Source organism: Sceloporus occidentalis, unplaced genomic scaffold, assembly GCF_023333645.1.
Source record: "Sceloporus occidentalis isolate IW3139 unplaced genomic scaffold, rSceOcc1.0.p SCAF_2, whole genome shotgun sequence".
Taxonomy (NCBI): Eukaryota; Metazoa; Chordata; class Lepidosauria; order Squamata; family Phrynosomatidae; genus Sceloporus; species Sceloporus occidentalis.
Window position 1 is genome coordinate 268,388,518 of NW_028316982.1, and position 72,089 is coordinate 268,460,606.

The 72,089-nt window shown below is 43.1% G+C and overlaps 1 protein-coding gene across 2 annotated transcripts; it reads left to right on the plus strand.

The window, feature by feature from the left end:
* Nucleotides 1–15,488: 15,488 nt before the first annotated feature.
* LOC149320136 (retinal guanylyl cyclase 2-like) lies at nucleotides 15,489–59,838 on the plus strand. 2 transcript variants are annotated; one of them, XM_089513001.1, is made up of 18 exons: nucleotides 15,489–15,628; nucleotides 16,547–16,848; nucleotides 17,693–18,050; nucleotides 25,314–25,398; nucleotides 30,047–30,143; nucleotides 32,750–32,881; nucleotides 33,575–33,655; nucleotides 35,492–35,668; nucleotides 37,829–37,988; nucleotides 38,594–38,743; nucleotides 42,455–42,603; nucleotides 43,007–43,170; nucleotides 45,553–45,745; nucleotides 45,957–46,131; nucleotides 48,870–48,968; nucleotides 54,312–54,406; nucleotides 56,288–56,373; nucleotides 59,674–59,838. In XM_089513001.1, exons 2-18 carry the CDS (start codon nucleotides 16,561–16,563, stop codon nucleotides 59,765–59,767), a joined length of 2,583 nt encoding a protein of 860 aa, XP_089369127.1. In that variant the 5' UTR covers nucleotides 15,489–15,628; nucleotides 16,547–16,560; the 3' UTR covers nucleotides 59,768–59,838. The 2 variants fall into 2 exon arrangements, with proteins under 2 accessions (XP_089369127.1, XP_089369128.1); XM_089513002.1 differs by lacking the exon at nucleotides 32,750–32,881.
* The last annotated feature ends 12,251 nt before the right edge of the window (nucleotides 59,839–72,089 follow it).

Consider the following 72,089-nt stretch of genomic DNA (forward strand, 5'->3'; position numbering starts at 1 on the left):
TATTATTATTATTTGCCTAACTGTTTAAAAGTGTAAACTTTGGTTTTTAATCTCTCTGTCTGTGCTGCTATGATTTTAAAAAGTACTGTATCATCATCATCATCATCATTAGTGTGTGTGTGTTCATGCATTAACTCTGTGCATATATATATATATATATATATATAATCTTTTCATTAATTTTCTGATTTAAGTGGTGCTTTTAAAGTTTAACGTATTTCATTTAAATATTTTAAAGTTAAATCAAGCAAATGAACATTGATTTTATTCTGAGTGATACATGCTTCTCCCCCCGCTGTTGAAATAACACTATTACAAGCATTCATTGTACAAAAGTCACATCAAATACACATTATTTTTTTACAAAATGACACTGCGCATAGGGTTGCCAGCATGATCCTTGGATGTGTACTAGCATGTCTCAACATGTTTCCCTGAAGCTAAGAGTGTGCCATTTTCCCGGACACGGCCAGCATATCCTTGTACACTCAATGCAGCACTTCCCATTTGCCTTTGCACTGCTGTTGGTAAAAATGGTGTATATGCTTTTCAGATTTATCTCAAGCCTTCTGAGACATCTATTGTGAAACAAACGCCATGGCATCATCTAAACAGACAGGTAAAGAGGTTTTAAAGTTTTCTTTTAGGGTTACCCTGGAAAATTACAGAGGCTCCAAGATTTGCCCAACTCTTTCAGCTCTTTCAGAGGTTATGGACACCATGGGGTCAAGTTTTCAGAACAATGTCTTGAAGGCTGGTGATAATAAAAGGAAATATTCAGATGTGTGCATTTAAGAATATAACATGTATCGTGTTTGAAATGTCTAGTTAACATGAATATTATTTATTTATTTATTTATTTATTTATTTATTTATTTTCCTTGCTCTTTCAGCAAGGCCCTCAAAGATTCTGGACAAGAACTCAATTGAAACTCTGAAACCAACTGAAAATAAAAGGAAATATTCAGGTGTGTGCATTTAAGAATATAACATATATAGTGTTTGAAATGTCTAGTTATCATGAACTGCATTATCATTTAACTTAAAATGCCCAAAATATTCTGCTACAGTAAAAAGATATCTAATGAGGGGAAAACACAATTTAAATGTTTGCTCTTTCAATGTTTGAATACAGTGTGTGATACCTTTCTTCTTCTTCTTTAGACAATAAAGTTCAAAAGGGAGAAGACCCTGAGAGCAGACCTCCCAAGAGCCAAAAACATGGTGATGATCTTGTTGAAGAATTTGAGAATTCTGCTTTGAAGTACAAGAGAATATCTCAGTGTTTTAGTCATTTGCAAAGAACAGCACAGCAAGTTCGGATACATTGCGAAACGTTGAAGAGACTTGCAGCTAGTTCACAATGTACAACAGCAGATCTGGACGCTATTGAGAAGGCTATTAAATATCCCTGTAACTATGTGGTCTGTGGTGACACGCCCTTTGAAAATGTGCAAGTAGGAGGGCGAAGTTCTAATTGTCAATCTCAAAAGGTCAGGAAAAGAAAAGGGAATTATTTGAGGAAAAGAGCGATTAAAATATTAAACAGGGCAAGAAAGACACTTGTTACATCTAGGAATGGGGGTAAGAAAAGAACATAAATATATAGCTTCTCAGGCTGCTGATTATCTGCTCTCCAGATAATCATGTCTTTGCAGAAAGGGTTCGTGGTTGGGAATGATTTAACAGGAGGTATCAGGCTATAAATATTGCAGAAGAATTCCAGTTTGTCAATTAAGAACATATTAGGTCATATTCAGAGGCTGTAGCTGCTGTGCATCGGGCGATTCAAGAGGTTCTGGATCGTGCACCTTTGAGAGCTGGTCCTGAGGATTTTATCCAACTAAGATTACAAGATGCTAGTTTAGCAAACCCTCTGTTTTCAGTGGAAAGAGTCAGGGATCTTTTAAATGCTGAGGATTTTTTGGCCTGTTACAGACTGCCAAAATAAAGCTGTTTTGGGTCTCTTTGGAGGTATGCTGTTTAAATGATGCATGCATCCTAAGAATCCGGAAGCTGCACCAAAGCTGTACTCTGGTGCTTAGGAATGGAGTGTGGCTTTGGCGCGACCTCCGGACTCATAGGACTCATAGGACCCATGCATCATTTAAACACCATACCTCCAAAGAGACCCGAAGCAGCTTTATTTGGGCAGTCTGTAACAGGCCTTGATCTCACACAAGTAACCTCCTGCAGAGTAATATGGACATCTGTGTACAGGGAACACTCTCATTGGTTATTACTATTGTGCGAGCTCCTCAAGGAGGGGGCCATTCCAGATCTATAGATTCTATACCTTACAGCTCAATTATTGAATGTCGCTAATTGTGAAAAAATTAATTTTGACAGTCTGAAGGACCTGGTGTTTGACTACGTCTCAGACAGAGAGGAAGGAGGTGCTCATGAAATAGTGGTGCAGCAACAAGGGATTGTTAGAAATAAACGTCAGTGGTCTATCCACACAAAAGAGCTAAAGAAAACTCAGAGTGGTTTATGACAAGAGAGTCATTACTGAAGGGTTTAAGATTCTCCCTTACGGTTATTGACTATGGCTACACAGTGGCAACAGCCCTTCTCAGCTATTCTAGCAGGACTGAGCAACTGTGGAAAAACAGTATTTGTAAAAAATATGTTGGATAACGCTCACAGTCTGTTTTCAGTGCAACCTGAGAAACCTTTGTGGTGTTATAGCTGCTGGCAAACTTTGTACCAAGAACTGCTATGTAAATATCCTTTTATTCAATTTGTAGAGGGCTTGCCTGATAACTCTGATGATGAAGATTTGTTACCCCTGAAAAAAATTACATTCTTAGTGATAGACGATCTAATGCAATCTTGTGATAATTCAAATATTGAAAGACTGTTTACAGCCCACGTTCATCACAGGAATCTGAGTGTTTTTTTCATCACACAAAATATTTTCTGCAAGGGAAAAAGCTTCCTTTCTAGGTCAAATATTCAATGGTACGGGAGGGTCACTAAAGCCTACAGGCCCGTGGCAATTTAGCCAGGATGTGATTCTTGTGGGTTTGATTCTCCTGGTTGTAGAAGGTGCTGCAAACCGCAGAGGGGTGCTCGGTGCCTCCATGTTGCCGGCGCAGAACGTGTCTGGGCATGCATAAAATGGCAGCTTCTCGATACGGGCTAGAGCTCTCTTCAGCCAGCCTTCGGGTTGGCTGGCGCGGACTACGTGGTTCTCGTGGGATCAAACCATTGGTCAGGGGGCACATGACCTTGAGGGTGGGGGTGAATGGGACCCCCTGGGTCAGGGGGAGGGGTCAAATCACACCCCACTAGGGATCGGGGTCGGTCAATGGCCCAGATGGCCCGCCTTAGCATTTCCGGGAGAGGGACATGCCAATCATTTTGGGGGGAGGGGTCAAAGGCGGGGCCAAAGAGTCATAAATAATTCCAGGGTGTGTGGCAAGGGGTGGGACTAAAGGGTCATAAATCATTCAAGGGGTGGGGCCAAAGGGTCATAAATCATTTTCTGACAGGAGCTATCATTACATACTACTGATGTCCAATGTGGATGTTGGGTCTTGGCATTGGCAGAAGGATAGAGAACAACTGGCTAACCAGAATTTCAATACCATCCATTTTAAAAAAAAGGAAAAGAATAAAATGGGCATAAATCTGGCATGGAGACTGCATTTGCACTGCAGAAATAATCCAGTTCAACACTGCTTTAACTGTCATTACTAAGTGCTATGGAATCTGGACAATGCAGTTTTGTGAGACTTATAGCCTTCTCTGTCAGAGAGCTCTGGCAGTACAACAAACTGCAGTTCCCATGATTCCCATAGCCTTGAGCCATGCATGGCAGTTAAAGTGTCAAGCTGGATTATTTCTGCAGTGCGGAGGCAACCCAGATACTCAAATTCTCTCAAATCTTGCTGCTTACAGACCTTCACTTGGCAATACTATGCTCATCCGCCAATCCAGGAGAACATTTCAGGCTTTTGCCCAAAAAACTTAATACTTATAAAGTGTCACTAATTTTTTTTTTTAAAGCTAACTAGATAAAGGGAGAAAGCAAGTGAGAGAAAGAGTGGAAAGAAAAGAGTAAAAAAGTCAAAGACAAGAAAGAAAAGAGAAAGTAAATTGAAGTGTGGAACCTCAGAGCCAAACAATATGCTCAAAATCATGATAACAAATAGCGACTAATCTAAAATCTAATCTAAAATAAAATTAAATGAAGGCAAGAACTGGTTTAAATCCAAACTTTTTTACTAGGGTTGTTTATTTTTGAGAGGAACGTGGGTAAAGAAATCAATAGACTTTTCTGGCATATGGTCATGGCTGCCAGAATTTTGCTGGCAAAATATGTAAAAACCCTACAGAGGAAGAATGGGTTTAAATAACAGCAGGAATTGCAGAGCAATGATTTCAGGATTACCTGCAAGAAAGATTTGGTAAAGTAATAAGTGATGGATTCAAAGTTTGATTGAGCATTAATAAATAATCATACGGTGGAAGAAGTTAACTTAAAAAGTGTGGAAAAACAGGAATGGTTAATATGTGAATGTATATACATATACATATTGGGTATATATGTGTGTGTATAATCTTTTTATGATTTATTTTTGAAAGAAAAGCATAAGAATTTAAGCTGATGCCTTGAAGTAATTGTTTCATTGTTTGTCTTGGCTTATTAGCGTTTTATAATAAGGTGGATGGGGGAGGGAGAATTGGGGGGGGGTTGTTTCATTTACAATATAATGTGCTATATACTGTGTAGTTGGTAATGTGTAGTTGGTAGCAGCTGGAAACAGATCCTGACTGGAAATGAAGAAGTTGAACCACACCTGCACAAACTAGCATACACCTGGAGGAGGAGTAGAGGTAAATCATAAAATCACAGTATTGGAAGAGACCTCAAGGGCCATCAAGATGAACCATTCTGCCATGCAGGAATACACAGTCAAAACACCCCCCACAGAGGGCTATCCATCCTCTGTTTAAAAACCTCCAAAGAAGGAGACTCTACCACTCCCCCAAGGCAGCATATTCCACTGTCGAACAGTCCTTGCTGTCAGGAAGTTCCTCCTAATGTTGAGCTGGAATCTCTTTTCTTGGAGCTTGCATCCATTGCTCTAGGTCCTGTTCTCTGGAGCAGCAGAAAACAAGCTTGCTGCCTCCTCAGTATGACATCCCTTCAAACCTTTCTGTCTGTCTACTCCAGTCTATGATTCCATCCAACCTCTCTGTCCATCCATCCTGGGTTTGTCCTGATGCAGTCACTGTTTTTGTCATTCTAAAGTTAAAGCCATCAACCAGTCTGGAAATGCCATTGTCAATTTCTGGAAAGAACATCAAGTTTTTGTTACCTTGCTAGATAAGCATATCCTTGGAGGCTAGTTTTCATTGGTCACAAAAACCTAGCTTCTGTGGACCCAGTATGCATACGATTGTCCCAGGCTGCGTTCTATGTATGTTCTGTGTTGCCTTCAGACCTCAGTCTGAGTGACTCCTGCTTTCCATCGTGTACTCTTTGCATAGATTAATACCACCCTTTTAAACCCCTCAAACTCCACTATCCCATTTCCATATTTTCATTTTGGGTAGCTCTGTATGCTGCGCCTGTGTGAATTGTTAGTCTGTGTGTGACTGTACTCTGCATTTTTCTAAATAAAACCCTCTTCATTCACCCAAAGCTGGAGTTCTCCCCAGTTATTTCTGGTATACACAGATAGCAACGATTCTAAAGGTTACCCATCCTCTTGTAAAGCTAATTTCCTCAATATTTAAGGTAACCTCACCTTTCTTGGGCTAACAACTGTCATGGCTCCATCCTATGGAATCCTGGGATTTGTAGTTTGTTGTGGCACCAGAGCTCTCTGTCAGAGAAGGCTAAATGTATCATAAAACTACAAACCAAGAATACCATAGCATGCAGCCATGGCAGTCAGAGCAGTGCCAAACTGCATAATTCTGCAGTGCAGATGCAGCCATGGTGAAATTTAGGGGGCTTCTGTGAGCATTTTATTTCCATTTTTAACAGCGATGGGGGCCCTGGATGAGGCTGTCAATTGCATGCCCCACATCCGTGATGTAGATCCATGCATCTTATTTTGCCTGTGGCCATGCTGCCACATAAGAAGTGCTGCACATGATAATGCAATGCAATACAGTATGTGCTTGGTTGTGCACTGCAGAGAAACAGAAGGGGAGGCATGTGGATAAGAAGTGGTCATGCATTTCAAGCAACATCTACACACTCCACTGTATTCCCTCCGACACTTTCATAATGAAGGATGTGTGACTTACCTAGATATCCTGCTTAAAAGATTACAAAATGGAACTTCCAAGAAATACAGGAGCACTTTAAGCATTTTGGAGTGAGGGTCATTGCATTGTGTGACACATTCTTGGATACATTCTGAGTTTAAACACCCACAAAGCAATGTATTTTAAAAGCATTTGTTGCTTTATTTGCTCTTTAAACCAGAGAAAAAGATGTGTGTGTGTGTGTGTGTGTGTGTGTGTGTGTGTGTGTATCTCCTATCAGCAATGTGACACTCCTGTCCCTATGTCATTGTTTATGGACAGAGGCGCCCTCACAAACCCTCCTTCTCATTCTAAGAACAATATCTAGTCCTAATCTTCTTTGCCTTGCTCAGCTAGAATCTCATTTCAACATGGCTTATGTGTTTAAGATCCTTTCTCAAAAGGAGTTGGTGTGTGTGTGGGGTGGGGTCTACTATATTCTCTGCCCTTCTCTGGGTTTAATCATTCGGTTCCATATTCAGATTTAAATATTCATCCTACCTCTTCCAGCTAGGGATGTGGCTTGTTTAGGGCATGAACCTGATATGCTGATACAGAACATGAGCAACAAGATTTACACACCACACAATCCTTCCATGTGAAAGCTCCCAAGAATACCAGAGCATGCTCAGTTCTATGTGACTGCTTCCTAGAATTAAAATTGGCTTTTGTCTCCAATCACTTATCAGAGGTAAGAGGAGAAGAAGCTTGGGGTGGCATGTGAAGGTCCCTCATGAGCTGAATGTCCTTTTTTCCTCTTATAGGTATTTTACTGTGAAGCAACTGAGATGAAGTTCAATGGGGCTTTCTCCCAGGTAAACAGGTGTACTATTGCTGCATTGAGCCATTTCTTTCTCTTTCTCTTTGTGCTTCTCCTACTCCATCCAAAGCTGTTGGGGAAGTTTTCACCTTCCAGATGTTCCAGACAAACTCACAGGAGCCACATCTTGAATGGCTTTTGGTAAATAGGTATGTGAGTTATAATCAGAAACATATATGATCCTGTACATGTCTTCGGATCTTCTTCAGAGGCCCTTCTCTCTGTCCCACAAACTGCAGTGGTGGCAAGACATGAGAGGGCCTTCTTGGTGGCTGCTCCAAGGTCTCCGACTTATAGTAGCCCTAAGGCATACCTATCATGGGGTTTTCCTAGCAAAGGGGGTTAGCCTTTGCCTTCCTCTGAGGCCAAGGGAGTGTGACTTGCCCAGGGTCACCCCATAGGTTTCCATGACAGATCAGGGATTTCAACCCAGATCTACAGGATTTCTAGTCAAACACTTAAACCACTACAACATACTGTGTAGTGGTCATTAGAATGGCCATGATCTTTGTGTCTTTCTTGGCAGCTTCACATAGGGTTGCCATAAGTCAGGACCTCCAAACCGGGGCAAATGTAGGACAACCTTTTCAAATGTAGGGCACATTTTATAAAAATGGAGGACATGCGGAAAAAATTGATGCTTTTTAAAAATGTTAATATAAATGCATGTTTCTTAGGCATGATAAAAATGGAGGACATTTGGGCATTATTCCTAGTCAGATGGCAGAAATGGACTTCCTTTTCTGCCCAAACCACCCCCCTCCATTCCAAAACACACACAACAGCACATTTGGGCACTTCCCGTGGCTTTACTTAACATGGCCTCTTGCATAGTTCAGAGGCTTATTCCATAATCAAACCCCTTGAGTTTAACACTTAGCATGGTTTAACATGGCTATGCATATTGAACATGTCAAGGTGGTTTCACAAGAAGTGGATTTGCCGTTTCAGGTTTCTTGCACCAACTCTACTTCTCAGAAGTGTGTACTTAGTCAAGGGACTTTGATTTTTTTTCACTGCACATGAGTTTGTAAAAATCAGAGCAGCTAACATTGGCCATGCCTGAGAGGCTTGCTGATATCAATATCACCATCACCATCATCACCATCATTGTCACAACAAGGGAGACTTGTTAGCATTAAAAGCACAAAAAATACACCAAAACCACACTTTGGAAGGTGACACTCTCTCAACTTCAGAAGCTGACTCAAATCACATCATCACCACACTATCCTTGTCGAAGCAAGGGACAATTGTTAGCATTAAAAGCATCAAAAATACACAGAAAAGGCACTTTAAAATGCACTTTAAAAATACAGTTTAAAAAATACAGCTTAAAAATGCACTTTAAAATACAGTTTAAAAAACACATACAGTACTTCCTCCTTCTCCTTCTCTTCCTCCTCCTCCTCCTCCTCCCTGGCACCAAAAAAGGGCAAAGGAAATGGCCCTTTCCTTTCCCCTCTGGCTGCAGCCCAGCCCAACAGAGGAGGAACTCCTCCTCCTGAGTCTGGCTGGCCAATGGGGGCAGACTGGGGCTGGAACAGCCCCGCCCCCTGCCAGCCCTCACAGGCTCAGGCCTGGAGGACCCAGCCTGAGGAGGAGGAAGTCCTCCTCATTAGCCCTGCGTGCAGCTCTGCAAGGGCCAGCAAAGGCAACCTCATCCACCCGGGACAAGGAGGAAACCGTGCAGGGACGCCCCCTAGTGGTCAAAACCCGGGATTGTCCCGCCCCCAGCCGGCTTATGGCAACCCTAGCTTCACAGTACCATGTGCCTGGTCACTGCCAATGGTAGACTGGATGTTTTCCCAGCCTGATCGATCAAGAGTCTTCTTATGTTCTGAAAGGAGCTATGGAAGTGCTACCCAACTGTAACAAAATAAAATAATAACAAATTAAAACAGCCTACCCAATGTTGCTGATATCTGGGCCTAGACCTTTCCATCACCTCACAGCATCTCAACAAAAGCTGCATTGTACAAATAAAATCCTCTTAATCCAAGTGCAGAGCTTAAACATGAGCTCTCTGCAGTTTCAGTCATGTCAGGCATCTCTGAGACATGCCTTTCTATAATAGAGGGAAGAACTACTCCAAAAGCATCGCCATACCATCGATGAAGGGAGTTTTGAAACTGAAATTGCAGAAGCCATGGGGCTGCATTGTGGCATCCAATTGGGTGAAAGTCCTTTCAAAGAGAAAGATTCGAGATTAGGAGAGAGGAGGAAAAGAATGAGCCCATGACAATTCAATAATAAGCTGCCAAGTGGGTAGCTTTCTGTCAAAGTCTTTTTAATTAGGAGTTATCCCAAGAGGGAATTCTCTCCGGTGCTGAACATACGTGACTGTCATTTCCAACCAAGTTCACGAAAACTGCCAGCGCCACATCAGTTTATGAAGAGATGCTTGCGTGCATCATTATTCTGTCCCCAAGTTATTATTTTTGAGGGATAGAAAAAAAGCAGAGGGCACCCGGGAAATGGCTGTTACAAAGTTTTGTCCTGAAACATTGTGTTGGTTGCGTTGCAGTGATTAGAGTTGCTGGAAGGTGATACTGCTGTCAGATTTTCTATTCAGGACACGGTAAGTGGATTTCACATACTTTTATATGTAGAGAAATGAAAGAGAGGTTAAGGAAATGGAACGGCTGGAACTAACCCCATGCAGATTTCATTCTCCATACTTCTGGTCTTCAAAGCTGATTTTGAGAAGACGCAATCAAATATTCCATTAGAGATTTTTTTTTATCAGACGGCCAACGTTTCATAATCTGACTGGAAAGAATAGCTCACTTTTATCCTGTCATCCTTGTCTCTTGCTTGAAAAGTGTGCTCATTGTCTTGAGAAATTGCTAGATACGTAGTTGGAAATAATAATGCCATTGAGGTATCTCCCCCTTTCATTTGAGCAATCTTCCCATCCAAATACGGTGAACTAAGGATCATTTGCAAAATAGCGTATTGTCTCTAAAGATGATTTCTCTTCCCTAAGTGGCTCATTTTAACTCTCAATTTCTAGGCCAATTTCATAATTTTTTTATTTTATCCAGCGTGCCTATTCACATGGAGCACGTTCACACTCGAGGGACAAAGAATCGAGGGCTTTTTGTTTTTTTTAAAAAAATCCAGACATGTGAATAAATTTACAACACAACATGGAACGAGACATGGTTGTTGTTGTTTTTTTAAATGGAAAGCTAACTTCTGAAAATGAAATTATTTCATTTCAATGATCCAGGATGTGGTTTGGGATCCAACATCAAGGAAATGGAACATAACTTTTACATTTGGGGAGCTTTGTGACAAGTGTGCATTAAAGAATGGCAATGCTGCACACACAAGTGAATGTGCAAACAAATGTGAAATGCAAGACTGAAATTTATGGGGCCCATATGTATCATTACACCTATTTGTTTCTTCCAGGCCATGCAACCTAGTGGGCCCCACTGCTCTATCCATACTATCTCTAATTTCTTTTCGTTTCCTTTTGACAGATTATGGAGTCTTTCATTGGGACTTTCACATGGAACTAACCAGAGGCAGGATCATGGCTTTTCTAGTATGTTTTAGCAGCTTACCTCTGGATACCTCTCAGTATATGACATTGCGCTGGTTTACGGTTCCCATGCTTTGTAGAGTGTTAACTGGACTATGGTGGATAGCTCTTGGGATGGTCACTCCACCTTTCCCAATATGCTGCATGGTCTTTAACATTGGTCTGGTGGGACCGTGGTCTTGTGACCCTTTCCTTGCCAAGGCCTTCCCCCAAGTGGCAGCTAAATTAGCTATGGAAAGAATAAGGAAGGACCCTTCCATTAACTATGGCCATCAACTGGACTGCACATTATGGGATGAAGACTGCCAAACTAGCAAAGCCCTAGCTGGATTCACCATGTATGACAAGCGCATCTCAGCATTTATTGGGCCACTGAACCCTGGCTACTGTGGCACAGCCTCTTTGCTTGGGAGGGGCTGGAATAAAGCTATTTTCTCCTGGGCATGTATAAGGGACGAACTGGACAACCCAAGTCAGCATCCTACCTTTGTAAGGACATTGCCATCTTCGACTGGCATCCTTCTAGCTGTGTTGAAACATTTCAGATGGGCTCACATTGGCATTGTCTTTTCCAAAGAGGACCTCTGGGTTGACACAGCCAGCAAACTAGCCATTGCTCTGAGAAACCGGGGGCTGCCGGTAAGTGTTGTTACATCAACAGGGAAAGGTGATGACAGCATCGAAGGAACTTGGGAAAAGATCCAGGCTGCTGGAAACATCAAAGGTGAGAAGCATGGAAAGAGCAAAAGACATGGAGTCTATCTACACTACACAGTTATGCCACTCTGATACAACTTTAACTGTCATGGCTCCACGTACTTGCCAACTGTCCTAATTTGGAAAGGATGCTCCCAATTAATCCTCTGTCCTCTCACTTTTCAGCTGGTTTAAAAATGTCCCATTTTTTCTTCTTCTCCCAATTTCTCCTTTCTTCCTCAACTTACTTCATTTGCTGCAGTCTTAAGGGCTATACAGATGGGCAGCAAGCAGCCGCCCCTTTTCGCCCTGAATCAGTGCCATGCCAACTGCACAGAACGGCACCAATCTGGTCCCTGAAGGGAGCAAAAAGAAGCTGTGTAAAGCGGCCGCCATCTAGAAGGGCATGCACCAAAATGGCACCTGGACATTGTTGTTAGGACTTGGAGCGTGCAGATACTCAGCCCTCACCCAGTCCACAGGATGGCACAAAGTGCTGGTCTGCATAGTCTCTTACCTCAAAATACAAAAGTAGTTTGTACTCAGTTAATTCATCAGGGGGCAGAAGAGCAGAAGGGGTATAATCTTATCTTTCCCAGTAGGCTCAGGCCAAAATAAACTGGATTGTTGGAAGAATTTTTTTCATTCTTTTTCCCCCTCCTTAGATAGATAAGGAATTCCTGCACACAAGCTCCTCTCTCTCTTTCTCTCTCCCTCTCTCATATTCAAACTAATCACGTAACCATTTGGGATTACCCAACATTCTCTCAAGATTTGCAACTGAGCTACTGTGTTTCCATCTTCCTGCTCCCTCAACTTTCTTTGGAAAGATGGTGAAATAAATATTTCTTTTACCACCACATTCGCTGGGGTTAGGGGCACAGGACCCCCATGAATGTGGAAAAAATGCAAATAACAAAAACACTATGTTTTTATCTGAGATAACACCTCTCTATGAATCTCTGTGGTCAACATCTGCCAGGCATTGACCATAGAATTGTGCTGGAGGAGCTACAAAGGCCTAGTAGAGTGTTCTCTCTAGGAACCTCTAGGTTCTTCAGTGCGACTTTTGGTTAAGTTGACCATAGAGTTGAACTGGAAGACCTAGATATTCCTAGAGAAAACATATTAGTAGAATCTGTAAATAATCAGTTCCACAAAATTCAAAGCCACAAATATGGAGGGACGAGTATATTCACTAGTTGGATTAGGATATAGCTTCTATGTAAATATAGATTAAAGCCATTAGTAAACTTTTGTTTTAAACTACAAGCTACGCGTTTGTTGTTTTTGAGTCAGTCTCAGTTTTTAGGGAAGCAGAGTTAGACAAAGAACCATCCTCTGCTACTTTGCTGATTTTAAAGCTAGACCCTAACAGCCTTGGCTTTGGTGTTTTTGACATTTAAATATTTTTATTTTCTTAGCAAAAGTTGAAGCCTTAGGAAACGTAAGTTATCCCACATGGAGCAGTCTCTCTTATGCTGTAGCTCCAGCCTATGGAACCCTGGGATCTGTAGCTTTACACGGTCTTTAGCCTTCTCTGACAAAGGGTTATGATGCCTCACCAAACTTAAAATCCCAAGGTTCTGGAGGATGGAGCCATGACAGTTTAACTGGTGTCAAACTGCATTATTTATATAGTGTAGATACAGCCTTAGCATGTGTGTTCTTTCTCCTTTATACCTTTTGCCATCTTGACCACACTATGATTTTGCTTGGCCTCATGGGTTCTGCTTTTCACCTGTGAAATGCTGGAGGGCATGGTCCCATCCTAAGCAATCCTGGGATCTTCAGTCTGCTAAGGTATACTCTGAATTATAGCAGTAGACCTCTACAAAGGATGCTCAATAAATACCAGGATTCTGCAGGATGGAACCATAGCAGCAAAAGTGATATCATGCTGCTCTAAATGTGTAGGGTAGGGACAAGATTCAAGAAGCTGTCTGTCACGATCCATTCCCATTTACAGCCCTGTTCCCAAGCCTTGGTATCATTTATACAGGTTCCTTCTTCCTTCTATATCCTCCACAAATGGTCACAGCATCCCTTGAAAACCTCAGATGTTGGAGGGTAATTTTATTATGTTTTCAGCAGCCCCCCCCCCTCCCAAAAAAAGGACTGTTTGGTTATCTGAAGCCTAGTTGACGCATTTTCAAAACTTCCACCCACTTCTTGTTTTGAGAGAGGAAAAGGTCTTTCCTGGACCAAAAACAGCTTGGTGGAGATTACACAGCAAACTCTTCTCCTCCTATGCCATCCCCTAAAAGAGCATGGAGATTATCACATGGGGATGGGAAAAGGATGGTATCGCTCCCCTGTCCTTATCCCATCTTTGACTGTGATCTTGCAAAATGCTTTCAGATCTCAGCGCTATTGAAAGACAGGCCCAGTTCCATCAGGTCGAGCTGTAAATTCAGTGACGTACGTCACTGTCTTTTATCTTATCTTATTGTATTTTATTTTATTGTATTCCCTGTATTTTTATTGCTGTAACCGGCCCGGATTCCTTGTGACTGGGTGGGCTATAAATAAATAAATTATTATTATTATTATTATTATTATTATTATTATTGCCCCATCACTGAAGTGGCATCGCATTAATGTGAACTCCCATTAATGCAAAATGCCAGGCAATGCTACTTCAACGACGGGACAATGACAGGATCTGTGCAGTGTCATTTGAAAGTCTTTCACTCAGTAACAGTCAATTTCGTTTTCTGGATGGGATAATGTCTGGATAAGCACATCATTTGAAAAACCTTTTGTGATCGTGCTATAAGAATGGGAAAAGGACGGGACAAGGATGTTTCATCCCCTGTCTGATAATCTCCCATGTTTTAAAAAAAGATAAGAAAGAAAGAAAGAAAGAAAGAAAGAAGGATGTCATGGCAGAATGGGACAACAGTCTCCAACGCCCCTGGGGAGTAAGTGTGCCCTCTGAATCTCGGGACATTACCCATCCCTGATATTGACAGTCATTGGCAATATAGACCAGAGGTCTGCATTTGTATTAATCACCTTCCTGTGTTCTTGTGATTTTGCCCAAACCAATCTATATTCACCTAGTACCCCCATGGGTGACTTTCTTCAAATCTGTTCAGGTGCATGGCTTTCGATTGTTTTAATTAGTTTTCAGTGTTCCAAAGATTTAACATGCTCTCCAACTGTGTAAACTATTCCTTACTGTTTTCCATTTCTACTTTGTTCCAAACTGTTTTTTCTTTAAATTGATTCAACCAAAAAAGCCGTGGGTCCTCTGAGTTTTCAACATCTGAGCAGAGCTATTAATAATAGGATCTTTCAGAGATCTTGAATTCAGAGGCCTGCCTTAAGTCAAAGGACTTTATCATACCAGCCTGTCACCACAATCGCGCTTGTTTAAGAATGTAAGTATATCAGTTTGGCATGATTTCTTATTGCATTTTCCCCCATGATAACACTATCCGTGTTCACATAATCTGCTTTCCAAACTGTCAAACGCTATCGTCTAGCTTCAGGACAGAGGCATCGCAAGGGTGTGCCAGGTGTGTGTGGATGATAAGGGTGTCACTCGGTGAGTGGTACACCTGGTGGGACTGGCATGATTACTGGGCTACCAAGAAAGAGTATTGTCTTCCTTTCCCATTTGCTCAGCAGCCGCACCACACCCTAAACAGGACTCTGGAGGCTGCAGTCAGTAGTGGTGGTACCTTCAGGGTCCGGTGTGAGCAGCCGCACCAGACCCTGAAGACCTTTCTCCCAGGGCTGCCTTCAGAGTCTGGTACTGCTGCTTAGAGAGCAGCTACACTAGATCCTGAATGAGAGCTCCAGTGTCTGCAGTGCCACCCTGCTCAGCATTAGTCTGAGTAGCCGGAGGGAAGGGCAAGACAGTTTGCACCCCCCACAGCTGGTGACACCAACCTCAGTGATGCCACTGATTCAGGAAGGTGTTGGCAGTCATGAGTACTGGTTTTCCCCTTCCTCCCAAAGCATTGGCTGTTTGTGCACATTCACAAAACAACTTTATGCTTGCTGGGGGCAGGTGTGTGTTTCAAATCATAACAGTAACCAACTGCCTCCTGAAGCCAGTTGCTGTGTGAATGTGCACACAGCAGCCGACTTCAGGAAGTTGTTGGTGGCCACAATTACTGCAAGACATAGAGGGGGATAGGAACAGGATCATGCCCACTCCAACCATGTGACTGCCTGAGAAGTGGAACTGCAATGGGTGAGACCTATCGCACAAAGGCAGTCATGAAAAAGCAGCAAGATTGGAAGCCTATTGATGGGTTTTGCCCATCAATGAAAAGGTGCAGTACAGAAACAAATGGAACGCAAAGAAGCAGTAGGGCAGACATCACGTCATGAGATAAATACTAGCCAAAGACAATTTTATCTTGTTAAAATTGCCTTTTTCTAACCTCAGGTGGTAAAGTCCATAGCTGACTTGATAGCATATAACAACATGTACTTTATTTGTATACCATCCTTAAATACTGTGATAAAAGGTGGGAACTTGACTTGTACACTATTTCCATACACTCCAACTGTCCCTATTTGGCTGGGACAGTTCTGATTAATAATCTGCCATCCCTCTTTTTCAGCTGCTTTTAAAGTGTCCCACTTTCTCTCCTTTCCTCCCACTTTACTTTGTCCTCATTTTACTTCAATTGCTGCAAATGGAGTATAAAATGTAAAGTAGTTTGTGCTCAACTCAGTAAAGGATGAAGAAGAGAGGGCAGGATCTTGCCTTTCCTAGAAGGCTCAGGCAAAAGCAAAACACTACAGCCTCTTCTAGAGTGTTCTTCTTCATTAATCCTTTTGCCATGCTGATCACACGCCAATATTGCTTAGCCACACGTTTCCTATTTTTGATCTGTGAAATGCTGGCAGGTATGGAAGCAGGTCCCACTGAGTTCAATGAACTCCATTAATTCCATAAATGATGAAGAAGAGAGGGCAGAATCTTGTCCTTCCCAGGAGGCTCAGGCAATAGCAAACAGCTGCAGCATCCCCTAGCTTGTGTCTTCTTCCTTATTAACAACTTTTGCCATTTTGACCACAAACTGTTTTTGCTTGGCCACACATGTCCTTATTCTGTCTGTCAAATGTTGGAGAATATGCATTTTTTTCTTGTTCCTCAATTTATCTATCATCAATTTGATGCTGTCATCAAAAAGGTGCATTGTTTTGCAGAAGAAATAGCTTTCTGTCTTCTCTTATTTCAGTTCTCATCCTCTGCATGCATTCTGCCCTTATTGGAGGTGAAGACCAAGCTACCTTCCTAACCAAAACTCAAGAAATGGGGCTAGCAGATGGCAGATATGTCTTTGTCCCATACGACACTCTCTTCTACAGCCTTCCATACGAAAACCATTCGTACTTTATTCTTGAAAATGACCGCACCTTCCGGGAAGCTTATGATGCTGTGCTGACCATTACTTTACAATCTGGAGACAGAACCTTTTACGAGGCATTCCAAGCTGCAAAACAACGGGGTGAAATAGCACTAGATCTAGAACCACAACAGGTGAGCATTACTGACAGTAGAAGTCCTTCACTACGTATTTAGAACTCTTGACATACTGATGATGAGATCGTAATCCATGGCTGAAAATTCAACATGTCTAGAAGTTGCTAGATTGTGACTTTTACTGTACTTCAGTCATTGGTAATGTTGCCTAGGGCTGATGGGTGTTGGAATCCCTGTCCTTACACATGTGGTTGTACTATTTTGGGTCATTGCACAATGGATATAGTCAAACTATACCTGCATACATGGAATTCCCCAAGTGTAACCTTTTCACATAAATCCTATTATAAGTACAAGGTGAGTATCCCTAGACTGGAATTCCAAGATCCAAAATATTCCAAAATCCAAAATTGCCCACCTGAGTTGCTGCGATAGTGGCACATTTGCTTTCTGATGTGTTGAGCATACCCAAACTTTGTTTCATACACAAATTTATTCAAAATATTATGTGTAAAATTACCTTCAGGCTATGTGTATAAGGTGTATATGAAACTTAAGTGCATTTCAGTGTTTAGACTTGTGTCTCATCTCCAAGATATTTCATTATGTATATGAATTCCATAGTATGGAGCCATGGCAGTTAAAGTGGTGTCAAGCTGCTTTATTTCTGCAGTGTGTCAGCAGGCCTACAAGTTCACGTCATACATCTAAAGATGGAGACCAAGTAAATGAAAGCTTATGCTACAATTTCTTTCACACAGTGCTTCTCAAAGGTGCTACAAGATCCCTTTGCATACTGGTATTCCAGCCCAAAACAGCCGCGTCTCTGTGTTCTAGAATTTGTAGTCCCCCAAAAGTAACTTTCCTGCCTCAATTCAAAACCCAATGGTCTTTTTTTCAGGTCTCTCCGCTCTTTGGCACAATCTATGATGCGATTTACCTGGTTGCAAAAGCATTTTCCAAGGCACGACAGTACGAAACCTCTGAATTCTCAGGGACAACATTGAGCCAGCATGTCAAAAACCTTGACTTTGCCAGTTTTAGCCGCAGGGTCCAAATGGACAGCAAAGGAAAGTCGCTGGCCAAATATGTTATCCTGGACACCGATGGCAAAGGGAATCGCCTTCTCCCCACATATTTGCTAGTAACCTCTTCCGGATTGCTCCAGCCCCTGGGAAGAGGGATCCACTTCCCCGGAGGAAACCCCCTCCCAGCGGATTCCAGCTGTTGGTTTGATCCAGCTGTTCTCTGTATAAGAGGTAACTTGTTGCTAGCACTGTACATTTCTGTTGTGCATAGCAGTTAAAGCAAGGATGAGCCACTAATATTGCATAAGAGCAAGGTCAATTCCCCCCCCCCCCCCCCACATACACACACACTGCTCCCCAGGCTTTTTGGGGACTACAAATTCTAGAATGCAGAAACATAGCTGTGTTGGACTGGAATACCAGTATGCAAAGGGATCTTGTAGCACCTTTGAGAAGTACTGTGTGAAAGAAGTTGTAACATAAGCTTTTGTTGATTTGGACTCCTTCTTTAGATGCATGACATGAACTTGTAGGCCTGCTGCCACACTACAGAAATAAAGCAGCTTGACGCCACTTTAACTACCATGGCTCCATACTATGGAATTCTAGGATTTGTAGTTTTGTGAGATACTTAACCTTCCCTGTCAGAGCGCTCTGGTGCCAGAACAAATTACAAATTTCCACTGCTATCTTCCCACCAAAGTGGTACCTATTTATCTACAGTTGGCCCTTCTTATACACAGATTTTTTATACACGGATTTAAGCATACACGGTTTGAAAATGTTCCAAAAAAGTATAAATTTACCTTGATTTTCCATTTTTTATAAGGGACACCATTTTGCTATGTCTTTATATTCAATGGGACGTGAGCATGCACGGATTTTGTTGTACACGGGAGATCTTGGAACCAAACCCCAGTGTATAACAAGGGTCCACTGTACTACTTATTATTGTTGTTGTTGTTGTTGTTGTTGTTGTTGTTAACCTTTATTTATAAAGCGCTGTAAATTTACACAGCGCTGTACATACAATCTTTTTAATTGGACGGTTCCCTGCCCTCAGGCTTACAATTTAAAAAGACACGACACAAAGAGCGTGGTGGTGGGGAAGGGGCCTCTCAAGTAGGATAATACATATAAAATACATAGCAATACAGGAAATGATTCAATAAAACAGACAACAAAAGAACAACAAAAAGCAAGTGACAATTATGCAATGCCTGGGAATTCACTTTTATATGCTTTTGAACTGCTAGGCTGGCAGAAGCTGGGACTAGTGATGGAAGTTCACTCCATCACATGGTGCTCAAACCGCTGACCTGTTTGCAGTTGCAAACTGGTTTATTATGTAGTGGGAATGGGAGCAGAGTGTTTCAAACCTCTACTGCCTACCTCACCGGGTGGTTTGCTGTGAGGATAAAATGTGGAGCAAGAGAGCAACCTGTGCCACCTTGAACTCCTCAAAGGAAACATGGGATTGAAATGTAGCAATCCCACCACCAATAAATAAATAAAAACATGTGCTGGAAACCTGTCGATTAATCTCAGTTAATGCTCAGTTAATGCTGAAACAACACTAACTAACACCTAAGTAACTCCAGTTAGTAACTAACAGCTAAGTAAATCCAGTTGGTAATATCCTTTACTAACAACTCATTAAATCCAGTTAGTAACTAATACTTGAGTAAATCTAGTTAGTAAAATCCTTTTCTAACATCTTAGTAAATCTATTTTGTAAAATGTTTTACTAACACCTATGTATATCTAGTTAGTAATCCAGTTAGCAACTAACACTTAAATAATTCCAGTTAGTAAAAGTCTTTAAGTAACTAAGGGGGGAGACAGATGGGCAGCTCCATGGTGCCCATTTTTGCCCCTCGTCGGTGCTGTGTCAACCCCACAATGCGACACCAACATGTGCCCTAAATAGAAGCCACCTAGAGAGGCTTCTTTTTAGGAGAGCCATAATGGCGCCTGTGCACATTGACGATGATGCTTCTGGTGAGCGCCGTTTGGGCGTGGGGATGCCTGTGCATCATCATCGCGCCCCCCCCCCCCCCGTATGGGCAGGGCACCAGCAAGATGGCGCACGGGCTCCGCTAGAAGGGCTGGGCGTGTATGGATGCCCAGCCCTCCGGAGCCCTAAAATTGGCCTCAGGACAGCGTTTTTGGCTGTCTGTATTGGGCCTAAGTAAATGCAGTTTGTAGAATCCTTTACTAGCACTTAATAAATCAAATTAGTAACTAAGACAAATAATTCCAGGTAGTAAAAGCCTTTACTACCACCAAAGTAACTGTTGTCATTGCTGTGTGCCTTCCAGTTGTTTCTGACATAAGGGTTTTTCTTGGCAAGTTTCTTGTCAAGTCTTGTCAAGTCTTGTCGCTTAAGCGACAAGACTCTCCTAGACCGATTGTTAGAGGACTACGGAGAGGCAATACGAGCAACAAAGAATTCGTTCTATGGTGCTCGTATTGCGTCCGCGGAGTCGCGTCCAGCAGAGTTGTTCAGGGTGGTCAGGGAGCTAACTCAGCTCCCTCCCGCCCTGAACCAGATCCTTGAACCCTCTAAGGCCTGCTGCGACTTGTTTAACGACTTTTTCGTGGATAAAACTTCTCGTATAAGCGAAGGTCTGAACGCCGACATTATGGCAGAACCTAGGGTAGAAGCGTCCAGAGCCTCCGTGGACTATATTATACTGGATCAGTTTGAGTCGGTTAGTACCGAGGATGTGGACAAGATCCTCGGAAGTGTTCGGAAAACAACCTGCTCTCTTGATCCCTGTCCCTCATGGTTAGCGGCCCAGGGGGGACCGGCGGTGACATTCTTGTTACGCCGGATAATTAATACATCTTTCAGGGATGGGCGTTTCCCATCGGATCTTAAATTGGCCATAGTGAGACCGATCCTAAAAAAGCCCTCCCTTGACCCCCTGGTTCATAATAATTATCGGCCGGTGTCGCTGCTTCCATTTTTGGGGAAGGTGATTGAGAGGGCGGTTGCGATCCAGCTTCAGGCGGTCTTGGATGAAACGGATTATCTGGACCCATTTCAAACTGGCTTCCGAGCGGGTCACGGGGTTGAGACGGCCATGGTCGCCTTGGTCGATGATCTCCGTCTGGGCATTGACAGGGGGAGCGTGTCCCTGTTGGTGCTCTTGGACATCTCAGCGGCTTTCGATACCATAGACCATGGTATCCTTCTGGGGCGCCTGGCTGAGGTGGGAGTCGGGGGCACTGCGCTCCAGTGGTTCCGCTCCTACCTCTCTGGGAGGTCCCAGATGGTGCAGCTGGGGGACGTGTGCTCCAGCGAGCGGGCCCTTAATACTGGGGTCCCTCAAGGAGCCATTTTGTCCCCCATGCTATTTAACATTTACATGAAACCGCTGGGAGAGATCATCCGGAGATATGGGGCGCGGGGTTATCAGTACGCTGATGACACCCAAATTATTTTCTCTATGTCTCCGACTGATGCAGTGACCAGGGATGGCGTCTCTCCTCTCGTGGCCTGTCTGGAGTCAGTAATGGGCTGGATGAGGGAAAACCGACTCAAGCTTAATCCAGAAAAAACGGAGGTACTAGTGATAGGTTCCCCTGGACCAGGAATGACGGTGGTTCCACCTGTCCTGAATGGGGTCACGCTCCCCGTGAAGGACTCCGTGCGCAGTCTGGGGGTGCTTCTTGACTCTTCCCTTCACCTGACTGCTCAGGTGAATGCGACGGTCAAGAGTACCTGTTATCAGCTTCGGCTGATTCGCCAGCTGCGCCCATACCTGGCTCAGAGGGACCTTGAAACTGTTGTACATGCTCTGGTAACTTCGAGACTGGATTTCTGTAACGTACTCTACATGGGGCAACCCTTATACCAAACTCGGAAGCTGCAACTGGTGCAGAACATGGCAGCACGACTGGTCACTGGTGCTTCCAGGACCAGCCATATAACACCCGTGCTTAAAGATCTCCATTGGCTGCCCATTCGCTTCCGAGCGCAATATAAGGCGTTGGTTATCACCTATAAAGCCCTAAATGGCTTGGGCCCAGGATTCCTGGAGGACCGCCTCTCCCCGTACATTCCGCCTCGCACCCTCAGAACATCTGGGCAGCAACTCCTAAAGGTGCCTGGGGCTAGGTTGGCTGCTACTGCCAGAAGATCCTTTTCCACAGCTGCCCCAGCCCTCTGGAATACGTTGCCCACGGAGCTCCGCTCATCTACCACCCTGGCCCAATTTAGGAAGGGCTTAAAAACCTTCCTATTTAATCAGGCATTCCCCGACTAAACATCCTGTGGGCCTCCCTCCTCTCTCGTGGCCGTGAGGTTGGGCTTAGGGGTTTTTTATTGTTTTTAAGGATTGTTGTTGTTGTTAATGTGTGTTTTTAATTTTGTATCTTGTTTGCACTTTGGTGCATTTTGTTAGCCGCCCTGATCATTTGGAAGGGCGGGGTATAAATAAAAATTTTATTTATTTATTATTATTATTATTCAGAGGGGGTTTGCCATTGCTACTCTCTGAGGCTGAGAGACTGTGACTTGCTCAAGGTCACCCAGTGGGTTTTCATGGTTGAACCAGGTTTTGAACCCTGGTCTCCCAGTGTCCTAATCTAACACTCAGACCACTACATGATACTGGCCCTTACCACCTAAGTAACTACAGTTAGTAAAATCCTTTACTAGCACCTAAGTAACTCAGGTTACTAACCAACACCTAAGTAAATCTGTATGTAGAGAGATCTTGTAGCACCTTTGAAGCTAATTGAAAAAAAGAAGTTGGCAGCATGAACTTTCATAAACTTCAGTCTACTTCCTCAGGTGCATTGAAATGTATCTGAGGAAGTAGACTGACGTCTACGAAAGCTCAGGCTGCCAATTTCTTTCATTTAGTCTCAAAGGTGCTACAAGATCTCTCTACGTACTGATTCTACAGACTAGCATGGCTATATCTTTGAATTCTACCACTAAGTAAATCTGGTTAGTAAAATCCTTTACAAACACCTAAGTAAATCCATTTGATTCACTTGGGCCTGTTACAGACTGCCAAAATAAAGCTGCTTCGGGTCTCTTTGGAGGTATGCTGTTTAAATGATGCATGCTCCCTAAGAATCTGGAAGCTGCACCAAAGCTGCACTCCAGTGCTTAGGAATGGAGTGTGGCTTTGGCGCGACCTCCGGATTCTTAGGACCCATGCATCATTTAAATAGCATACCTCCAAAGAGACCCGAAGCAGCTTTATTTTGGCAGTCTGTAGCAGGCCTTGGTCTACTATATTCCAGATGAACAGAATGATTTAGGCCTTCTTGTCTTCCTTGTGACAAGCCATGGGGAAAAAAAAGAAACGAAAAGGTTTTTAAAGTCTCTAAGGTATTTGTTTCTTCATGCTATCCTCAGTTGCAAATTGGTGTATCTCAGCACCACTGAAAAGGTTAACTCTGGCGGGCCCTAAGCTTTGTGTAGTGTCGGATTAATGCTGCTCTCTGCCAATTAGAACAACCCCTGGAGAAAACTCTGAGCTTATCTCAGCAAGAAAGAGAAGAACAAAGAATCACTTAATATGATTTGAGTTCCACCAAGCCACAGAGATGGCTGAGCCAAAGCCCCTCCAGTGGGTATTTCACGAACCCTCTGGGAGGAATTAATGACTCTGAGGCATCTTGTTTGGAATTGACTTTGTTGCTTCCGTTTCCATCTCATTGGCACACAAGGAGGAAGTGGTGCCTAGCGGTAAGGGCATATGCTTTGCATGAAGAAGAGCCCAGATTCAGTCAGTGGCATCACTAGGGTTGGCATCATCTGGTGCGGGAACTCAGGGTGGTACCCCCCTTCATTGACCCACTACCACACACCATGCCGAATCCTTCGTAATATTTTTTTTTTACACTGATGTTATTCATAAATCCTAATTCTCATATGTCACTGAATGTAATGGCAACTGTTGTGACATATGCAACTAGCAAAATTAAAACTATAGTTTTAAATTACAATATCAAATGTACAACCTAACTGTATTTATGTGTACATAGTTTCACGTGGTTCAAGTGAAAATTTGGCAAGATGTGATGTTTTAAAAGAAAATTTAAAAGGAATACAGTCACCCCTCCTAACTCACGGATTTGAGATCCATGGCCTTGAATATCTGCAGAGGGGTGACCTCCACTATTTTCAATGGCATGTGTGCATGAATATGCATGAGCCTCCATTTTCATGGGTGTTGGTGGTCTGGAACGGATCCCTCGTGAAAATGGAGGGCCAACTATAATTTTTTAAAAAAATTAAAAATGAATTTTAATTTTAATATTTTAATTGTTTTAATAAAACCGAGGCTTCTCCTATCTCCTTCCACCGAGACTCCTTTCACTCACACCATTCTTTAAAAGGGATGCTGGTGAATGCTGCATCCTATTTCTGGGAAAAGACAGATGTCTGGGAAGTAGTGGTGTCACCCTCCCCTTAGGGTGTCTCTTGGTGCAGTCCATACACCCTGCACCCTTTAGTGATGCCCCTGGATTTAGTCCTTGGCAATGCTAGAATCCCACAATGCAAGTGGGGAGGGGGGAAAAGAGTTCTGCTTAAGACCCAGGAGAGCTGCAACTGGTCAGAATAGCCAGCCTTGGACTAACTGGGCCAATAGTTTAATTCCAAAAATCAACAATGCAGCAGTAATGGCTGGAAACTCCCATGTTGATGGAATAGTAAATTCATTTAAGTTTTTTGGCAGGCTTTAATGGAGCTCTCCAAGGTGCTGCATCACTATAGGAGTAGGGTTCAGCACCTTGGAAAGCTCTGTCCAAGTCTGGTTTAAAACATGGAGTGGATTCACTTTCCCACTGACAAGGAAGCCGTTAGCCCAAGTATAGTGCACTGCAGTGCAGTGGTCAATTCTTAAGTTCAGGCATTCATCACAGTGTTTTCCATAACTGCATCTCCAAGGCCAGTCTAGAAATAGAAGGAAATGTAGCAACTCACTTCATCAAACCATCAGGAGCAGGTCTTTTATAAAGTTAATGATTCTTGATTGCCCTTTCAAGACCAAGCCACCTGAAATGCTCTTCATGACAATAGGGACAGTGCCCAACTGGGGAAATCCCTATTCTATCTCTGATAGAATTTACTATCTGTGCAGACTTTCAGCTAAACTCAGAAGGAACAGAGAAATCCAAAATCAACAATGTAGGTTGAGATCCCTCTAGACCAATGAGATCCTTCCAAACCAACTGAACTACAGCAGCAGAGCCAACATCCATACAAAATGTAGGCCTGTGACTCCAACACCGTCACACCTTTCTTCCTCTAGTACTGTTTTTTTAAAACATCGTTGGTCTGATGAAGAAGCTAGTGGAGCTTTGAAAGCATGCATGATGTGTTTTGTGTGTTTTAGCTTGCCAATAAAAGTATCACACTTTTGTGGATTTTGGACCTTGTTTTATTTCACTGATTCCAAGTTCTAGTGATGTTTGTGCCGAGCTTGGCCTCCCTTCATCCTTGTGTCCCTCTTTCTCCCCTAGGTTCGGACCCACCGATGGTGATCTTGGTGTTGCTCCCTCCTCTCTCTCTGCTGCTCTTTGGCGTGTGCCTCGCATACCTCATCAGGTCAGACCATTTGGATTCTCATATATATATATATATATATAATTTTATACATAAAAGATTATATAAAAAATCACAATGTACAATTTGCCTCTTTTCTATCAAACACACATATGCAGCATTCCTGTATTTACAAACAACCTAACAATCACACCATACTCATTACTTTCTTAAACTGCCCATTCTAGGGTATTATATCTTGTTTTATTACCAAGTCTATCTCATTTATGCCTTCTATTATGTTCACTCTACAATTCCATGTATAATTTTGACACCTTGTTTTAGTAATGGTTACTCCTCTCTTCTTTCCCAAATAATTTCAAGGAGAGAGAACAGACAGAATAAAAGAACAAAGAAAAGGGAATTGGAAAAGACAAACCGACTTAGGAATGTTAGGCAAAATGTTTTCAAGAAATATTCTTTTCAGTAGTGGACTCTCCTCTTTTGGAAAACCTCCATCTCCTTTTACCAAAATTGAAGGGAACCTCCAGCAAGCTTTGCTCATGAGCTGAGGTCATCCTGCCAATGCTTGCACATAATCAAAATGACCGAATTGTGGTCCAAGGCAGCATCGTCTGGTGGCCTCAATCTGCTCAGATGACCAACAGATGACCATCCAGTCTCTGTTCAAAGAAGGAAACTCTACCCCTCTCTGAGGGAGTATGTTCCACTATCAAACAGCTCTGCCAGGACATTCTTCCTAATATTGAGCTGGAATCTCTTCTGGAGTTTGCATCCATTGTTTCATGTTCTAGTCTCCGGAGCAGCAGAAAACAAGCTTGTTGTATCCTCAATATGACATCCCTTCAAATACATATACAGGGCTATCATATCACCTCTTAACAATCTCTTCTCCAGTTGATCCTCCACATTTGTGGCTTTGACTTTTGCCGCTTTGATTATTCACAAATTTGATTAGTATGTTGTCTCTAGGAATCTCTAACTCCTCCAGTGTGACTCTGCTGAAAGTTGACCATGGAGTCACACTGCAGTACCTAGAGGTCTTCAAATAGAGACCATGGGGTCGTTCCCACTGCAATTTGAAGTGAAATGTGATTTGGGCTATATGACCCTCATTCCCACTTGGAACTACTTCCAATCCTCATTGGATCGATTCCAGTTGGGATGCAATGGGGCAAACGCAAAAAACATGGGTTCCTGATAATATTTTTTGAGGTTTTTTTTCTCAGAAGAATTGATTCTGACGCATGTCCAATAAATGAGAACGCCAGATCAGAATTGATTCTTTCTGAGGGAAGGGGCAGAGGGGTGTGTGTTTACCATCCCTCCCCAGATATGTCACACACACCCAGTGCTGCCTTTTTGGGTCTTTTAAAAAAATATTGATAGATTGGTAAAGCAGGCAAGGAGTGCTTTACCGATCTATTGATTTTTTGATTAGTTTTTTAAAAAGAAAAAGAAAAAGACAAGTGCCCCCCCTCCTCTTCCTCCTCCTGGGATGAGATGGAGGACATGTCCTGTGAAAGGACACTATTTGATGTTCTTTTGGTGCCTTTTATCGAACCATTTCCTGTATTGCTATGTACCGTATATGTATTATCCTACTTGAGAGTATGTATTTTCCATTATGAAGCCAAGCCCTCCCTCCAGTCCATCTGCCTTGGTCCAGGCCTTGGAGGTAGAGAGGAACTGCTGGACCTCTTACCCTTTCCCTCCACCACTCCCTTCTCCTTTTGTGTCATGTCTTTTTAGATTGTAAGCCAGAGGGCAGGGAACTGTCTAACTAAAAAGATTGTATGTACAGCGCTGTGTAAATTTACAGCACTTCATAAATAAAGGTTAATAATAATAATGTCTGGTCAGCGTGGGAGAAGGTTGCAGGCTCACTCTCCAGGGGTTGCTTGGGCAGTGATTTGTTGGCGGTCTCACATCCAAATACTAATCAGGGTTGACACTGTTTAGTTTCCAAGATCAAATGAGATCTGGTGCCTTCAGGCCTTTTGTGGAGGTGGGAACCTGTTTGATTTCCTCTGTCCAGCCCCTGCCCCAAGAATCCACTGCATGTTTTGTCTTCTGCCTTTCCTGAATGTTATAGGCAGCCTTTTACTAGCAAAGGGAGAGTTACTGGGAGGTCTGATCACTTAATGACTGCTAACCTCAGGAAATAAATTGTGCTTAAGTGCTAGGCTCCAGAGCAATTATTACAAGCCAGGTGTTCAAAATCCTCTGATGATTCAGGCGGTGACAAGAGGATACCAATTTCCTGCTTAACTTGTTTAAATAATCAGAATAATGCAGAATTATTAACACTAATGTGAACAGAGACCCAAAAGGGCTGGGAGCGATTATTGTTGTGTAAATACCTTCAAGATGGTCAACTTGTGGGCTGGTCCTGGGTTGTAGCTTCCATCATCCCCTAGCCAATAGTGGGGGGTGATGGGAGTTGCAGTCCAACAACTATCAGGCTTCACACTCTTTGCTGCTCATTTACAGCCCAGCCAATTTTGACCTAGATTAGACCTTTGCAGAAGCTTTTGGGTTGTTAGGATACAGCTGTCACGTTTGGAGTGCCACAGGAACCTTCTTCTTCATGCTGAAGAAATGGTTTGTTTAATCCAGAAGCTTGCTGTGAATGAGAGTTGCAAGCTCTCCTGTGGATGGGGCAGTGAACTTACTTGGCTTTTAATCTGATATTTAAAAGCATTATCCAAGGAGTTGTCCTGAACCTTTTGGGGGGAATAGGGCTCAGCTCCTTTAAACTCTACAGCAGTAAATGCACAATCAAAGCACTCACCATCTTACATTTGGAAGAGAGACCCTAAAGGGCCATCCTGCCATACAAGATGACAAATTTCAATCAAAGCACCTCCAACAAATGGCCATCCAGCCTCTGTTTAAAAACCTCCAAAGAAGGGAGCGTATTCCAGTCTCAGACAGCTCTTATGGTTAGGAAGTTTTTCCTAATGTTGAGCTGGAATCTCTTTTCCTAGAGCTTGAATCTGGAGATTGAGGTTCGATTCCTGCTCAGCCATGAAACGCATTGGGTGACCTTGGCCACGTCACACTCTCTCAGCCTCAGGGGAAGGTAATGGCAAACCTCCTCTGAACAAATCTTGCCAAGAAAAGCCCATAATAGGTTTGCCTCAGGTTCACCATAAGTCAGAAGCTATTTGAAGGCACACAACACACCATAGTCAATATGACATCCCTTCAAATATTTAAACATGTTTATCATGTCACTGCTTAACTTTCTCTTCCCCAGGCTAAATTTGGCTGATAAACATCATGATAGCCACTTCCCAAGTTGTGTGCCAAGGCACAATAACAAATCACCAGAAGTGAATTAGTTTGATGTTTAAAAACACTCCCATGATCCCCAAATATCCATTCCAGTGCTGGTGTATTTTTGACTGGAGGTTTGTGGAAAAGATGCTGTTGTTACATCCTCAGGAAAGACTGGGTGAGGCAGGTGACAATGATTTGGGAAAGCTCCCTTTTCTATCACTCATCTTCCAGTGCAAATAGACCCTTCCACAGACCATACAGTTTTGTATTGCATATAGACATGCCTGGATCGGCATTGTCCATGTATAGGCAGAAGCAACACACATTTGGTTCTGCAGAATGACAATTCACCAATGAGGTAGTGTTGCAAAACTGCCATATAATTCCACAAGTATAAAGTTACACCCTGCCTATTTGTTGTTGTTGTTACTATTATTTCCTGCCTTTCTCCCAGTGTAGGGACGCAAGGTGGCGTCACACTGCAGCATAAATGCATTTTGACATCACTCTATCTGCCACTGCTCAGTGCTATGAGATTCTGGAATTTGTAGGTTTTTGAGCTGTTTAGCCTTCTTTGTCAGAGAGCTCTGGTGCCATAACAACTACAAATCCTAGGATTTCGTAGGATGGAACCATGGCAATGAAAGCGGTATCAAACTTGCATTATTTCTGCCTCTGTCTCCTTAATGGAGGATCTGCCTTATTTCTAGGCTCAACACAGTCTGAGAAATGCTGTGCCAACTTTTCTCCTGCCTCATCCTGATATCTAGGGGTAAAGCTTTCAGAAAGATGAGTCTGCAAAAGACAGTGTTGTTGCAGCTGTTCCTGCTTGGGCCAAAAGAGATGAGTCTTCCTCCAAAGCCAGGGTGGTCCAGCCCAGCCGGGAGTAGAAAGCAGCCTGCTTCCAGAATCAATACAGAGCAGATTAGACAAGAATCCCAGAACTTTTGATTAATGAGATGTTAATGTTCCCTCGGGTATCTCTTTCTGGGTTTTATGGGGCTAGTTTTAAATGAGTATTGCAAACAGTGGTTCCAATTCCATATCACTGTCTAGAATCATAGAATCTTAGAGCTGGAAAAGACCCCAAGGGGCCATCCATTCCAACCTCATTCTGCCATGCAGTAACACACAACCAAAGTACCCCAACAGATGGCCATTGAACCTCCATTTAAAACCTCCAAAAGAAGGAGACTCCACCACTCTCCGAAGCAGCGTCTTCCACTGTCGAACAGCTCTGCTGCATCACACTTCTGACTCGCGTTTGGCTTGTGCTCCACTAAAACTCCTAGTTCCCTTTTGCATGCATTGCTGTCAAGCCAGGGGCCATCAGTTCCTTTCCCCCCAAAATGGAAACTTATTATAACCGATACTGGTCCTTTCATTTTTGTGTGTTCCTTTTCAGGCATGGTGCCCTCTATCACCAAGTGCTCAAAGGCTCTAAGAAGTTATTGCTGACTCTGGAGGACCTCACTTTTGTAAATACCAAATTCAGCAGAATGGTAGGTGATTTGGGTGCATGGGTTATGCGCTGGCAACAGTTTGCACCAGGGGTGACTGTGGCAGCAAATCCACTCCAGCTTTATCTTGAACTTTTTAGAGAAAGAGATTTTGGGATGTATTTTGTCTTTCTGCCACAAAGCTTTAGTGCCTCACCAAACTATTAATCTCAGGATTCCATCAGATTCAGCTGTGGCACAGTATGTGCTAACATGGGAGTTTATCAGACAAGGCGAATTGGAAGTATAATCTGATGGCAATCTGAACACAATCATGGGGTTTAACGTTATTGCACAATAGACTGACACATGCAAATTCGGGCAATGGCATACTATTTTCGGGCAATGGGGAGCCAGTTCGAATGCAATGCGTATTCATGTAATTGCGTGAAACTAGCGACTTTAAGTGAATACGTTCTGGCCCCACTTTCTTTTCATTCAAATTTAAGAAAATTCCTTCCGTTTGATAAACTCCATGGTGCTATAATTAGACTTTGTGAAAGAGACCAGAGAAAGAAAGGAAAAAAACCATGAAGATGAATTGTTTTCAGTGCTACAGCTTTAGGTTAAAAAGTGGGTCTCAGCATTCAAAGACTGGTAGCTCCCATGGCATGGAGTAGTGAATCCACTCTGGATGATAGCCTGAACTTTAAAGGAGCTACTGTATCCAAAGTTGTAATCCTATTTTGGAGATCAAGTTCAACTCCTGGGTTAGTGTCTTCAATATCTGGACAGACCTCAGGACAGTTTCACCACCCCATTGACCTGGAAGTCATCTATTCTCATTGATTCACACTGAAATTTCACCTAACCTTGGGTCAAAAGCAGAGTTTGGGCCTTTCGCTTTCTGAGGATTTTCAGCAAAAATCAGTAAGGCTGCCTAAACCTATCAGGCAGTCAAGATGGACCAGAAGGTCATCTCAAGACCAGTGTTGAAGCAAATACTATCCAGATTTGATTTTTATCTCCAAAAATATTACTTCTAAGCAACATTCTTCCAAAATCTTCATACATTTTACTCTGGTGCTTGTTTGCTGTCATTCTTTTCACATTATTCTCTCTCTGTTGCTGGTTTGATAGTCATTTCCACTTCTGCTTCATTCCTTCTTATGGGATCCTAGCTAACCATGAATTGGATGTGAGGAATCATGGATTGGATGTGTTGTTTTCACAAGGAAATATAACCAGTCAATGTTAGCTACTGTGTATACCCATGTATACGTCTAGAAATTTAGGTCAAAAAATTGACCCCAAAAAACTGAGTCAACTTATCCATGGGTCAATGTATGTACTGTATTTTAAATCCCATTTTTAAAAAAGGGACCCATCCCCTGGCGAAAGGTTAGAATGTAATTTGTCCTGGAAGCACTGACCTCCCTCTATTCTCTCATCCATCCAGCCTTTAAAGTGAGCACAAAGTTATGTCTCCTGGAATTTTGAAAGTTCGTTGACCTTGTTTTCCTTTGCTTCATCATTTACATCCTTTGTTACATGGCTCTAAGTTTTACCCTCAACTTATGCACAGGCCATATAGAAATCCATAATTTTGGCCCCATAACCTGCCCTTGACTTATACATGGTCGACTTATAGTTAAATATATACGGGTATATACAGTATGACCCCTGTATCTGTTCAGGATGCCAAGATTAGCAATAATCACAAATAATGGTGAACTCTGTATTTCTGGTGGAACTGACCATAGAGTTGTGCTGGAGGACCTCCAGATGTCTAGGCACAGATGTGGGTTGGTGAAACTCCAGTTACTGGACCTGCGGATACGGAGATCATACTGCACAGATGTCATGAACTAAAATAATTTCTTGTATTGATCACATAAGTGTTCCTAGCCAATTAGGGATCATTCTAGCCAATCACAGATCAAAGAAATTCTTAGTTTATTCCCTATTTAAAAAAATATCTGAAAGGTCCTGATGGAGGCTTTCATAAAGCATCATCCAAATTCTAGATCCTGCCTCTGCTCAAGGTTCTAGCAATCCTAAGTAGTGGGGTGGGGTGGGGAGGTATCATTTTCTTGACACTGTCATAGGGATCTTTCGTCTCTTGCATCAATGGCTTCAACCTGAAATTTCTCCATATGAACCGGCAAGAACCCTTAAGATCTTCAGGAGAAGGCTTTCTCTCAGCCCCATCACCATCACAGGCTCACTTGGGGAAGAGACATAGGAGAGCCTTCTAGCTGGCTGCTCCCAACCTCTGGAACGCCCTTCCATGGGAAGCTAGGTTAGCCATCTCCCTGCTCTCCTTTCACCATCAGGCAAAGACTTTTTTGTTCAAGCAGGTTTTTAACATGGAACCATGGTAGTTAAAATGGTATCAAATTGCGTGCATTCTGTTGGTCCCATTTTCCAGGAGAGGTGATGTGGACATACGAAGGAGTTTCCATGTGATTAAGCTCTATGTTACAGAAAAGTGATGTTGCAACCTCCAATGTCACACGAGAAGAGGCTTGATAAACCTGCCATTCTCAATTGGAATTACAGGCCATACTCAACCTACCATTAAATGAACACAGTTTAGGAATGAGATCTTCAGCCTTGGTGAGCAGGACACTTGATCAGTTAACCTGTGGCTCCATTTCCTTTCACAGAGGCTAACCCTGGACAATCTCAGTGATTCCAAGAGCAACTCAGAAGGCCGAAGTCTGAGATCTGCGACTCATTCCTTGTCGGTGAAAAGCACAGTTGTGACATTCGAAACCTCCAATGTGGCTGTGTATGAGGTAGCAGGAACCGGATTAAATGTGACTATGGAATATTTCCCCATGTACTAATGTCAACAAGAAAAAATTAAAGCTTGTTAGACATTGTTGCCTATATTGATCCTCGGTAATCAGGGATTATAGCCAAATAGGGATCAAACAGGGATGGCTAATAATTATCCATCATTAAAAGCAATGAAAGGGGTCACCAAATACTTCTTTATTGCCATGAATTTGTCATATTTACATTTCAAGCAATCCAAGATGAGGAACAGATGAAGAACATAGGAGAACATATGTTATTTCTATTTCCTGGTGTCATGAAGGGCAACTGAAACACATTCACAATAAAGGCAATGCTGTATATTCGGGTGTTGAATCTAGACAATCTGGAGCCTAGTGAATTCTAGTAATTGCTCAATGTTTCCTGAAAATTATTGAAAAGGGGGAACTTTTACAGATTATCACAAAAGTAAAGGCAAACATGTGGCACTGCAAAATTAAAGGTTCAGAGCTTCACTTCTTATGTGTCCCATTGCTTTCCACTTTCTAAATGAATTCTTTAACTGAAGTTTGAAAGCAATGGGACACATAAGGAGTGGAGCTCTGAACCCTTTAATTTTGCAGTGCCGCATATTTACCTTTACTTTTGTTTGACTTCTATAACTAGTCCATGTTCTTTCTTATTCAATTGACTATTCCTTTTCTGGACAGGGAGATTGGGTATGGTTGAAGAAACTGGAATCTGGAGTAATCAATGACCTGAGGCAGAATACTACCTATTTACTAAGCAAGGTAAGGAATCAGCATCCAAAAAGTCATCAACACGTATATTCACAGATAAGTCTTTTTTGGCTCCTGAATTCTAAAAATAAAATCTAGGGAAAATCAGAGAGGAGAAAATTTGTCCTTCAAACCATAAGATCGACTCAGCAAACCATTCCCCAGGTTTAAAAACTTGGGATTTACCCAAGTGCAGATCTGAGAAACTGTTGTGTACATTTACATAAAAGAGTGGAATGAGTGAACACAGAGATGCCAACAACCAGCAAAACCCACTGAACTAGAGTGTGACAACTCTTGCTAATTTAGACCAGATAGAGGGGGATTACAAAAGACTTTTCCTTCCTTCCTTCCTTCCTTCCTTCCTTCCTTCCTTCCTTCTTTCCTTCCCTCCCTCCTTCCCTCCTTTCTTTCTTTCCTGCCCTGTATCACAAAGATACAAAGTATCAGAAAGATAAAATCAATTTTAGGGCCCTTTGTAACAATTTATATTTACAACAATGAGGAATTATTTAAGCAGTCTAAACACAAGGGAAAACCATTGGACCGTTAAAACTAATTAAAAACGATATATCAGTAAAAACCAAATTAGGGCAATTTAACTATTAAAACATATTAAAACCATTTAAAACCTAGACGTTTTAAAGCAGTTTAAAACCTTTTCAGCCTGGCCTTTTGTTGTGACGGATCCAGTGATTTTAAAGGTTTTATTTATTGTGATATTGTAAAAGTTCGGCTTGATTGAATTTCTTTTTAAACAGAGCATAGAAACAAGTCACAAATAAAGTGTTATCTGACTGTAACTAGTTTCTTTTGGGGGCGAAAGGATATAACAACGTCACATACCAAGAGTAACATAACAAATAAGAGCAAAGTTACCTTTCTGGATGTAGCAAGTAACGGTTTCTAATTACTTTTAAAACTTAAAAGGCAAGGCAGGGAGTTTTGACACTTAGATACTATTTTGCTATCATAGAATCATAGAATTATAGAATCATAGAGTTGGAAGAGACCGCAAGGGCCATCCAGTCCAACCCCCTGCCATGCAGGAAATCCAGATCAAAGCATCCCCGACAGATGGCCATCCAGCCTCTGTTTGAAGACCTCCAAGGAGGGAGACTCCACTACACTCCGAGGAAGTGTGTTCCACTGTCGAACAGCCCTTACTGTCAGGAAATTCCTCCTAATGTTGAGGTGGAATGCCTTTTCCTGGAGCTTGCATCCATTGTTCCGTGTTCTAGTCTCTGGAGCAGCAGAGAACAAGCTTGCTCCCTCCTCAGTATGACATCCCTTCAAGTATTTAAACAGGGCTATCATATCACCTCTTAACCTTCTCTTCTCCAGGCTAAACATACCCAGCTCCCTAAGGCGTTCCTCATAGGGCATGGTTTCCAGACCTTTCACCATTTTAGTCGCCCTCCTTTGGACACATGGCTCCAGTTTCTCAATGTCCTTTTTGAATTGTGGCGCCCAGAACTGGACACAATATTCCAGGTGGGGCCTGACCAGAGCAGAATACATTATCAATTGTGAGGGTTTTTTTTCCCCCTTTTAAAGGGGTTACAAGGAGTAATGGAAAAGTGCAAAGCAATACAACATGGAACTTAACATGTTATTTTTCCTGTCCCTCGAACAGATGAAGACAATGAACGATTATTTTAAATAGAGTAAGAAGTGATGGAATACATTAGTTTTTAAAAGTAACTTCCCAAGCCCCTTTCCCCCCTGATATGGCTGGCCACTTTGATTCCCATTTGTTAATGGAAAGGAAAACTAAAAAGATAATCCAAGAAATACTGCATGATGGCTGTTCCTCATTCTGTTTTGCTTTGTTTCTTCTCTTCCCAGATGAAAGATGTACGCCATGAGAATATAAACCCATTCTTTGGGCTTTTGTCTGATGGGGGCCTCTCTGCTGTCGTGATGGAATACTGCTCCAGAGGGAGCTTGGAGGATTTGCTGCAAAATACAGATTTAAAGCTGGACTGGATGTTTAAATCGTCTCTTCTGACGGACTTGATCAAAGTAAGCTCTCTTCTTACACCAGGGTTGGAATCAGTGGAGGAGGGCTTCCAAGTCAGAAAATCCACTCTAAATCCATTTTAGCCTGAACTTTGGAGGGGGTATCTGTGGTGTTGAACATATTTGGATAGCCCCTTTAAAGTTCAGACTTAAACCCTGAGTGAATTCCCTATTCCTCTGGGAGTTGTAGTCCACTATATCTGGAGTATCACAGGTTGGAGAAGGCTGCTGTTGTTGGACACAAGGCTGAACACTGATTTGGGGTCTGTTTTGCTAAATTTAAGTCCCTGAACCAATGTAATAAAGGTGTTTGTAAAGCATAGAATATGAAATAATGTATATAACACAGAAATGTATGTGCAGTTGCATCTTCACAATCCAATTTGACACCACTTTAAGTGCTATAGCTCCATGCTATGGAATTCTGGGATTTGTAGTTTTGTAAGCCATTTAGCCTTCTCTGTCTGAGAGCTCTGGTGCCACATCAAACTGCAAATCCCAGGATTTGATGGAGCTATGCCAGTTAAAGCAGAGTCAAACTGCATTATTTCTGCAGAGCAGATGCGACTTGTGTGTAATAGTGAGAGTGTAGGCATTGGCTAGTTCCAGACATGAAGCCAAAGTAACAAAAACAACAAAAAATAGAATCACAGAATCATAGAATGAGTTGGAAGATATCCCAAGAGTCATCCAGTTCAACCCCCTGCCAGAAAGGAAATCATAATCAAAGCATCCCCGACAGATAGCCATTCAGCCTCTGTTTAAAAACCTCCAAAGAAGGAGACTCCATTACACTCTGGGGCAGAAATGTATTCCATTGTTGAACAGCTCTTACCATCAGGAAGTTCTTACTAATCTTTAGGTGAAAAAATGTAAACAGTAAATTGATTTACAGTGGACCTTGTTATCTGCTGGGGTTTGGTTCCAAGATCCCCCGTGGATAACAGAATCCGTATATGCTCAAGTCCCATTAAATATAATGATATAGCAAAATGGTGTCCCTTAAAATAAATGGAAAATCAAGGTTTGATATTTGAAATTTATACTTTTGTGGAACATTTCAAACCATGGATGCTTGAATCCGTGTATAAAAAATCCATGTATAAGAAGGGCCAACTGTATAATGGAGCCCTGGTGGCGCAGTGGTTAAATGCCTGTACTGTAGCCATTCACTCAAAACCACAAGGTTGCAAGTTCAAGACCAGCAAAGGGCCCAAGCTCGACTCAGGCTTGCATCCTTCCGAGGAGGGAGCTAAAATGAGTACCCAGACTGTTGGGGGCAAATTAGCTGACTTGCTAATTAGCTTACTTGCTGTTCACCGCTATGATCTTTGGAATAGCGGTATATAAATAAAACAAATTAATTAATTAATTAATTAATTATTATAATGAACCAGAGAATGTTACTGCATTACAGGTTTAGTAGTAAATCATTAAGGGGTTACCAGCTGATGCAGTCTGATGGCTGATGCAATCTGATGGAAGGCAGCCCAGAACATATGATCACTAGGTGTTGAATCACAGAGTAAAGATCTTTGACTGATTGGAGGAGGATATTGTTCACGTAAGGCCACTAAAAATCTCTAAGTTGATGGGATGTTTGGAGACTGGGAAGCATATAAAACAGACAGTAGACTGACTGGCTCCCAAGATTACAATATCCTGAGATAGCAAGAATCTCATGCTGACACTATCCTGAAATTGCAAGACAATATCCAAAAGATTGCGCGAAAAAACCAAACCAAAACAAAACAAACAAAAAACAACCAGGCAGAGTTAGCATCAACACTGCTAGCTCTGCCTGTTTGGACTTGACCATGGTTCATTAGTTGGAGACCAGAAGATGATAAAAGGGACCTCCAAACACATGCAGATTCATTGACAAATAGCAAAGAACCCTCAATCCCTCAGTCTAAAGAGATAGAGGACATACTTGCTTCACTTGCCTCTTAAAATTTGCTGCAGAAGATTATGGGAGCTGTAGTGCAACATGTCTGGAGGGCGCCAGATTCAAGAAGGATGGGCCATCACCTTCATATTCCATTTGTATACCTCCAGGGAATGGGATCCAATGCTTGTCTTGGCTACTGTTCAGTCTGATTTTATGTTCCTAGGTTCTGAGATTGCCCAAACTACAGTGCTATGTTTCCCTTTCCCTTCTAGGGTATGAAGTATTTGCATCACCAAGACATTTGCCATGGGCGTCTCAAGTCTCGTAACTGTGTGGTGGATGGAAGATTCGTGCTGAAGATCACCGACTATGGTTACACAGGGCTGTTGGTAGCACAAAATGCCCTACTATGCGTTCAGCCCCCTGCAGAGGGTAAGACTATGATCAACAACAACCCATCTTCCCCTAATTCAGAATCCAAGGCAGCTTCATTTTCCTATGGAAGAAGAGCAGGAAGGGTGACAGTCAGACCTCACTAGGGTTGCATCTGCACTGCAAAATTAATGCAGTTTGACACTGCTTTAACTGCCATAGCTCTATGCTATGAAATTTTGGGATTGGTAGTTTTGTGAAATATTTAGGTCCTATACAGACTGGCACTTTGTGCCAGCCTGTGAGCAGAGTTAGGGTGCATCGTTGAAATGCTGGATGCCCTAACCCTGCCCCCAGGGCGCCATTTTGGCACGCGGTGGTCCACACAGCATCCCTCCAGTGCTGCATCCACATGTTGTTGTTGTGTGCCTTCAAGTAATTTCTGATTTATGCTGATTCTAAGGTGACCCTATAACAGGGGTGCTGAGAGTGTATCATTTGCCCAAGGTTCCCCCGTGGGTTTCTGTGACCAATGAGGGAATTGAACCCTGCTCTCCAGAGCTGTAGTCCAGTGCCCAACCCAATACACCACACTGGCTCTGAAAAGGGGGTTACCCTTCCAAATATAGATCTGAAGAAAATGCCCTTTCCACTTCTTCTTTCAGAATTGCTCTGGACAGCACCTGAGTTACTGAGAGATCCAGTGCTGTACCCAAAAGGCACCTTCAAAGGAGATGTGTACAGTTTTGCCATTATTCTGCAAGAAGTTCTAATTCGGGGCCCTCCTTACTGTTTGTCCGAGATGCCAGCTCAAGGTGAGCAATCGCACTGTCAACATTGCTGCACTGTTTGCATGCATTTCATGCAACAAAGAGGCCAGGGATGTGGTCATTGCACCTTGCAGCCCTGGTGGTGCAGTGGTTAAATGCCTGTACTGCAGCCACTCACTCACAAACCACAAGGTTGCAAGTTCAATACCAGCGAAAGGGCTCAAGCTCGACTCAGGCTTGCATCCTTCTGAAGTCGCTAAAATGAGTACCCAGATAGTTGGGGGCAATTAGCTTATACTTTGTAAACCACTTAGGGAGTGCTTAAGTGCACTGATAAGCGGTATAGAAATTATTATTATTATTATTAACCTTTATTTATGAAGTGCTGTAAATTTACACAGCGCTGTACATACAATCTTTTTAATTAGATGGTTCCCTGCCCTCGGGCTTACAATCTAAAAAGACATGACACAGAAGGAGAAGGGAGTGGTGGAGGGAAAGGGTAAGAGGTCCAGCAGTTCTTCTCTACCTCCAAGGCCTGGACCAAGGCAGATGGACTGGAGGGAGGGCTTGGCTTCATAATAGATGGTTAATCATTTTCCAGGGAAAATACATACTCTCAAGTAGGATAATGCATATACAGTACATAGCAATACAGGAAATGGTTTGAAAAACAGACAACAAAAGAACACCAAATAGCAAGCGACAATTATGCAATGCCTGGGAAGGCTACTCTGAACAGGATGGTTTTCAACTCCGTTTTGAAGCTGGTTAAAGAAGTGATGGCTCTTGCTTGTGGGGGAAGAAGGTTCCAGGAGTGAGGGGCAGCAAGTGAAAAGGGGCGAATCTGGGATGGGGCAGAGGAAATCCTGGGCTGAGACAGGAACCCTTGACTACCAGAACGGAGGGCCATGGTGGGAAGGTGAGGAGAAAGAAGGTCTGATAAGTAAGGAGGGGCCAGTCCATGGAGGGCTTTAAATGTCGACAGCAGGAGCTTATACTGAATGCAGAAAGGGAGGGGGAGCCAGTGAAGGGATGCCAACACAGGAGAGATGTGGTCAGAGCGGTGGGTGGAAGTGATAATGCGTGCAGCTGAATGCTGGACAGAGATTAAAGGACGGAGGTGAGAAAGAGGAAGCCCAGCCAGGAGGACGTTACAGTAATCAAGTTGTGAGATCACTAGGCAGGATCTTGGCAGTAGAGGCGGAGAGATATGGTCGGATTTTGGCAATATTTTACAAAAAGAATCTACAAGCCTTGGCTGTGGTCTGGATCTGAGGGATACACGACAGAGAAGAGTCAAAGATAAAACCAAGACTGCGGGCTTGCTGGACTGGTTGAATAGAAATGTTGTCCACAGAGACAGAAAAGGAGTGTTGAAAGGTGGATTTAGGAGGAAAGACAAGAAGCTCCGTCTTGGACATGTTGAGCTTCAAACGCCGATGGCGCATCCACTGAGAGACAGCTGTGAGACAAGACGAGACTTGCTGTTCAAGCCTTGGAGAAAGGTCAGGGGCGGAAAGATACAGCTGGGTGTCATCGGCATACAGATGGTAGGAAAAACCAAAAGAGCTAATGAGTTTTCCTAAGGACAGTGTGTAGAGAGAAAACAGAAGGGGACCCAGAACAGAGCCCTGGGGAACTCCAACAGATAAGGGATCAGGAGAAGAAGTCTGACCCCCTGCAACCACTGCAAAAAGATCTGTCTGACAAATAAGATCTAAACCAGTCAAGAACAGAGTCTGAGAACCCAAGGTCAGAGAGTATGTCAATTAGGAGACAGTGATCAACGGTGTCAAAGGCTGCAGACAAATTGAGAAGGATGAGAACAGAGTAAAGGCCATTAGCCTTGGCCTGTAAAAGGTATTTGCTATTGCTATTGTTGAAGACAAAGACAAAGAGTGTGATGAGACTATTTTCAGAACTCTCTTTTATGGAATGCTTGTATCCTGCATCTTAGGGATGTTTCCAGGGTCATAAAAATAATAATAAAAGCTACAGAAGAAACAGGCTTTTTCTGAGCTGAAAGCCCATTCACAGTACACAATTATAGTGCTTTATTCCATTTTAACTGTCATGGCAACATCTTACAGAATCCTGGGTTTGCAACTGGGCACAGAACTACAACTCTCTAGCTGAGAGCCTTAGATACACCTCCCAAAACTGCAGATCCCAGGACTCCATGGGATGTCACTAAGCTAGTTAAAGTGGAATCGCAGTGCTATAACTCTATAGTGTGAATGAGCCCTAAGGTCCTACAACTGGCCAGGAAATATACACTTGATGTGCACTTGGGCATTTCTGTCTTTTACAGTTGCAAATGAAAGGATGTCTGCCTTCCTGAGAAACATTTATCTCTTGAAAGCATCTTGCATGTGCATCTCTGTGTGTTCAATGCCAGCAGAAGCATGGGTCTTCCAATCACTGACAGCACTGGAACATTAGCACCAAATGTACCATTGCTGACCTAGGGCTCATTCCCACTTACATTTAAACCGGTGTGCAATTAGCCTTCACTCTGTGTTGGTAAATCGATTCCAAAAGGTCCGTCGTTCCCACTATGAAAGTTGATCTTTTCATTATCCCCTTGGAATCGCTTCTTTTTTGGCACAATTGTTGTCCCCACTAGTTTGCACCGCTTCAAAATGCATGTCAATCATTTGTGCATCATCAGTGATGTAAGTGGCAGCCCGAACAGCCTGGCTTGGGAACTATATATATTTAAAATAAATTAATAGAAGATTTGATTGATTGGTTTTGCAACTACTTGCAATCAGTGAGGCAAGTAATTGCAAAACCAATGAATCACATCTTCTGTAATAATCAAAAATTATAATCATGTGCCAATATATCACACTACAAGCACAATTCAGTGCTGGGTGGGGTGGGGATGGTGGATCTACCAAAAACTGAGGAGGGATGATAAATATCCCTATGCCATTAGTCCCTCCCCTCCAGAATAATTCGATTCAGATCTGTCATTCCCACTATTGAACATGCTTTGGAATCAATTTTTTCCCCAAAAGAACCGCCAAAGAACTAGTGTCAGGAAACCCCCCCTTTTTTTGCTTTAGTCTCACTTTATCATGACAGAAATTGATTAAAATAGGATCAGAACTGGTTTCAAATGAGAATGACAGTCATATAAACTGATCAGCGATTCGCTTTAAATCATAGTGGGAACATGCCTCTAGTAGGATTGCCAGAGTGGAAAATGGAAAGGGCTCCTTTACCTTTAATGGTTATGCAGAAGAGGAAACTTTAGCAGATGTTGCTTGTTGCCTGGTTGTTTGCCAAGCAACATGTGCTGAACTTTCCTCTACTTCTCAGTCTGCTTGATCAGTAGATTTGTCCACATGTGATGAAGGCAGCAGACTGAATTTATGAAAACTAATGCTATGGCCTTCTTTCTCCCAGTTAGTTTCAAAGGTACGACAAGATTCCCATGTGTGCTAATTTATTTCATCTTGAGCTTTCACAGATATCGGTCTACTTCTTCAGATATGCTGAATCTTGGCTGTGGAATGAGATCCACAAAAGCTCATGCAAAAATAAATTCTCAAAAGTGCAGCTTGATTCCTTCATTTCTCCTCCTTTCTCCTCATTTTATGCTGAAAAAGACGAATGCAGGTATCATTTTGAAAACATCTCCGGAGGTCTGTTCCTGGAATCTGATACAGGAAGTGAATTTCCTGGGACTTAGTTGTGATAATACCTGGCAGAATAATACTGATTTATGTCCTCTATTTGACCTAGAAATTATATGCAAGCTGAAGAAACCACCCCCCTTGTACCGCCCCAGTGTTCCTCCAGAAGATAACCCCCTGGAGTGCATCCAGCTGATGAAGCAATGCTGGAGCGAAGGACCTGAACGCAGGCCCACGTTTGATGAAATCTTTGAACAGGTCAGGATTTGTTCAGATACAGATTCGTGATCTCTTTGGGGAGTAGTTGTGGTGGTGCCCTTACTATGTGAAGATGTGCATTCCCTCTGACTGCAAGGTTGAAACCAAGCCTTCAGTTTTCAACCCTTCAGTAGGGTCTGGTTGGGCAAGAAAGACTCAGAGGTGGTTTGCCATTGCCTTCTTATGAAAAATAGTCCTACATCACCTGCTATTCCTTGGTGGTGTGAATAATCTCACTCACACATTCTGGATTTCATGTGACAAAGAAGGCTTTCACTGCCAGCATCCATAGTTTTTTGTGGGGTTTTTGGGCTATGTGGTCATATTCTAGAAGAGTTTGTTCCTGACGTTTCACCAGCATCTGTGGCCAGCATCTTCAGATTTTCATTCTTCTTGTCCCCAGTTCAAAGCCATCAACAAGGGCAAAAGGACCAATATCATTGACTCCATGTTGCGAATGCTGGAACAGTACTCCAGCAACCTGGAAGAATTAATCCGGGACCGGACTGAGGAGCTGGAAATTGAAAAGCAGAAGACGGAAAAACTGCTGACCCAGATGCTTCCTGGGTAAGGACTATTGCTGAAAACAGGAATGCTAGTTTATGCATCCTCTGCCCCAAAGCGCTTCCAAGTATATAAAATTCTGCCATGGACTGTGATCAGTAGCACCCAGTACTTCCCATGTCAGTGGGATTGTGAATCCATGCCAGAAGGTACTGAAAGGGCCAGTGAGTGTAGTAGTTTGAATGTTAAGTTAGGATCCTGGTTTAAATCCCTGCTCAGACTTTGAAGCCCAACAGATGACTTTGGGTAAATCACACTCTCTCAGCCTCAAAAGAAAGCTATCAACAAGCCCCTTCTGAAGAATTCTTGCCCAGAAAACTCATAAAGTGGAAGTGACTTGAACGCACACAGCAACAACGACAACAAAGTACTGAACCATGTCTCCAGAACAGGTTTAGTACAGCATAGCTCCTTTAATATTCATACTAAAACTCCTGTAATATTCATACTAAAAGTAAGAATTTAATCACCATCCTACTGAAATAGGAATTACCAGCCACCACTGACTGTGAGGTTGAAGTGGGAGATGTTGGTTACAACTAGGGGTGTATTTGAAAAAATTGAAAAACAGGTTTTTCGTGTATCAAGAAACCCTGATGGGAAGAATCCTGGAATGATGAGAATCTTCGCAGCTCGGTACTTAATCTGCACAAAATTTTGCATGTGTTTGCCTTGCACAGAAAACATTGTTTTCTTTGCAGGAAAAAACATTATTATTATTTTCTGTGCAGAAAGTGCTGCAATTGGGACATTTGATGCAAAATTGGCACGTGGATGTTTCTGCATAGAAATATTATTTCCCGCATGGAAAAAGAAGCTGTTTTCTATGCAAAACAACCACATCTGAATTTTCTGCAGAAATATCCCAAACTGAGTAAAGTATAGGCTTCAACAACTCTGGACTCTTGAAATTTTTCTAGCAGCAGAAAGAGAACTGTTGAAATTAATCAGTGCTTCAAGAATTAGAACTGCATCAAGAAGAAAATTAGTGATAAGTTACATTCCTAGTCACACTCAGTAGCATCTAAAATCCACCAAACCATGATACCTTTATCGGACCAACCAAAATGCATACTATAGATGTTGGTTGCAAGCTTTCAAAGCTCCACTGGCTTCCTCATCAGGCAAGGTGTTAAAAAGCTTACAGAAGAAAAAAAAATGATGATGTTCCAAAATTGGAAAGAAAAAATAACCCAGACCCAAAACTCTTCTGATCCCAAGCATTTCGGATAAAGGAGACACGGCCTGTATTCCTTGAGTTTCGTATTTTTTTCCTCCTGCTCTCCAGGCATCATCATCATCATCATCATCATCATCATCATCATCATCATCATCATTATTTTGCAAGGCTTGGGAATTCAAAGCTTGTTGATAATCTGTCTTCTATGCAGATAATTTCATTTTGGTAACATACCAACCTGCCCTCCCCTCCTCTCCGCAGAAAACTATGAAAATAGAAGGGATGGTTTTGCTGCTGCTGAGAACAGAAGAAGTGATAAATGGGAAGGAATGGTTCTATTTATTTATTTCCAAGTTTTATATCCTGCCTTTCTCCCACTTTGGGATTCAAGGCGGTTTACAATATATTAAAAAATGCAAGGTTAAAACATTGAATACAAAAGTTAAAAATAAACACTGCTAACAACTAAAATGTGGATAAAACAGCCTAATTCAAAACAACAATAATGATAAAACATTAAAACATTAAAACAGCACTCAAATAAAATCTAGCCACCAAACACCTGCCTAAATGAAAATGTCTTCAGCTGCGGATTCTACTCCAAGATGCTTAGGCTGGTATACATGAATCTGCCCCATCTATTTTACCCTCACAGCAACCCTGTAGGGTAGATGAGAAATGAACTGGGTTGACCAAGGCTGCATCAGCACTGCAGAACTAATGCAGTTTGACACCACTTTAACTGCCGTGGCTCAAGGCTATGGAATTCTGGGATTTGTAGGTTCACAAGGTCTTTAGCCTTCTCTGCCACAACAAACTACAAATCCTAGGATTCCATAGCATGCAGCCATGGGAGTTAAAGCAGTATCAAACCTAGAATTTCTGCAGCTCAGATGCAGCCTGCTGCTCTCTTGGAAAGCTTTTCAGTATTAGGTTGCCTAGACTGAGATTCCTGCATAATTTTATGTTATGTTTTTAACTCTTGTAGTATTTAAGTTATGTTTTTAACTCTTGTTTTAAGTAACTTTTTAACTCTTGATTTTTTTTGTATTAATTTAATACTTTTTTTAATGAGATGATTTTAGTTGTTTTTAAATTGTAAAGTTTTAAAAAATGTTTTCATCTTGTGGTCCACCTTGGGTCCCTTTCTTGGAAAAAGGCGGCATAGAAATGAAATAAATAAATAACAATAATAATAATTTTAGATCTGTGGCGGAAACTCTGAAAACTGGTGGCACCGTTGAGCCAGAATATTTTGATGCGGTCACCATCTACTTCAGTGACATCATTGGCTTCACGGTGATCTCGGCCCTCAGTGAGCCCATTCAGATTGTGGACCTTCTGAATGACCTTTACACTCTCTTCGATGCCATCATTGGCCATCATGACGTTTACAAGGTAAGGTTCAGGCAAATACTTGGGAAAGTTAAAATTGAAGGTTACCGCTGCCATGATCCCCCTGCCACCATGGCATCAAGAAATAAGAAATAAACTCTAACACAGATGAATGGAAGATTTTGGCCTATAATTTTGGGATTCTATGAATTTCAGGTCTTCACACCTGCCATTCTGTTTGCCCTTTAGAAAAAACTATACCTTTGATTTACAGGTAGAAACCATTGGAGATGCTTATATGGTTGCTTCTGGACTTCCAAAACGCAACGGCCAAAGACATGCTGCTGAAATTGCCAACATGGCTCTGGACATCCTCAGCTCTGTGGGTTCATTCAAAGTGAAACATCTTCCAGGTGTGCCCATCAGAATTCGGATGGGGCTGCACTCAGGTATCAGTGCTGAATTTCTTCCTGCTTTGTTTTGGTTTGAAATGCAGTGGAATTGTCTGGCTTTAGCAAAAACAAACCTGCCCTAATGAAATAACTCCCTCATTATTGACTGCCTCATTATTGTTTGCAATGCAGCACCTCCATCGAATACTGAGGTATTGGAATGAACATTGGTGTGTACATTCAGGATGCAATTCTCTGCTTCAAGCTGAAACACCAATTTCACTCTTTCATTTGCTTTCAAACTTTGGAAGAGAGCTAGTGAAAAATAAATTGGAAAGTGATAGGTCTCTCAGACTGGTAATGGGCTTCCCCAATCTGATACTTCCCAGATGTCACAGACTACCACTATCAGTGGTTTTTCATAGCTCCCATGTCAGTGGAGCAGTGAGTCTACTCAAGTTACATTCTCTAAGCCTGAGAAGGAGGCAAAGGCAACACTCTCTCTGAACAGATCTTGCTAAGGAAACCCTGTGATAGGTTCACCTTAGGGGTCATCCTCAGAAATGACTTAATAGAATCATAGAGTTGGGAGAGATCCTATGGTCATCCAGTTGAACCCCCTCCAATGCAGGAATTCACAGTCGAAACACTTCTGACAGATGGAACACAACAACACTTCCAACACCATCAGTGGAGATTATTGCAGTGCCCTTTTCCATCCTTCCATCCTGACCTAGATGAAGGCTTTAACCTTTTAAACACAGATTTTACCACACACCTCCATGCCCAGGTTGGAGGCATTCCCTTTCTGATCATGGCATCCCATAACTGATCCAGACTTCTCCGGCACTTTTTGAAAGGAGATTTTCCCATTCTTTGCAAAGTACGGAAAAAGTCCAGATTGGGTATAGGATGCCATGATCGGGTACAGGATGCCTATGACCTAGACCTGGAGGCATGTGATAAAATCCATGCTTAAAAGGTTTCAGCCCGCACCTAGGTCAGGACAGAAGGATGAAAAAGCACAGTGCAGTAATCTCCAATACATCTGAAGAAGACTGAAACCAATAAAGCTCATGCCCTTTGAAGAAACTTGCCAAGAAAACCTTTTGATAAGTTTGCCATAGGTGGGAAACGACTTAAAGGCACACAACAATAACAAGCCAGCAAGCAACTGGCAGAAGGAGTGGGAGTAGGGACACAACATGAGCTTAGGGTTTCTTGACTATTTCTGAAAGAGACGGAGGGATGAGATAACAATCCTATAAACACAATTTGTATGCCAGATTAGCTCATCAGATTTCAGGTCCCTTAAGAATGGGAGTGGGTGGTCCAGGGTTTTGCCAAGAATTGTAAAGCATGTTTATTTGGGCTGACTGTATTGCTTTGTATTCTGTGTGTGTTTATGTGCCTTCAAGTTGTTTGTGGTTGTATGGCAACCTCATGAATATCATTGGGTTTTCATAGGCAAGGAATTGTTGTTGTGTGTCTTTAAGTCATTTCCAACGTACCGCAACCCTAAGGCAAATCTATCATGGGGTTTACTTGGCAAGTTTCTTCAGAGGGGATTTGCCATTGCCATCTTCTGAGGCTGAGAGAGTGCTACTTGCCCAAGGTCACCCAGTGGATTTACACGGCCGAGCTGGTAGTTGAACCCTGGTCACCAGAGTCATAGTCCAATGCTCAAACTGCTATACCATGCTGGCTCTCAGGCTAATTCCTTCCTCTGAAAATATAGCTTACAGCACCTGGTATTCATTGATGGCCTCCCATCTAAGTACCAACCAGGGCTGACCCTGCTGATCTTCCAAGAGCAGAGGGGATCTGGTGCTGTTAGGGTATTTAGGCCTTTCCCTTTGTATGTCAGGTATGCTTTGATTGAGAGTTCCTGCATGGCAGGGGGTTGGATTGGATGGCCCTTGTGGTCTCTTCCAACTCTATGATTCTACACAGCACTTAAAAGCTAACAGGAGAACTATGGTGTACGGCAGCTAAGGGCACTTAATAGTGATATTTGGCAGTATCAAGTAGCTGACATTCAGAGGTAATTAGCAGCTTCTGACAGTAATATTTGAAATGATTTAACAGTTGAAATGCAGTGGTCATTTGTACTGAACAGTGCTGAGTGGCTGATGTACTTTCATATAGTACTGCATTTAATAGCTGGCATGTAGTGGTAGTTACTATTTGACAGTACTGAGTGGCTGGTTTGCACCAGTATTTAACAGTATTTCATAGCTGACATCATCATCACCATCATCATCAACATCATCACTATTATTTGTTACATGCCTCTTCCCATGAATCAAAGTGAGGATCAACAACAGATTAATATACAACAGATAACATCAGTTAAAAATGCATACAATGGTCATTAGTGGCTGAGTGTCTGGTTTGCTATTTAAAAGCATTTCAGAGCTGTCATGCTATAGTAGTTAGTATCTGACAGCATGGAGTGGTTGGTTTGTAATAGCTTGTTGTGTGCCTTTCCGACTTATGGCAACCCTAAGGAGAACTTATCCTCTGGTTTTCTTGACAAGATTTGTTTAGAGGAGGCTTGCCATTGCCTTCCCTGAGGCTGAGATATTTGATAGCATTTCACAACTGCCATGCAAGTGTAGTTAGCATTTGACAGTACTGTACTGATGTCTGCATGCAATAGTATTTCATAGAATTTAGTCGCTGCAATGTGACAGTTTTTACTATTGGTGAATCTCCGTTTCAGATGGAGGAAGACTATCTTACAAAAATGTTTTTGCCTTTTCTTTCCTTGTCTTTCTTTTAAAATTCCCTAGGTCCTTGTGCTGCAGGCGTGGTGGGTCTCACCATGCCTCGGTACTGTCTGTTTGGGGATACGGTGAATACGGCTTCCCGGATCGAATCCACTGGGCTCCGTAAGTGTTCTATCAGTTTTGTGCGGACAACAACTCAGCCATGAATACTGAGCAGAGTTTGGGAAAATTGTGGTTTTGGACTATAATTCCCAGAATCCCCCAGCCAGCCTGGGTCAGGAGTCTGGGAACTATAGTCCAAAACCTACATTTTCTAAGTTCTGCCTCTGACCGTCTATCTTTCTGTGCACAGGAAAATGAGCTGTATGGAGGAATATTACATCTTTTGAGCAATCACTAGCCCAGATGTTAATTTAAGACTAGCAATGGTATAGTCCAGACAGTACTAGTTGTGGTATAGCCTTGACTACAGCTCTTAAAATCACCCAGCCAACATGGCCAGTAGCCATGCTGGTTGGGAGAGTCTTTGTGTTTAGTCCAAACAATTATGCTTGGCCCTTCACATTTGCGGCGTTGACTTTTGCGGATTTGACTATTTGCGTTTCTGATTAATATGTTCTCTCTAGGAATCTCTAGGTCCTCCAGCGCAATACTGCTGGAAGTTGACCAGAGAGTTGTGCTGGAGAACCTACAAGTTCCTAGAGAAAGCACTTCTCTAGGCATTTGTAGGTCCTCTAGCATGATTCTGTGATCAACATCTGGCAAATGTTGACCATAGAGTTGCACTGGAGGAACTGGAGATTCCTAGAGAGGTGTTCTCTTAGGTCATTTTTTTTATTTGTGGTTTTTCCACATTTGCGGGTGCCCTTCACCCCTAAACCCAATGAACGGGGAGGGACCACTGTACTTTATTTTAATGAAAAAGAAACACTATATACATAAAACAAAACACATTATATAGGCAAACATACATATCTGTTCTAAACACTATTCTTTACAAATCAAAAATCTAATAAATAATAATGATAAAACAGACATAAAAAGACTTTCTTCCCTTTGCTGTGAATATATAAATATTTGAAAAATATTTTTCAAGAAAAATATCAAGAATATCTCGGGGGGAAGTTGTTCAAAGTTAAGTGACTTTCTGATATTTGTATTAGCCTTATTATTATTATTATTATTATTATTATTATTATTATTTATATAGCACTGTAGATTTCCTTTTCACCCTGTATTTTTCTGAACTCTGAACTTTGCAAGTGTTTGGTGGTTGTTGTTTTTTACAAAGGCTTTTTGTTTTTTGCACAAATGTTGAACAAGTGTTCAATGGGGGAAGATCTAGGCTGATATAGAAATTTGATCACTGTCCTATTTTTATGACTGACTGACTGATTGATTGATTGATTGCTACCTGACCTGGGAAGGACAGTTAATTATTGTGGAAACTGGTGCTTGGAACCACCATTTATTGATGTCTTTATAGAAGGGAAAGATTTATCAGAGTCAAATACGGACTTGATGAAATGATTAGTTGAACTACTTTTTGCAAAACGACCAAGAAGGCGTGAAAGTGAGTTGAAGGAGGAGAAAACTAGTTGCAAGGAAGCACAGAAAGAAAGGAGTTTCATTCCCCCTCTATTGCCCCCTAGTGGTAAAGTAAAAATAATAAAGTAATAAAAAGTACTAATAATAATGGTAATAATTGTAAGCCGCTCTGAGAGCCTTTAGGGCTGAAGGGCAGGGTATAAACACCGTAAATGAAAAATAAAATAGAGTCACCTGTGCAAGTGTGATGCCATGTCACTTCCACAAGGGGGAGCAGCAATCCATTCTATTTGTCCTACACATCTTCTTGCTCTTAGTTATGCAGCCAGAGAAAGCAAAACCCACATACAGTGGGTCTTCCCCATTTGCTGGCATTAGAGGTGCAGGACCCCTGTGAAAGTGGAAAAACAGCAAATAAAATGACCACCATCTTTTTTACCTGAGAGAATGCCTCTCTACGAATTTCAAAGTCCTCTGGGGCAGCTTTATGGTCAACATCGACTGGAAGTTGACCATAGAATTGTGCTGGAGGACCTACAGATACATAAAGTGTTCTCTCTAGGAATCTGTAGGTAACTCCAGCTCCTGGCAGATATGGACCATGGAGTCACATTGGAGGACCTAGAAATTACAAGAGAGAACATATTTTTTTAAAAAAGATCCATGAATAATCAAATCTGCAAAAGTTAAAGCTGCAAATGTAGAGGGCTGGCTGTATTTCCTCTCCCAGTTGCCCTTGATAACTTTCTCTTTATTACAGACCACTGTTAGTTCAATGTTTCTTAACCATAATTGGTCACAGATCCCCTTAAGAGTTTAATGAAAACTATGGACCTTCTACCCTTACTCAACATGATCGTAATGGTGGAGATTATCACACTAAGGCCAATTCCCCAACAATTGCGCTATTGGGAGATAACGGAAGCACAGCACTATAGCAATCTATAGTTCCGCATAGTTCTGCAATTGTGCTATAACAATGAAATAAAAGTGAAAAAAGCGCAGTCACGTTTTGCATAGAAAAGCCGATCATGTTGCTGCATCATTAGCATATCATGATTGGATGTTTCAAGCGTGCGCCATTATCATGCTGCTGCGCATATCCCAAAAATATGGGTCCGTCTCAAACACAACAAAATAAAATATCTATATTCAAGAACGTATATTCTGTATTTAAAACTGATTTCTTTTTTTAACTTTTGTATTGCCTTGAGGTCTGTTGACTGTAATAAAGGCAATGTACAGTATTGTATCGTAATGTCTATACATCCAGTTCAAATAAAATAGTGCCCTATACCTGAAAATAAGACAGAAATCTACTCCAAAAATGATCTGAGCAATGAGAGCGAACTGTCTATGCCAAAGCGCAGTCTGGGAAAAGCTCTCTGACAGCCCGAATGCATCCTTATTAGCTTCCACACATGGGCAATAGCGCAAATGAAGCACTATTGGCAAACCATTCATGGGGTTTCCTGGTTAATAAGTAGTTACGGAACAATTTCAGGTTAATCACAGGAGAAGTAATGAATAAGTGCGACGTCATGTGAAAATCTTTGTGTGATCATGCTATAATGACCAGAGCATTCCCTTTTTGTCCCGTTTTATAACCCCATGTGATAATCTCCAATGACCATATGCTACCTGGTTATGTATATATAGCAGGTACAAGCACCTATGTGGGGTCCAAAGGTCATTTCCCCCCCCCAACAAATAACCCCAGCAAGCCCAATTATCTGTTTTCATCTGTAAGTGAACTACTGCATCACTTTCTCTTGCCATTTTGAGAGGGCCTGCTGGGGAACATGGAGGTTTGGGATGTAGTACAGGGTTCTGAGAGGCGAACTGGAGAATTTAAGTTTGTTTTCACATGCTTGGAGGCTTTCTATATGGTTTGGGGACACAAATTGCCTGAAAATTGTACCAATTTTTAAAATAATATGGGGAATTCAGGGACTGGTGTTTATGGGCCCACCGGAGTGGGTGTCTGAATGGATGGCCCTTGCTTCCAGCGAAACAATGTGATTTTTGTGAATGGAGATTATCACACACAGCCAGGATAGGGATGGTATCACTCCCCTGCCCTTATCGCAATCGTGCGAAAGCCTTTCATAATGTAATAATAATAATAATAATAATAATAATGTAAGAATTATTGTGTTGTTTAGGAAGGAGGGGATAATAAGATGTATTTTATAAGGTATGATGTGTTTCTACATTGCATTTTATGACTGTTGTAAGCCGCCTCGATCCTGTGGGAGAGGCAGGGTATAAATAAATAAATAAATAAATAAATAAATAAATAAAGTAGCGCTGATCCTGTCATTATCCCATCATTGAAACAGCATTGCATTAACATGAACTCCTGTTAATACAAAAGACAGGCAATGTCACTTCAATGACGGGACAATGATAGGATCAGTACGATGTCATATGAAAGTCTTTCACGCGATTGCTGTCACCTGAGCTTTCTGGATGTATAGATAAGTGCGACATCATCTGAAAGTCCTTCTGGCGATTGCAGAGAAGGACAAGACAGGGGCATGACAATAATGTTGTGTCCCCCTTGTGATAATCTCCAAGAACTCAGTTTTATAATTTGAAAATCCATTTCTCCACAACATCAGCTTTTTAAGCCACAGGAAATAAATTGAAGGGGGAAAAAGTTTTTCTTCTTTGCAATAAGTTCATGGATTCCCCCGAAAGCCCATCGTAAAGAAGAAGTTGGGGAAATGCAGCCCTCCGAGGATGGCTCTTGGTTCCTACATTATAACTCCCTGAAGTGCCTTTTCTTTAGTCAAAAATAATAGAGAGTTGAGCTGTCGTTCCTGGAAGTTTAACATCCAAATTGTAAAGTGTGCTAAATCCAACTTCCCGTGCTTAGCTGTGTTCGTGTGCCTTGGTTTGCGTATTGCCAATTGTTCAAAATCAGAAGAGGGACTCTGGCTACCTCTCTGGGTGACCAGGCGTCCTCCTTTTCCCCGTCATGTCCTACACTTCAACCTTCTGTCCAGGAGGAATTCCAAAATTTCATCCATTTTGAGCAATTTCAGGTTAATCACAGGAGAAGTAATGAATAAGTGCGACGTCATGTGAAAATCTTTGTGTGATCATGCTATATTAGGAAGCATGAATTTATATTTATTGGGGTGTTTTCAGCTTTTATTTTGCAGCGTTCTCCATCTTTCCTTGAACGTCCTATATCTTGTGGTGACTCTTCCTCACATAAATGCAATTTGTTCCATAAAGATCAAGTAGACAGAGCATATTGTAAAAAACAGAAATCACTTTCTGGTCTTGCGTCGCACATTTTACTGCAAATATTAAGACACAGTGATCAGTTCAGCAAGTATTGCAGAATGTTGTGCCACAACTTCACTTCAAAGAGGGTCATGGCATGCATTAATAAAATACTGTAGTATGCATTTTAAAAAGCCACATGTTAAATTCCTAAAATATATAGTGGTTTATTTGGAAGATTTTAAAGTGATTTCACTGTGGAATTTATCTCAACTGAGACAAACATCCAGAGAGTCTTCATATTTGAAAGTCTTCCTCCTAGGCAATGTGGTTAGGACATCTGGTCACCCTGAGAATGACATCTGGACATCTGCTACCTCTGGGTCCCATTCTGTTGGCATTTTTTTAAACCTGGGGCAGAAAATTGCCCCCCCCCCAGACCCACCATACTTGCTAAGCTTTGCTCTTATAGGGGATCCATGGACCGCAGATGAAAAGCCCTTGGTTTAGTTGATGGCGCCAAGCTCTGTCTTCCAGATTTGCTAACAAGCTTGCTCTCACTAGGATCAAAGGGCTCTGAACTGAAGCTTGAAGGCATAATAAGATATATATATATATATATATATATATATATATATATATATGAGATATCCTCCCTCTTTCTTTCTTTCTTTCTTTCTTTCTTTCTTTCTTTCTTTCTTTCTTTCGTTCCAATCTCAGCCTTTAGAATTCACATCAGCCAAAGCACAATGAAAACACTCCGGAGCCTAAATGAAGGATATAAAATAGACTTCAGAGGGAAGACCGAACTGAAGGTAAGAAACATGAGCCAACAAGAAGTTAATTGCTGGGAACATTTCTATATCCTACCTGACCCATGCTAATGTAGTCAAAGGCTGCATCTGCATTGCAGAAATAATGCAGTTTGATACTGCTTTAACTACCATGGCTCAATGCTAGGAATTCTGAGTTGTTGTTTTTGGGAGATATTTCACCTTTTCTATCAGAGTGTTCTGGTGCCACAACAAACTATAAATCTCAGGATTCAATAGCATTGAGTCATGGCAGTTACAGTATTGCCAAACGGCACTAATCCTGCAGTGCAGATGCAGCCCAAGGCAACATTTTTTTTAATGTCAGAGGAGTGCGTACATTAAAGATATGCCATGGTTATCCATGTTAAGTTTGCCTTAGGGTTGCTGTAAACTGGAAACAACACAACCCAGCAACAATAATAATAAATGGTTATCTGATAAACCATATATCCACCTATGAGTGTGTGCTCTGGTGCCATAACAAACTACAATTTCCAGAAGTTAAAGTGGTGTCAAACCAGATTATTTCTACAGTGCAGATGAACCCTAACTTCTCTTGGCCTGACCCAAACCTGATAGAACTATTCCCCACACAGAAATGTAGGTTTGAGGTCGGGGAAGTTGAGATCATGGCAATATTGTCACAACTATGACTCTGTGACAATTGTGAATATGAAACAATTACAGATGAGTCACGGGTTTGTTGTTGGTGTGTGCCTTCAGGATTTTTCCGATCTATGGTGACCCCCTACAGCAAAACATGGGGTTTTCTAGGGGTGAGTGTGTATGTGGCTCATTCAAGGTCATCCAGTGGGTTTCCATGGCCGAATGACGAATTGAACCCTGGTCTCCAGAGTCATAGTCAAACCACTACACAACCATTACACAATGCTAGCTCCCATCATAGGGGTGTACCCTGGTAATGTCATTAATGGTGAGACATTAAGTATCATCCCCAGTTGCTCAGAGAGACCTAGCATGGCATAGTGGTTTGAGTGTTGGACTACAACTCTGGAGACCAGGGTTCAATTCCTAGCTTGGCCATGAAACCCACTGATTGGCCTTGGGCAAGTCACACACTCTCAGCCTCAGGGGAAGGCAATGGCAAGCCTCCTCTGAATAAATCCTGCCTAGAAAACCCTCTGATATGATTGCCTTGGAGTTGCCATAAGTCAGAAGTGACTTAAAGCAGGCACACAAGAACAGTTCTCAGAACCCTTTGCAAGCTCATCTTTAAACCAAAAAGTAGTCTATAATATGAGGCCTATGAACTTTCTTTTTTTCTTTTTTCTTTTAATCTTTAATAGTAATTAAAATGTTTTCTACGTATATTTAACCATCATGTAACACTTTACCCATAAATACATCCTCTATGCACATATATTTACACATATATTAGCACAACCTATAAACATATATACAATAACAACCTACACATGATACATACATTAACCTAAAGTTACCCTAATGTACTTATAACAAATAACTTTGAGTCCCTAATAACACAAAACTGCCTAGTATCTACAGTCTGAATCAAGCCTCCGTTATTATTGACTTTTACTTCTATTCCCTTTCTAATGTGCTCTTCTTATCTACTTTAAATTAATATTTCTTATTTCTTATTTCGGGCCTCTTTGTTGGGGCCTAAGAATTTTCAAGACAATGCTCTTTCCATGAGATTTCTCCCTCTTGCCCAGAGGAATGGGAAAAGAAGGTCCAGATTTTGAGACTCGGGATCAGGACTGGAGATCTGGGAACCCTACTGATCAGGGATCTTTATCTGAACCAGACCTGGAGGGGTTACAGGATGGGCTGGATATCATCTGCAGAATTGAACAGGTTGTTCAAATGACTCATCTATTTCTGTCCCTTTGATGACAGGGGAAAGGCTTAGAAGATACATATTGGCTGGTAGGGAAAAAAGGATTCATGAAGCCATTGCCACGCCCTCCTGAAATGAAGCCAGGGTGAGTATGACTGCAAACCGCAATGAGCAAGATCATTTTCCTTCTGTTAAAAGTCCGAGACGAATGAGCTAGACTATTAAGGGCAAACATATCTGCAGATTCAGAATATGTTAACAAATCTGAGTATTTTTGTGAGTTTTTTGGGCTATGTGGCCATGTTCTAGAAGAGTTTCTTCCTGACGTTTTGCCAGCATCTATGGCTGGCATCTTCTGATGCCAGCCACAGATGCTGATGAAACGGCAGGAATAAACTCTTCTAGAACATGGCCACATAGCCCAAAAAACCCACAAAAAACTATAGATGCCGGCCATGAAAGCCTTCGACTTCACATTGGAAATCTGAGTATCATTTCCCCCCCTGCCTTTCCGATGAGGTCATTTGGGTGTGCAAAGGTCTCCTCTCCCAGCTTGAGTTGGGATTAAACCTAAAAGAGAAGCAGACATACTCTTTTTTTAAAAAATGTGGTATTAATGCTAGCAAAGTGCAGTGGATTCATGCTGTGAGCTCATAAAACAGGCTATAAAACAGAAGGAAAGACTCAGGATGGTCATAGGAAGGTAAGAAGAAAAACATGTGGTCTCCCATCCTGCTCGGTAGTTATGGGGTTGTAAAATGGACTTAGGAATGAGAGGATCATGGAGTTGGAAGAATAAGCCAGCTATTTCAACCTCCTGCTCACTACAGGATCTTCAGCTAAAATATCTCCACTAGGAACTGCCCAGCCTCTTTTTAAAAGATATCTAGAGAAGGAGACCCCACCATCTCTGTAGGCAATGATTCCCTAGCTGAACTGCTCTTACTGTCAAGAGGTTCTTCTAATGTTCATTCAAAATCTACTCTCCTATAACTTAATACCATCATACCTGGTAATAGCCCTGGGGCAGCTGAGAACATGCCTGCTCACTCTTTTCCAAGTAGACCATAAATTGAACATGAGTCAACAGTGCAATGCGGCAGCTAAAAAAGCCAATGCGATTTTAGGCTACATCAATAGAAGTATAGTGTCTAGATCAAGAGAAGTCATAATAGTGCCACTGTATTCTGCTCTGGTCAGGCCCCACCTGGAATATTGTGTCCAGTTCTGGGCACCGCAATTCAAAAAGGACATTGAGAAACTGGAGCATGTCCAAAGGAGGGCAACTAAAATGGTGGAGGTCTTTAAACAGGGGCTGGATGACCATCTATCAGAAGTGCTTTAATTGAGAGTTCCTTCATGGTAGGGGTTGGACTGGATGACCCTTAAGATCTCTTTCAACTCTATGATTCTCAGAGGGTGGACACTTGGCTAGCCAACAGTACAAGTGAAAGCGATCTAGGAGTCTTAGTGGGCCACAGGCTGAACGTGAGTCAACAGTGTCATGCAGAAGGTGAAACCCCTAATATGTTCCTTGTTTTTGTTAACTGTTATTAATATGCATCTAGGCTGCATCAATAAGAGTGTAGTGTCTAGACTGAGGGAAGTAATAGTGCCACTGTATTCAGCTTTGGTCAGGCCTCACCTGGACTACTGCGTCCAATTCTGGGCACCACAGTTCAAGAAGGATGTTGACAAACTGGAGCGTGTCCAGAGGAGGGTGACCAAAATGGTAAAAGTCCTGGAAACCATGCCCTATGAAAGAGTTTGGTATGCTTAGGGAGCTGGGTATATTGAGCCTGAAGAAGAGAAGGTTAAGAGGTGACATGATAGCCTTGTTTAAATATTTGAAAGGATGTCATATTGAGGAGAGAGCAAGCTTGTTTTCTGATGCTCCAAAGTCTAGAGCAATTGATGCAAAGAGGTTCCAGCTCAACATTAGGAAAAACTTCCAGATGATAAGAGCTGTTTGACAGTGGAATATTCTGCCTTGGAGTGTGGTGACGTCTTCTTCTTTGGTGGCTTTTAAACAAGATGTTGGATGGCCATCTCTCAGGAGTGCTTTGAAGGCCAGGAGTTGGACTGGTTGGCCCTTGGGGTCTCTTCCAACTCTATGATTCTATGAATCCAGTCGTTTTAATTGACAGGAGGACAGATTTCAATTGAAAGTTAGAAGGAACGTCTTGATAGTAAGAGCAGTCCAGCAGGGACCAATTTGTTAGGGAGGTGGTGGGGTCTCTTTTTCGGGGTACCTTTTTTTAAAAAAAGGCTAAGTAGCTACCTGCTTGGGATGTTCAAAATAGATTTTTTGGCACTGAGTTGTAGTCAATAGCCTGTGCATCCCCTTCCAACTCTATGTTCCTATCTGGAAAAGCCCTCAGAAACACTGTCACTGTTTGACCTTCAGTGTCTGCAGGGAGATGAATTCTAGAAAAATCCCATGGATCTCAAAGGGTTTATTTCTGTCCTTCATGTTGAGCCTGAGGACTGATGCAGTCCAGGTCTCTCTGTGTGAGTCACATTCCACAAGAAAGATGGAGAGAGAAAAATATTTGAGAAGGACACATTTTGACAGGCTGTTCCTTTGGGGACTTTTCCATGTGAACAATGAGATCCCGCCTTGGGAAAGTGAAAAGAAAAATGTTTTAGACTGCTGAAATAGATAATCATGATGGGAATATATGCATTGCCCCAAAGTTAACCCATTTCCAATCTGATCTTCCAACAGTCTATTCACCAACAAGGGTGGGAATAGAATATGGTAATACTATTTTTAAGGAATAAGGCATCATCTGCACTGTAGAATGAATATGGTTTGATACGGCTTTAATTGGCACAGCTCCATGCTATGCAATTTTGAGATTTGTCATTTTGTGAGATATTTAGCCTTAGTTCTGGTGCCACAACATACTACAAATCCCTGGATTCCATTGGATGGAGCCATGACAGTTAAAACAGTGTCAACTCCTGTTTAATCCTCTGTTGTCCCTTTTTTGTTGCTGCTTTTCAAATGTCCCAATTTCTCTCTCCCCCTCGTCCTACTTTTCCCCTTTGTCCTCAGCTTACTTCAGTTGCTGCAAGCTGAGTTCAAAGTGCAAAACTACTTTGCATTCAGTTAACTCAGGGGAGTCGGGGGAGAGAAGAGAAGTAAAGGCTTGCCCTTCCCAGTAGGGTCAGGCAAAATCTTGTGTCTTTTCCCCCCATTAATACCTTTGGCTATTTTCAGCACACTCTGAAAGGTATATAGTTTCCGTGGGTCAATATGATCTAAATCTGTGATCTCTTTTGGAGTAGGAAGGGTGATTCAGTTACTTTTTTACTGACAATGGGCAGATGTTACAGTCAGGAGAATGCCAGGCCTCCTCTGCCTTCTATGGAAAGTAGCATAAACCCATGTGGTTCATTCAAAGCTCTCAGTGATCTTCTGATGGCTCTTCATTTGCAGACAGCCATGGCAAGACACAATAACCCAGGAAATCAAGTCTGCCTTGAAAGACTCAAAAAGAAAGTTCATCAGCAAGAACAAGCAGCAGCACTAACCATACTGAAGACAAATGGATGATGTTTCAAGATAACCTTACAATAAACTGTTTGTAGTGTGCATGTGTGTATTAAAGTCATATCTGATTGTCGCATTATAAACATTTATGGTTTAGTTTTAAATTAATGACCATCACATAGGAAGTGTAAGGATCATTTTTATGAAATCAGGTTTGCCACTGAGAAAACAATTGATTTAACTAGAATTGAAATACAGGTGAGGGATTCTTTTTGTGGCACTTAGCAGCTGCGAATTCTGGAATGTTACCCCAGTGTAACTCACAGTTGTATCTTTACACGCTTGTGTACACAAGTATCCAATACCCACTTAGCCAAATAGTTGCCTTTCCCTTCACAGCACAATCAGACAGCTTACCTTCCCTTAGCTTCCATGACAATATTCAAGTTTCTAGGTCCTATGGTCTTGAAGCTGTTCTCGACTCATACACCTGCACACACAGACATTGGCTGCTATTATATATCATGGTCTATGCTGCATATTTTTTTGCATACATAGCTAAGTAGCAAAGGTACCACAGAACCCTCCCAATGAATTGCAAAGATTGGTATCAGGGCACTGGGAAGAGTGTGCTGATGCACATCGGCCTCCACCAATGTGCACTGGCAGTCCCTATCTGTTGTCCCAATGCACATCATGAGTGTGTATCAGCAGTCCCTTGCCATTGTCCTGATGTGCATATTGGCACCCATTACGCATTGAAATAGACACACAATTGTCACTTGGCTGGCTTCCCTATTTAGTAACATCACAACAGGCCTTTGCTGAATATGAATGCTGTGAAAGGCAAGCCTCACAGGACAAAGCCATGATTACTGTTTATACTGATGTATAAATCTAGAAATTTTAGTCAAAAAATTGACCTTAAAACCTAAGTCAACTTATCCATGGGTCGATGTAAGTACTGTACCTTAACTCTTATCTAAAAAGGAACCATGCCCTGGTGAAAAGCAAGAGCAGAATCTGTCCTGGAAGCAGTGACCCCCCCCCCCCCGCCTTCTCTCATCCATCCAGCCTTTAGGGTGAGCGCAAAGAGTTGTGCCTGCTGGAATTTTGTAAGTTGTTTGGCATTTTTTTCCTTGCTTCATCCTTTACATTCTTTGTCACATCCCCCTAAGTTTTACCCTTGGTAAACCTGCCCTCAACTTACACATGAGGTCGACTTATAGTTGAGTATATACAGTACTTCAAGACCACTTATAAGGAAGCAACAGATTGAGAATACTGCACTACACTGTTATAGCACTATTATTCCACTAACTGCTATGGTAGCATGAAGTTGAAGGCTCAGATGCTGGTGAAATGTCAGGAATAAACTCTTCTAGAATATGGCCACATAGCCTGAAAAACTCACAAAAACCTATGCTATGGCAGCCTTCTGTGGCATTCTGGGCTTTGAAGTTTGATGAGGCCTCAGAGCTCTCTGTCTGAGAAGCCTAAATGCCCCTCCTTAAACTCCAAATCCCAGGCATCTACAGGAGGCAGCCATAGTGGTTTAAGTGGAATAATAGCACAATAACAGTGTAGTGTGGTTTTGTCTAAAGAGAGCATCCTGTCAGGAAGGAACCCTCAAAGCACTCCTGAGAGGTGGTCATCTGGCTTCTGTTTGAAGACCTCCAAAGAAGGAGACTCCAGTATACTCTGGGGCAGCATCTTCCACCGTCAAACAGGAATTGCCTTAGATGCTGCTGCAAAAAACCACACAACACCAACTTGGAAGAAAGGCCACAACTTTATTAGCAAGCCATTGGTATGGGTTGGCACAAAGCATGAGGTCAGGATCTGCTAAATCAAACAACCCGATGTTGTCTGATTAACCAACCTGGCACCCACCAGGCGCTTGGGATGACCTAGGGGCTAAGGAACACAAATTGACCGCAAACCATGCCATGCGTTCACATATTCACTAAACCCCTAGTCACCGGGAGGCGCACCCGCGTTATGGCCCCCGCAATGGCCATACGCCTGCCCAATTCGCCCCCGGGTACCTAGTGACTCCCAGACCAGAGCACCATGGCCCTGGTACCTACACCGTGCCGATCCTGGCCTATGCTGCCGCCCAAAGTTGTGACAAAAAACCCAGAAGACAGCGGTGGGTGGGCGGGGGAAGCAACTCCAGTCTTCCTCCCTTCCTACTTGGCTCCGCTCCGTGCGAAGCCAAGCGCCGACTGAGGGGACAGGGCCGACAACGCGGCCTAATATAGGCCTAGGCCCCGCCCCCTCCAACGTGCAGTGCGGGGCTCCTCCTCCAGGGCAGCCCAACCAACGAGCTGCCCTGGAGGACCGGAAGTCCCGCACCACAAAGTCCGGCTCCCAGAGCGTCGCGGGGCGGAAGGGCCGCCCCTTCCGCCCCGCGCACCAATAGGGAGCCGGGCAATGCCCCAGAGCATTCTGGGGCTTGTAGTTTCTTGCCGATTCTTTGGCAAAACGGCCTGCCCCGCAGCGAGGCGGCCGTGATTTGCCTTAGATGCTGCTGCAAAAAACCACACAACACCAACTTGGAAGAAAGGCCACAACTTTATTAGCAAGCCATTGGTATGGGTTGGCACAAAGCATGAGGTCAGGATCTGCTAAATCAAACAACCCGATGTTGTCTGATTAACCAACCTGGCACCCACCAGGCGCTTGGGATGACCTAGGGGCTAAGGAACACAAATTGACCGCAAACCATGCCATGCGTTCACATATTCACTAAGCCCCTAGTCACCGGGAGGCGCACCCGCGTTATGGCCCCCGCAATGGCCATACGCCTGCCCAATTCGCCCCCGGGTACCTAGTGACTCCCAGACCAGAGCACCATGGCCCTGGTACCTACACCGTGCCGATCCTGGCCTATGCTGCCGCCACAAAAGGCCTACACCGAAGGCCTACCGCCAACCCTGCCAAGAGCGATGCTAATGATTAGTGCAATGGTCCAAGTGCGGACGAACATAACCAGCGTAGGCCTTAGATCTCCACCTTCCGATTTTTTGGATGTCCTGCGCGGGCAAGCCTGCCCTGGAAGCCGCCGTAGCAGCGCCTATGCGAAAAGAATGACCTCCGAATTCCTCAGCTGGGAGCCCCAATTTTTTTAAAGTCATTCTTAGCACCGACACAAATTGGTATCTGGTAAGCGGTGATCCATCCAAATGAACAAAAAGCAAATCCAAACCCATAGGCCGAATCTTCCAAAAAGATCGAAGGGCCTTAACAGCACAGACAGGTGAGCCACGTAAGCGATTTAACACCACAGTCTGACCAGCTCCCAATTGGTCGCACTTGGACCGGCGAACCGTAAAAGAAACACCGTGCTTTAAAAAAGTGATGTCAGAGGCACCCAATGCCCGCCCTGACACATCGCTCTTGGACCCAGCCACCAATTCTCCCAATCTGAATGCACCAAAGAAAGCCACTGTAAATGCTGCACGAAAAAGATTGATTTCAAAACGAGATGAACAAACAACAGGTAAATGCATATACAATTTGCATAACAATTGAAAACATATAGGGCGCCGTACATCTTTAGAAATCGCATGAGCTCTTCTCCATCCTTCGACAGCCCTTTTAACCAGAAAAGAAGCGCAAGGGTCACTAAAACCACCTGCCTTTGAAAAGAAAGAAATGCCAGCGAGATGAATGGCCATAGTTTTGGGAGCAAAGTTATTGTGCCTAAGCCAAACCAAAAATTGCAAAACCACTTCTGTGGTAACCGGCCAACAAGGCTGTAAAGCTGCTTCACCAAAAAACTGAAAGAGTTTCTTTAAAGCATTCTTATAGCTCTTAAAAGTAGATGGAGCAATGGAACCCAAAATGCCTTCTATTATTTCAGACATCCAACCTCCCACATGGACACCGGAAACTGGGTAGGTTGAAGATCTGCCTCTGGAGCCAACAGACGAAACCGCTGAACCTGGAATCGAGAAATCGCATCAGCAATATCATTTTTTAATCCTGGGACATAACGAGCTGTGAAAGAAATATTATTAACCAAGCAACATAACACAAATTTCCTGACTAAACCCATGACCCTAGTGGATTTAGAGGTTAGCTTATTAAGGACAGCCACCACAGCTTGGTTATCGCACCAAAAACACACCTTTTTGTTGGAAAATTCAGCACACCAAATGTTAACCGCTACAACAATGGGAAAAAGCTCCAAGAAGGTCATATCTCTTAAGATATCTGACCCATGCCACTCTTCAGGCCATTTTTCAGCGCACCAGTGGCCTTGAAAATAAACACCAAAACCGATGCTTCCAGCAGCATCAGAGTGGACTTGCAATTTATCTTCCAGACACCAAGATTTTTGCCAGATGGCAATACCATTAAAGCCATTTAAAAATTGCAACCAGATTCTCAGGTCCTCCTTGATTTGACTGGTAATGCGAACGTGATGATGCAAAAGCGTGGGGCCAGCTAGAGATCTAGCAAGCCTGGCACAAAAGGCTCTACCAGGAGCCACCACTTTGCACGCAAAGTTCAGATGCCCCAGTAAAGACTGAACTTGTTTTAACTTAAGCTTGGAAGCAGCCAAGGCATGTTCCAACAAACCACACAGATTGTCAACCTTTTCTTGAGGTAAAGAGGACAAGCCCTTAACAGAATCCAAATGAATACCTAAAAAAGACATAGCCGAAGCAGGGCCTTCCGTCTTATCTGCTGCCAGGGGAACCCCAACCTCAGCTGCCAACCCAGTGAAGGCATTTAACAGATCAGAACACTTGGTGGAGTTTGCAGGACCCACAAACATAAAATCATCCAAATAGTGGGTAACCAAAGGGGAAGAGGCTCTGCGTTTTAACTCCCATTCCAAAAAGGTGCTGAAAGACTCAAAGGCTGCACAGCTGATAGAGCAGCCCATGGGCATGGCCATGTCAAAATAAAATTTTTCTGCGAACTGGAAACCTAAAAATTTGAAATCTTCAGGATGAACCGGAAGGAGTCTAAAGGCCGACTGAATATCACACTTGGCCATAAGTGCACCTTTTCCACACGCCCGAACAAGTCGGACCGCATGATCAAAGGAAGCATATTTGACGGAACACAACTCCTCTGGGATCGCATCATTCACCGAAGACCCTGGAGGGTAAGAAAGGTGATGAATGATTCTAAATTCCCCTGGTGCTTTCTTGGGCACCACACCAAGGGGCGAAATATGAAGATTATCAAAAGGGGGAACATCAAAGGGACCGGCCACACGTCCCGCCTGGATTTCCTTGTTGATCTTGGCCCTAAGAACCTCAGGCATGGATCTAGCAGACAACAAATTATTAGGAAACTGATGCGAAAGTGGGGCTTGTACCGGGATCCTAAATCCAAAGGAAAAACCATCAGCCAGGTAAGAAGCAGCTTGCTTATTAGTGTATGCTGACAATAAAGGGAGAAGAGCACTGGTAATTACAGGCGTGAAAGCCATGGCTGATACCTGGGATGAAACCTTAGCGACCTGCTCATTTTTGGCTCCCTGCAGCACCGGCATCTGTGCTCCCCGAACTTTCTCGTTTGCCAGTGGTCGCGGAGGCAGGGCGCCCAGCTCGAAAGGGCTGAGCGGCTGGAGCAGGGCGGGAACACGATGACCTAGGATGAGACCCTCTACAACTGCTACAACAATGTTCAAATTTACAATTTGTGCGAGAACAACGTCCAGCATTATAGTCCCAACAAGATAATTTTGCGTCCTTCTTGACCTGTCCTTTCTGTGGGCCCTTGAACCTAGCAAGGGTGCCCACCTCTAGCAGCCAAATTTCGTTATGGAGCAAGTCCCAACGCTCCCGTGAATTCTGCGATGCATGTTGACGAAAGGCCGCATCGTAGGCAATGGCAGCAGCATCACCTGCGAATGTCCTTGCACGCAGAACGTTCAAAAAATGGCTGTCCAAATGCCAAGCACGTTCAGGGAAGGCCATGGAAACCACAGCCTTGAAGATAACAAAGCCCTCTAACCAGTTAGAAAAGGTGGGCTCAGCAGGAACCGCCTTTGGCTCGTGCTTACTAGTCTTTGTTGAAGTGACAGCCACAGCGTCTTTTCCTTTAGGTTGAAGAAGGGTAAAAACGTCTACATAGCAACCCTTCAGGATATTCTTGCGCACCTTCTTCGATAAATGTGCGCCAGGAGGACGCTCTCCAGGAGAGCAAACAGGAAAATCCGCTGCACGCGGATCCACCCACACACCCTGAAGGCCTGGGCGCCAAGCCCTCTTTTTGATGGCCCACTTGGGCAAACCAGGAACCAAAGCATGCTCTACCCAAAAACCGTCCCTCCCAAAAGGCACCCCATGATGATCTCCACCTTCCACGGCAGGCTGAAGAACTCCCTCTCGACGCGCTCTGCGACGTCTCCTCTTGGCCTTGCGTTTTCGTTTTCTCTCCTTTCGACGCTCAGCTGATGACGTGGAGGATGAACTCGAGCTCGAAGAGCTGGACGAACTGGACACCTGCCGGACGCGATGTCGCGATGAAGGAACTGATGAACTGGAGCCTAGGCCGCCCGAAGATGTCGACGCAGGAACCGATGATCTGGGAACATGATGTCCGGATAAGTGAGGCTCAGGTGTCGCAGATGCCGGAGAGCTGGCAAGCTGGCTAGAGGTAGTAGCTTTCTGGATGAGCTCAGCGATGGATCTTGACAGTACAGCCAAAGATTCGCCAGACAAACCAGTAGCTCCATCAGGCTGCGTCAATGTGTCCCCAGGAGGTCTAGACAGAGGCCGATGCCTTTCCCCAGACTCACTGCTAGAGCTGGGAGAGATGTCTCTGGGACCTGTCCCAACATTAGGAGGGACCGACAATCTGAGCCGCTGCACAGCTCCAGAGCTCTGGCCCCTGCCAGTCCTAGACTTCTTAGGAGGCATTATTTAAATAATAAACAGAGGCACCAAAACAAGCAATGTCCTGAAGTCTAATTAGAACAAAGCTTGCAAGCAAAGTCTCAATAATAAAGCAGGGCCTGGCAATTGCAGCACAGAGGATAGTGCCTCAAATAGATACTAAATGGCGGAATTTTTCCCGCCAAAACAAAATGGCGGATTTTCCCGCCAAAACAAAATGGCGGATATTCCCGCCAAAAGCAAAGCAGGCGCGCCAAAATCCCCCGATGGGGAAGAAAAGATGGCCGCCGCACCCGCAGGCCAGGCCTGAACTGGCCACGAGGACCCCTTAACTGGGTCCGTCGGCGACGGAGCCGCGGACCGGGGCGAATGCCCACAGTGGAACGGGGATGGGGGGAGGACCAACCGCCCCCCACCACACCACCCCACTTACCCCGGCCCCAGCCGGCTCCAAAGAAGGGAGGAAAGACTCAGGAGGAAGCAACTCCAGTCTTCCTCCCTTCCTACTTGGCTCCGCTCCGTGCGAAGCCAAGCGCCGACTGAGGGGACAGGGCCGACAACGCGGCCTAATATAGGCCTAGGCCCCGCCCCCTCCAACGTGCAGTGCGGGGCTCCTCCTCCAGGGCAGCCCAACCAATGAGCTGCCCTGGAGGACCGGAAGTCCCGCACCACAAAGTCCGGCTCCCAGAGCGTCGCGGGGCGGAAGGGCCGCCCCTTCCGCCCCGCGCACCAATAGGGAGCCGGGCAATGCCCCAGAGCATTCTGGGGCTTGTAGTTTCTTGCCGATTCTTCGGCAAAACGGCCTGCCCCGCAGCGAGGCGGCCGTGATTTACAGTCAATAAGTTCTTCTTAATGTTTAGGTGGAATCTCTTTTCCTGTAGCTTGAATCCATAAGTACTGTTGTTGTTCAAGTTGTTTTTGACTAGCAACCCTAAGGTAAACCTATCACAAGGGTTTCTTGGCAAGATCTGCTCAGAGGACATTCACCATTGGTCACCCAGTGGGTTTCCATTGCCAAGCAGGGATTTGAATCCTATAGAATCATAGAGTTGGAAGAGACCACAGGGGCCATCCAGTCCAACTCCCTGCCATGCAGGAACTCTCAGTCAAAGCATCCCCGACAGATGACCATCCAGCCTCTGTTTAAAGACCTCTAAGGAGGGAGATTCCATCACACTCTGAGGGAGTTCCTGGAGCTTGCATCCATTGGTCCAGGTCCTGTTCTCTGGAACTGCAAAAAAGAAGCTTGCTCCCTCCTCAATATGACATCCTTTCAAATATTTAAATAAGGCTATCATATCACCTCTTGACCTTCTCTTCTCAAGGCTAAATATCCCCATCTCCCTAAGTTGTTCCTCATAAGGCATGGTTTCCAGACCTTTCACCATTTTGGTTATCTTTCTGTGAACATGCTCCAATTTGTCAACATCCTTTTTGAATTGTGGTGCCCAGAACTGGACACAGTATTCCAGGTGGGGTCTGACCAAAGCAGAATTGAGTGGCACTGTTACTTCCCTTGATCTAGACACTATACCTCTATTGATGCAGCCTAAAATCTCATTGGCCTTTTTAGAGTCCATTTCCAGCATTCAAATTACCAAACCATGTTGGCTCTTAAATAAAGTTTGAGAAGGTGAAGGTTCTGACTGGAAAGAAACAGGTGTTTTAATATAGTTGGGGCAGTTAAAACATAGTGCTAATTTGCATGCATACTGCCCTTGTAATTTAAGCATTTCATAAGCATTTCATAAGCCCAATGTGTCTAGTTTCCTTCTCATTTTTAAAGTAAATGTTATTTGTTTTCCAACTGAACAATTTTTTGTCAGACTGCACATTTTGTGTATAGTCCTACACTGGAAAAGAAATCAACAACAATGCATTGAACCATGTTCACCTTCCCTGCTTGACTCAAGATAAATTCATAATTCATCACATGTTTTAAAAAGTCTTAAATGATTTGAAATAATTTGAAATGAATCTGAATCCCCTTCCCTTTTTTATTTAATGTTGAAAAGCACTATAAGGAACATACACTGCTACCTCGGGTTACGAAATTAATTCGTTCCGCAATTCCTTTCGTAAGCCGAAAATTTCGTAACCCGAAACACATTTTCCATTGAAAATAACTAATGCGTTCTATGACCTCAGACTGAACCTGCAAGTCAAAACAAAGGCACAATAGAGGCCTATTAAGCTAAGTACCCTACAATACAAGTTGCCTGAGGCACTAAAGAGCTTAACAATGACTGGCAGGTCCATTCTAAACTTTCTAATGATCTTAACAATGACTGGCAGGTCCATTCTAAACTTTCTAATGATCTTAACAATGACTGGCAGGTCCATTCTAAACTTTCTAATGATCTTAACAATGACTGGCAGGTCCATTCTAAACTTTCTAAAGGATAAAGAAAAAAAGTTTTTTTCTTATCTTTGATGGTTCTGGCATCTCAGAGTGAGGCAGGAGGAGGAGGAGGAGCTCTCAAATCATCACACCCATGACCAAAGCAACCCCATGGTCACACTCTCTGGCCCACATCAAATCAAGGCCAAACATGCAAACCTCACATCCCACACTCTCAAATCATCACAGCCATGGCCAAACCACCCCAGAACACAAACCCAAAGGCCAGAAACCCCAAATCTAAAAAAGCAACCCCATGGTCACACTCTCTGGCCCACATCAAATCAAGGCCAAACATGCAAAACTCACATCCCACACTCTCAAATCATCACAGCCATGGCCAAACCACCCCAGAACCCAAACTCAAAGGCCAGAAACCCCAAATCTAAAAAAGCAACCCCATGGTCACACTCTATGGCCCACATCAAATCAAGGCCAAACATGCAAAACTCACATCCCACACTCTCAAATCATCACAGCCATGGCCAAACCACCCCAGAACCCAAACCCAAAGGCCAGAAACCCCAAATCTAAAAAAGCAACCCCATGGTCACACTCTCTGGCCCACATCAAATCAAGGCCAAACATGCAAAACTCACATCCCACACTCTCAAATCATCACAGCCATGGCCAAACCACCCCAGAACCCAAACTCAAAGGCCAGAAACCCCAAATCTAAAAAAGCAACCCCATGGTCACACTCTATGGCCCACATCAAATCAAGGCCAAACATGCAAAACTCACATCCCACACTCTCAAATCATCACAGCCATGGCCAAACCACCCCAGAACCCAAACCCAAAGGCCAGAAACCCCAAATCTAAAAAAGCAACCCCATGGTCACACTCTCTGGCCCACATCAAATCAAGGCCAAACATGCAAAACTCACATCCCACACTCTCAAATCATCACAGCCATGGCCAAACCACCCCAGAACCCAAACTCAAAGGCCAGAAACCCCAAATCTAAAAAAGCAACCCCATGGTCACACTCTCTGGCCCACATCAAATCAAGGCCAAACATGCAAAACTCACATCCCACACTCTCAAATCATCACAGCCATGGCCAAACCACCCCAGAACCCAAACCCAAAGGCCAGAAACCCCAAATCTAAAAAAGCAACCCCATGGTCACACTCTCTGGCCCACATCAAATCAAGGCCAAACATGCAAAACTCACATCCCACACTCTCAAATCATCACAGCCATGGCCAAACCACCCTAGAACCCAAACCCAAAGGCCAGAAACCCCAAATCTGAACATGCAACCCCATGGTCAGGCCCATTCTAAAGGATAAAGAAAAACAGTGTTTTTCTTATCTTTGCTGGTCTTGGCATCAGAGTGAGGCAGGAGAAGGAGGAGGAGCTCTCAAATCATCATAGCCATGACCAAAGCAACCCCAAATCTAAAAAAGCAACCCCATGGTCACACTCTCTGGCCCACATCAAATCAAGGCCAAACATGCAAAACTCACATCCCACACTCTCAAATCATCACAGCCATGGCCAAACCACCCCAGAACCCAAACCCAAAGGCCAGAAACCCCAAATCTAAAAAAGCAACCCCATGGTCACACTCTCTGGCCCACATCAAATCAAGGCCAAACATGCAAAACTCACATCCCACACTCTCAAATCATCACAGCCATGGCCAAACCACCCCAGAACCCAAACCCAAAGGCCAGAAACCCCAAATCTAAAAAAGCAACCCCATGGTCACACTCTCTGGCCCACATCAAATCAAGGCCAAACATGCAAAACTCACATCCCACACTCTCAAATCATCACAGCCATGGCCAAACCACCCCAGAACCCAAACCCAAAGGCCAGAAACCCCAAATCTAAAAAAGCAACCCCATGGTCACACTCTCTGGCCCACATCAAATCAAGGCCAAACATGCAAAACTCACATCCCACACTCTCAAATCATCACAGCCATGGCCAAACCACCCCAGAACCCAAACCCAAAGGCCAGAAACCCCAAATCTAAAAAAGCAACCCCATGGTCACACTCTCTGGCCCACATCAAATCAAGGCCAAACATGCAAAACTCACATCCCACACTCTCAAATCATCACAGCCATGGCCAAACCACCCCAGAACCCAAACCCAAAGGCCAGAAACCCCAAATCTAAAAAAGCAACCCCATGGTCACACTCTCTGGCCCACATCAAATCAAGGCCAAACATGCAAAACTCACATCCCACACTCTCAAATCATCACAGCCATGGCCAAACCACCCCAGAACACAAACCCAAAGGCCAGAAACCCCAAATCTAAAAAAGCAACCCCATGGTCACACTCTCTGGCCCACATCAAATCAAGGCCAAACATGCAAAACTCACATCCCACACTCTCAAATCATCACAGCCATGGCCAAACCACCCCAGAACCCGAACTCAAAGGCCAGAAACCCCAAATCTAAAAAAGCAACCCCATGGTCACACTCTCTGGCCCACATCAAATCAAGGCCAGACTTGCAAAACTCACATCCCACACCCCACACTCTCAAATCATCACACCCATGACCATACCACCCCAAATCTAAAAAAGCAACCCCATGGTCACACTCTCTGGCCCGCATCAAATCAAGGCCAGACTTGCAAAACTCACAGCCCACACCCCACACTCTCAAATCATCACACCCATGACCATACAAAAGTGTTTTTCTTATCTTTGCTGGTCTTGGCATCTGGTCCTGGCATCTCGGAGTGAGGCAGGAGGAGGAGGAGGAGGAGAGGGGCAGCCCAAAAAGCCAAATTTAAACCAATTCAAGCAATTTAACCACTTCAGCCAATTCAAGCAATTTAACCACTTCAGCCAATTTATCCAATTCAAGCAATTTAACCAATTCAGCCAATTTATCCAATTCAAGCAATTTAACCAATTCAGCCAATTTAGCCAATGCCACCAATTTAACAAAGTTAACCATTTTTTTAAAAAGAATTTGGTGTTTTTTTAAAGGGTCACCTTTTTTTTAAGGGTCACCTTTTGCCTTCTTGGATGACGGTTCTCCCTCTCTAGTGAAGAACTGGTCCAAGGATGTCTGCTTTTGCCGGCCCTTAAGCAGGTTCTTAAAATGGCTAAGGCAGACAT

Bases quoted from the DNA above. Each gene is read 5' to 3' on its own strand.
- LOC149320136 (XM_089513001.1), top strand. From the start codon at position 16,561: ATGCATTCTGCCCTTATTGGAGGTGAAGACCAAGCTACCTTCCTAACC. The intron at 37,989-38,593 runs GTAAGACTATGA...TTCTTCTTTCAG, and splicing joins CGTTCAGCCCCCTGCAGAGG to AATTGCTCTGGACAGCACCT. The intron at 46,132-48,869 runs GTATCAGTGCTG...AAAATTCCCTAG, and splicing joins TCGGATGGGGCTGCACTCAG to GTCCTTGTGCTGCAGGCGTG.